The 72,089-nt window shown below is 44.0% G+C and overlaps 3 protein-coding genes across 3 annotated transcripts; 2 read left to right on the top strand and 1 right to left on the bottom strand.

Annotated features, from left to right (window-relative positions):
- The first annotated feature begins 15,956 nt into the window (after window positions 1-15,956).
- On the top strand, window positions 15,957-20,004 carry LOC123075704 (protein IRON-RELATED TRANSCRIPTION FACTOR 2-like). The gene is made up of 3 exons (XM_044498249.1): window positions 15,957-16,503; window positions 16,631-16,966; window positions 19,721-20,004. Exons 1-3 carry the CDS (start codon window positions 16,198-16,200, stop codon window positions 19,814-19,816), a joined length of 738 nt encoding a protein of 245 aa, XP_044354184.1. The 5' UTR covers window positions 15,957-16,197; the 3' UTR covers window positions 19,817-20,004.
- A 35,032-nt stretch (window positions 20,005-55,036) lies between these two features.
- On the bottom strand, window positions 55,037-56,484 carry LOC123075702 (E3 ubiquitin-protein ligase ATL6). Its single transcript, XM_044498247.1, has 2 exons — window positions 56,317-56,484; window positions 55,037-56,160 (listed from the first exon to the last, which is right to left on the bottom strand). Exons 1-2 carry the CDS (start codon window positions 56,482-56,484, stop codon window positions 55,324-55,326), a joined length of 1,005 nt encoding a protein of 334 aa, XP_044354182.1. The 3' UTR covers window positions 55,037-55,323.
- An 11,614-nt stretch (window positions 56,485-68,098) lies between these two features.
- LOC123075703 (protein IRON-RELATED TRANSCRIPTION FACTOR 2) lies at window positions 68,099-70,789 on the top strand. Its single transcript, XM_044498248.1, has 3 exons — window positions 68,099-68,475; window positions 68,583-68,912; window positions 70,433-70,789. Exons 1-3 carry the CDS (start codon window positions 68,185-68,187, stop codon window positions 70,526-70,528), a joined length of 717 nt encoding a protein of 238 aa, XP_044354183.1. The 5' UTR covers window positions 68,099-68,184; the 3' UTR covers window positions 70,529-70,789.
- The last annotated feature ends 1,300 nt before the right edge of the window (window positions 70,790-72,089 follow it).

Below are 72,089 nucleotides of genomic sequence, written 5' to 3'. Positions count from 1 at the left end.
GAAACACATTAAGATAAGTATCAACCTTCCATGCAGATCAGGAGAGTATTGCATCTTCACGGAGTGGGATAGTTAATATAGGGATACTCTCCTCCCAGCTGACCAACAACTTGTCTCCCACTTCTACTTCACGGGATCTCCGATCACATAGAGTGGGTTACCACTATGGACAACTCATGTGGTGGGTCTCAGACCCATCTCCATCGATGCATTATCTATCACATTACGTGATAGACCCTTTGTGAAAGGATCTTCCAAATTTTTCGACGCTTGGACATAATCCAACGTAATAACTCCGGAGTTCCTCAAATTTCTGACAGATTTTAGTCTCCCCTTCACATGCCTTGAGGACTTCATATTGTCCTTAGAACTGTTTATCTTGACGATCACAGTTTGATTATCACAGTTCATCAGGATAGGGGGTATTGGTTTTTCAATCATAGGTAAGTCCATCAAGAGCTCACGAAGCCACTCTACTTCAATAGTGGCAGTGTCTAATGCTGTGAGTTCTGCTTCCATAGTTGACCTTGTTAAGATGGCCTGCTTGCAAGACTTCCAAGAAACAGCGCCACTAACAAGTGTAAAAACATAGCCACTTGTGGCATTAATCTCATCAGCATCAGATATCCAGTTTGAGTCACTATAACCCTCCAGTACCCTTGGATACCCGGTGTAGTGAATCCCATAGCTCGCGGTGCCTTTCAAATAGCACATAACTCTCTCAAGCGCATGCCAATGATCATCTCCCGGTTTTGACACAAACCGACTCAGCTTGCTCACAGCAAACGAGATGTCAGGCCTCGTGGCACTCGCCAAATACATAAGCGAGCCAATAATCTGAGAATACCTCAGTTGATCTCTAGCAATCCGTCAATTCTTTCGAAGCAACACACTAGCATCATATGGAGTTGGAGAAGGCGTGCAGTCGCTATACCCAAAACGACTCAAGACCTTTTCCACATAGTGAGACTGAAGCAGTGTGATCCCACCATTCTCATCTCTCAACAGCTTGATGTTTAAGATAACATCAGCTACTCCTAGATCCTTCATCTCAAAACAGCGAGATAAGAAATCCTTAACCTTCTTGATTAAATCAAGTTTGGTTCCAAAGATCAATATGTCGTCGACATACAGACAAAGAATAACTCCTTCGCCCCCACCATGGCGATAGTACACACACTTGTCACCATCGTTTACTACAAAGCCGGCAACAGTTAATGTTCTTTCGAACTTCTCATGCCACTCCTTAAGAGCTTGTTTAAGGCCATATAAAGACTTTAATAACTTGCACACCTTACCTTCCTGACCAGGTACTACAAAACCATCTGGCTGATCCATGTAAATTTCCTCCGTCAACTCTCCATTGAGGAAAGTCATCTTAACGTCCATTTGATGAACGAGAAGACCATGTGAGGCAGCCAGTGATAGTAGCACCCGAATTGTGGTTAGTCTAGCCACGGGTGAGTAAGTATCAAAGAATTCTTCACCTTCTTTCTAGGTATAACCCTTAGCCACAAGTCGTGCCTTGTACTTTTCAATCGTACCATCAGGTCTAAGCTTCTTCTTGAACACCAACTTACATCCTACAGGTTTGCACCCATAAGGACGATCAGTGATCTCCCAGTTTCCGTTAGCTAAGATGGAATCCATCTCGCTACGAACAGCTTCCTTCCAGTAGTCAGCATCAGGAGATGCATAGGCTTCTGAAATAGTCCTGGGTGTGTCATCCACAAGGTACACAATGAAATCATCACCAAAGGACTTTGCAGTCCTCTGTCTCTTACTCCTCAAAGGAGTTCCATTGTCACCCTCAACAGGATTCTCAACGTGTTCCATCGCAATGGTGGGTTCAGGAATTACAGCGAATTCCTCACTAGATGGAGTAGGTATCTCCTGGTTTGATGAACTCGACATATCCTTCATAGGAAATATGTCCTCTAATAAAGTCGCATCATTCGACTCCATAATTGTACCAACATGCATGTTGGATACCTTAGATTTTATTATCAAAAATCTATAGCCAACGCTATGAAAAGCATAGCCCAGAAGAACACAATCCCCGGTTTTTTGTCCAAGCTTGCGCTTCTTGGGAATTGGTATATTGATTTTCGCCAAACAACCCCAAGTACGTAGGTAAGAGAGTTTCAATATTTTCCTTTCCCATTCCTCAAATGGAGTCATGGTCTTATGCTTTGTGGGAACTCGGTTTAGGACATGACACGCGGTCATTAGCGCCTCCCCCCACCATTCCTTGGAAAGACCCGATGTGTCTAACATGGTGTTAACCATATCAGTTATAGTTCGGTTCTTTCTTTCGGCTACCCCATTTGACTGAGGTGAGTAGGGAGGCGTCCTCTCATGGATTATACCATGTTCCGCACAAAACAGATCAAATTCATTGGAAAAATACTCTCCACCACGATCGGACCTAAGCCGTTTAATTTTTCGATCAAGTTGGTTCTCTGCCTCAGCTTTATAGTTTTTGAAGAAAGTTAAAGCCTCATCTTTTGATTTCAGAAGATACACATAACAATATCTAGTGGAGTCATCAATCAACGTCATGAAGTATCTCTTTCCACTTTTTGTCAACACACCATTCATCTCACAAAGATCAGAATGTATAAGCTCTAGTGGCGCCAAGTCTCTTGCCTCTGCAGTCTTATGGGACTTGCGAGGTTGCTTAGCTTGCACACATACTTGGCACTTAGAGCCTTTGACAATAGAGATTTTCGGAATTAAATTCATATTGGCTAGCCACGTCATGCAACCAAAGTTAATGTGACAAAGTCGTGAATGCCAAATACCAGACTCATTATTGTGGCAAACATTATTAATAACTTTAGTGCAAATATCTGACAAAGACAGGCGGAACAAGCCTTCGCTCTCATAGCCTTTTCCAACAAATTGTCCATACTTAGAAATTACAACTTTATTGGATTCGAAAACCAACTTAAAACCATCTCGACATAAACAGGAACCGCTAACGAGATTTTTATTGATGGACGGCACATGATGAATGTTCTTCAGACGACGGTCTTCCCCGAAGTAAACTTCAGATCGACCGTACCAACACCTCGAACGATGGCATGTGACCTGTTCCCCATCAGCACGGGAGAAGTCCCCGTGGCCTGGTAAGAAGAAAACATGGAGGCGTCAGCACAAACATGTACATTGGCACCGGTGTCAATTAACCAATCAGGGGATTGAAACACAGAAAGGATGGTAGGAAAAATACCGTACCCTGATTCCTTCATATCAGTATCACCGATGACAACATTAGCGGACTTGCCGCTCTTCTCATGTTCGCGCTCCTCAAAGCTGTTAGGACACTTCGGAGCCCAGTGATTAGGATCACCGCAGACATGGCAATGTCCCTTCCCCTTCTTATGAGAATTCTTCTTGAAGTTGGTAGAATGTGATGGCTTGTTCTTTGTATCAAACTTGCCTTTGCCCTGAGTTTTGTTCTTGTTGGTTTTGAACTTGTTGGGCTGGAAGTTCTTCTTCTATATCATGTGGGCACTAGAAGCTCCCTCAGCAACTCGAGCACGTGTGTCCTTTGCTCTCGCCTTCTCTTCAACATCAAGAGTACCAATGAGATCCACAACGGAAAACTCCTGTATCTTGTGTTTCAGGGAAGTAGCAAAATTGTTCCACGAAGGTGGAAGCTTGGCAATGATGCCTCCGGCAACAAATTTGTCCGGCAACACACACTTGAAGTACTCAAGTTCTTTTGCGAGCGACTGTATCTCATGAGCCTGTTGTACAACAGAGCGCTCATCAGTCATCTTGTAGTCATAGAATTGCTCCATGACGTACAACTCGCTGCCGGCGTCCGAGGCACCAAACTTGGCCTCGAGCGCAGCCCACATGTCCTTGCCGTTTTCAAACGACATATACGAATCCACAATGGAATCATCCAGAACACTCAGAAGAGCGCTTTTAAAGAGAGTATCGATCTTCTCAAAAGCTTCCAGTTGTGCTGGATTAAGATCGCCCTCAGGCATGCCCTTGGTGGCGTCATAGCAGCCCATGGTCTGAAACCAGTAGACTGCTCTCGTGCGCCACCTCTTATATTGAGCCCCCTTAAAGGTAGGCGGCTTCAGATGTGCAGCAAAACCACTCGGAGTAAATTGCCTATAATCAAGTTTTTGGATTGTTGGAAATATGAGCAAATTACTACGAGATTTAATCCGAATAAACAGAAGATAAATCATGACTACAGTAGCAGAGATTGAACTAATCATGCGAACTAGCATAGCAGATGAACAGATCACATCTAGGGCACATACTAGAAACATGAATTCTACCACGATCTCGAACAGGAAGGATAGAATCACATACGGTGCAGCGGGAGCAGCACCGCCGGCGTTGCTGTTGTCGCCCATGTCGTCGAGGATGAGGTTGCCGAGGTCGGGGAAGAAGTCGTCGTTCGCGAAGTCGTCGCTGCCAGCAGTCGCGCGAGTGCGCTCCCCAAAAAACCTGATCGCCCCTCTCCCGTACAGGATCACGAGAGGCGGGGTTCCGGAGGCCTGCTGTCCCTTCTCCCGGTGCACGCCGAAAGGAGGGATGGAGAAGACTTGCTTGGCGGCGCAATGATCTGGAACGGAGGTCGTGGGAGTAAACCCCACGTCCGAGTTATCACGATCCAAAAGAATCGGAAACGTTTCAGTAATTAACGCGTTCATTAATTATTAATTAATGACTCATTAATTTTTCCCGAGAAGCAAAAATATAGACAACGTGCATAGCTTTGTCCTCGGCTCGGCTCAATCCCGCAACCCGCGGCGCGGCGCGGCGCGGCGAGCGAGGAGGAGGAGCGCGCGTGTAGGTCTCCTCTTCTCATGCTCATACAAGTGGTAGAAGAGATCACCTTATAAAGAGGTGCAACTCTCTCTCAACTTATGAAGTGGGACCAAACTTTAGCCTCACTCACTCCACTCACATGTGTGCATGAATGGGCCAAGAGAATTTCAGAATTTTAGTTGGGCTTTGGGCCAAAAGCCCACTAGCAAATTCCAACAGTCCATGTGTGTTTCCTCGACAGAACGTCGAAAAGGAGCATTGACTAGGAGCACTCGGATTTTGCATTGAGGAACACTGGTAAGGAGTCCTCCTATTCGGAGAGTAGGCCATAGAATATAGACTGAGAGAGGTAACATGCACCCCATCGTTAGTTTGCAGTATGTTTAGTCTATGGTTATGTTTTATTATTTATTGTATACATGGTGAGCCAACCCCCAAAACGAGTTTGCACTGTGTTCTTTTTGTTCATAAGTTTTTTGCTAAACAATTTTAAAAGAATGTGTAATTGTTTCACAAAATTTAAAAAAAAAAGTTTTTAAAAATCCCAAAATTTAGAAAGGTCAAAACTATGACAAATATATATGAAGAAAAAGGAAATAAATTAAAACATAAAGTATAAATAAAATAAAGTGCGCGTCTAGCGAGCAGCCGTTGGCTCGCTAGCACTCCGTTGCAGACTGGTAGTCGATAGTTTTTGGTAAGTGTTTGTCCCCTTATCTTTGATTAAGAAAGATTCCCTGGTCCCAACTCCTTAAACAGGAAATAGCCCATCAACATGCGTATTAAATGGTCCACATACATCCGACTGTGTCCTCTTTTACTCCATGTGCGTGGATGGCTTTCTATCACTTTATTCATGATTTATAAATTTTAAAAAAGTATAACTTTTCAACCGCACGTCGAAATTAAGAACCGTTTCACTGTTGGAACCTTCGTGTCGTGCTCTTCGAAACTAGATCCTGCATGAGCATGTTTTGATGAAATTGTTTTTGTGCAATTTAGTCCCTCATTTTGTGCAACTGCTTAGGAGTAGATGTGCAACTAGCTGACAGTGGTTGTGCAACTTCTCGCCTACCCGTGAACGTGCAATTTTTACTTATGTCACCTCCACCCCCAAACTATTTACTTCTAGTGACATGTGCAATTTCGTCTGTTGTCTAGGCCAACTACCTAGCAGTTGATGTGCAACTATCCTCATGCCCGTGGATATGCTTTCACTATTTGCTGTATCGGCCAACTGCCTAGTAGTGAATGTGCAACTTCGGATGGTATCACGGCCAAGTGTCTAACATTGATGTGCAACTTTTCCTAAATGTGTGGCTTCCGTGCTAGGACCCGGTCCAAACCACCCCTGCTAATGAGATGTACGACTTTCGCGCCCTGCGTATATGCAACTTTTCACTACCCTCATGAATGTGGAATTTTCACCATCCAAACTATCCCTGCCTGTGAGATGTGCAACCTCGTATGTTGCCCCGGCCAGCTACGTAGCAGACTATGTGCAACTCCGTTTGTTGCCCTCGCCAACTAAAACTACATATTCACAAGTAGGAAGAGGCAAGGAGTTGCACATCGACTAAATATACAGTTGGCCTTAACAACGGACTAAATTGCACGTATCGTTGGTAGTGGAGGTGGGCAGGATGTGCATTGAAAAACTACACATCCATGAGTAGGGAGGAGGGTTGCACATCAACTACTAGGTAGTTGGTCGGGGCAGTAGACTAGTTGCACATCAGGTTGTCATGGTTGCTAGGTTGCAAACACAGAGGAATTTGGCTCATACAGCTCCAAAAATTGGTTTTGAAAAAAGTTGCACAATGCAGTATTACAGTTGCACCATGTAGCACCAAAATTGGCATCAAAAAAATTCGTCGAAACATATCCATGCGGGATCTAGTTTGAAAGATCTCATCGCGAGGAATCCAACGGTGAAAACGAATCTAAATTTTGCAGCGCGGTTTGAAAGATATGGCTTTTTAAAATTTTGGAAACCCAAAATAATTGCACAAAGATCTGTTCTTTTCCTTCTGATGTGACCATTCTAACCACATGCATTAGCAGACAAAAAAGTATACATGCATGTGAGTGGTAGAGCGGCCGCTCGTTCACTTCAATGAGCACGCGTGCACTTTTAAGATTTCAGGTAAAACAAAAGAGACAGGTAAAATTGAAAGGAAAAATAAAGATGAGAAAACAACAAGAAAAAACCATAGCAGAAAGGAAAACAATGCATCAATGGGCCGACCCAATATCGCCACGGGAGTGCATGCTTGGTCACTATCTGCTGACTCACCCGTGGAATTAGATGTGCTCCGGTAAGAACGTGCTACACTACGAATGTTATATCTCAATTATTATGAGGGATATACTATGTTGTCTTCGGTAGTGAACCGGTCCAATAGCGCACATAGAGGGAACGGTTTTTTGATTCGGGTCTTCCATGCTTTCATGGTTAAGTTCCTTTGGTGTTTCCCTTCTTTTTTTAGTTTATGCTATTTCTACGTCTTTTACTTTTTTCATTTCTTATTCTTTAATCGTATTTTTATTTTTAACTGTTGTGTTCTTTGATGTTATTTTCAAGGGCGCTTATAGGCGCCGGCGCACCGGCCGAGCGTTTCGGCCGGTCCAGCCCAGGCCATCGGATATGAGCCACGCAGCCGTTGGATCTAGATAAAACAAAATAGATCGCCCCCAACTTTTTCCTTGGGCAGTCGCCTGGATCCGCATCTCCCGCTCGGGGAGCACGCACCGCGCTTCCTGTCCCCTCCGGTGGTCGTCCCCGCCGTTAGTCCCCATCCTCGTCGGTCTTCCTCGTCGCCGGCCGGACCCCGCCCTCGCCGCCCGTCCTTGTCGCCGGTCCCCGCCCTCGCCGCCCGTCCTCGTCGCCAGTCCCCGCCCTCGCCGGCTATCCTCTTCGCCAGTTCCCATGCAACAACTCCACCTGCGTTGCAGCTCTTGACGGCGACGGTTGTGGCTCGGCCGCCGCCCCTCGCCATTGATGCCCGTTGCAGGAAATTATGTCGACGGCGGCCGTCAGTCAATCAACACCGTTTCACATGGATGTAGCAAAAAACTTCACCCGTAGTAGCAAAAAACACTACGGTTGCAGCAAAAATCAAACACCGTCGCCGTCTTTCGCGAGGTCGCGACTCCGCCTTACATGGATGTAGCAAAAAACTTCACCCGTAGTAGCAAAAAACTTCACAAAAGGTTGCAGCTTTCTACTCTGCGGTTGCAACAAAAACACAGAGAGACGCCATGGTCGTCGTCGAGGAGGATTTTCTCAATCTCTGTTTGAAGCTTTTTCATCTGCGGGTTGAAGCTTTTTGTCAAAACGGTTGTAACTTTTCCTGTATTTCGTTGTCTGGTTGAAGCTTTTTTATCTACTGGATGTAGCAAAAACCTCCCACGATAGTAGCAAAAGCCTGCTACGGTTGCAGCAAAAAAATCATTGTCGTCCTCGCGAGGTCGTAGTTCTGCCTGATGGATGTAGCAAAAAGCTTTGCCGGTAGTAGCAAAATCCAACAACGGTTGCAGCTTTCCCTTGTTGTGCAGTGCCATTGAAGCTTTCTATGTCTATGGTTGAAGCTTTTTTCAATGGCTGTTGAAGCTTTTCTAGGTGACGGTTGCAACACTTGTATACGCGGGAGAATCCGGGCATGGCTGCAGGCAGCCATGGCGGCCGGCGAGGGAGCGCCTGGCCGCCGGCGATGGAGGTCGTGGTCGCCCAGTCGTAGCCCGGGGGGAGGGGGAAGGGGGGAGGGGATGCGCCCGCGTGAAGGCTTGAGGTAGGGGATGGATCTGGCCATGGTGGCAGGCAGCCATGGCAGTCGGCGAGGGGAGCCTGGCCGCCGGCGAAGTAGCTCGTGGTGGCCCAGTCACAGCTCGGGAAGAGGGGAAGGGATGGGGAAGGGGTGGGGAGGAGGGGGCAGAAGAAGAGGGCTTCCGCGCGCCCCATAAAGGAGACGCGAGGAAGAGGGAGACCGGCCCAATGTTTCCGCCAGTGCCCCGGCCCCAAACGTTTTCCTATTTTCAAACAGTCATATAGTCTATACTATTGAATCGACACGAAAACATCCTCAGAGGCGAACGAAAACTCTGCCATCCACTGAATCGGCACGAAAAGGGGAGCCAACGTGTCCCGTCAAAAGAAAAACTACAATCACGCAACAAACTCCCCGCGATACCTAATCCATCTGCACCCTCCCTGGACGGCCGCCGCACAGCGGTGACGCCCACATCTTGCTTCCCTCCTTGCCGCCCCTTGCCACCTGCTCCGCACGGCCCTGCTGCCCATCTCTCTTCCTCGCCCAGCTCCGGCAAGGTCTCCTGCTCTCCACCACGGGGAGGGCTTGTTGACTGCGGCAAGAACACATACCACACTACCAGTACCAGTGATTGATAGGGATTCCTCAGGATCTGTTCTGTCGTGCTATTGGTGAGATTTGACCTCCCGCGCCGCCCTGTGACGCTGCCTCCACGACCGCAAGAACCGGGGATGGATTCCAAGTCTATCCGATTGATGGGTAAGTAATCTTGTCAGCATCTTGTTTGACCTGTGTAGCTGCCCAATTTAGTTCTGAATACCCGAGCCTCTTCATGGGTTCAGGCGGCCAATCTTCGTGGATGAGGACACGAGGGCTCCATCTAGAATTCTAGACCAAACTGCCATCGGCATGAGCCAAAACGAATTTCCGCTGACCAAGTTTCTTTGTGCTAATCCATGTCATGTATTGAGTCACAAATAAATCCAGGTGAATGTATATGGTACTGTTTCTCTTCGAAGAAAAAACAAACAATTTATCCTGATGAATGGATGTATATCTGTGGTGGATGATCTCTGTCTTTCTATTGCAGGTCATAATATGCATCCACACAATTCAAATTCATGTTCTGGACTAACCATGTATTAATTGCATAGTTACTTTTTTTGTTTTACTTCTACCCAAACTGAGTTCTAACAGTCAATATCTGATTCTGGTACAGGCTTCCGATGACAGTTACAACAATTCTAGAGCATATATTGTCCTCAATCCTCCTGATTTTCCTACCATCATTTCCATAGTATTCGAGTTGTAAAGCCTTGGCCTGTGGTAATTAATATTGGTTCCTAAGCATGAAAAGTGTATTAGCTAAATAGTACTTGATTCTATCATGTTTGTGTAGGCTGAATTGTTTTTGCTGGAAAAATATCGTTACATGTATCATTTTAGTATGGTAATTATATCTTAGGGTATGAGAAATAAATGTACAAAACTATTTTTTCCATGTAGGCTACTATGATTTAGAGGAGGTAATTGTTTCTGATGAAGAGTTAAATCTAGGCACATTGGATTGTGAACTGTTACCGTGAACTGGAGAAGTGATTATCTTTTTCTATATTATAACTAAAATGCAGGCTTTAACTAAATATTTTGTTATGTCCGCCAATCGGCTGGTTCATTTAGTCTCATTTGTATCCACATAACCATCAGATAAAATATTTGGAAATATCGAATAGAGAGAATCAACATCACAGTTCCGAGGAGCTTCATTTCTCAAACTTTCTGGAGCAGACCATCTTGACCATTTTTTAAGGATGGGTGCTGGACTTGGCACATTTCCCGAGAGGATCACTCTCGCAACAAATGTTGGTTTCTGATGGAATTATGTATCTGTATTATTCACCCCTGCCAATTTTGATTCTTGTTCTCTGGTAATCTACAGAGTGTAAGGTCTAACTGTGTCTGGCCATAATGGCGGGACGAATCCCTCATTTTCTGTTGTATTTGTTTTCTCTGGGTTTCTTTGAAAGATTAGTTGTTAGCCTTGGCTAAACCAATAGAATCTAGGCAACTATGAATCATGTGGATGCGTTACATTTTTCCTGAATTAGTCCTTTTGAATTTGAAGCCCTTCGGAATTTTGCACTGCTCCTAGCCCATTGGCCATGGCATTGTCTGTATTATCTGTCTTCTCTGCTACAGCTCTCCGCGGGCGCCAGCACACGTTGAGTTTTATCCGCACGTACTGACAGGAGAGGAGAGTGGTGCTGCGGGGTGAGGAAATTTATGACAAAGGGAAGGCAAGGAGGGAGGCAGCCCTGATGGTCGAGCGCAGGTGTGCGGCGCCTGACATGGGATGAGGTGGGGAGGGGTGCCGTTATTGCATATACTCCCTCTGTCCGGAAATTGTCGGAGGAATAGATGTATCTAGATGTATTTTGGTTCTAGATACATTCATTTTTATCCATTTCTTCGACAAGTATTTTCGGACGGAGGGAGTACATGACATGGCTTTGGCTACAGGATAAGTGCATGGCACGTGCAAGCTTACTAGTAGGTATAGATTCCACAGCGGTCGTTGAACTGTGCCCTCTGCTTCGGTAGCATGAGGGCACGCGCGGCCGGCGCTCCCGCACGGCCACAAGCGCGCTTGTCTCCGCCCCGGCCCACGTCTCGCCGCCAGAGTGATTAGTAAAGCCATCCATTTTGAGACGTATAGACGTGACTGATCAAGATAAGCCGTTGAACCACTTGCACAGGGCGAAATTTAGAATCTAGCTAGCTTAATCGTGTTTTTGATTTCACATGTCTTTAAATTAATTTTGTAGACATATTATACAAGTAAAAATTATAGTCGAAGTTGTGCATTGAAAATCAGCAAATGTCAAGTGTGCCTTATATTTTTACCCGCAAAAAAAGAAAAGGTGTGCCTCATATCTTGGAAAGGAGTCACTATATATGTTGAGTACAGTAGTTGAGGAGAGCTTTAGAATTGATGAAAATGATCGTCCCGTGTCCCGGGCAACTTAAACACAAATCATTGTGCTTAGATACTCATATGCTGTACATTGAGTACTATTTTTGGGCATATCAGCATAGAAAAACACATGTCTTAAGGCGTTGCACTGCCTGCAATGCAGAAATGGGGACGACTGCTGGGTAAGAAGGATTGTAGAACCTCCCGTGTTAAGCACTAAGATGCGGGCGTAATGACGCAAGCCGATTATGATGGTGCACTGCATAGTTTTGGAAAAAGAATAGAATTCAGGAATGGATTGATGTGGAGAAACGGAAGAATCGTAAGGCTTTGTCACAAATTCAACTCCATTTGCATAATATTTTGCATGAGAAAAACTTGTCTGAAAGTTACAAAATCTCTTTATGGATTGAAGCAATCTCATAGACAATGGCATACGGAGTCAAGTTGATACGAGAATTGAGTTTGAGAGATTAGGTTTGCGGTATGTCGGCTGCCGTAGTCTCGCGATCTGCCAGCTCGGAGATCGATTTCTGCTGCAGCCGAGACCGACAGGAATTCGATCAACTGCGTGACAGAGCAATTGGGTCAACGCGTTAGTTTTCTCGACGGCCGCGGAAGGTCTTTCTCCACTGTACCCTACGTTTCTAAGTCCGGAGAAGATTTCCGCCTGTGCCCTACGCATCGATCTGCTAGCCGCAAGTTGTTGCTGCTGATTTCTGTGTTCGTGGTCGCTGCTACTTGCAGCAGTGCACGCCTGGACGATTGCTACTCTTGTACTCCACGTCATCACTCAAGGGCATCAACCGAAGCCAAGCAGTACTACTACTCTACATCTCACGTGAACGACATGGGATTCCTCTCACGTGAACGACAAGGCAGTTTGGATCAAGAAGTTTCTTGAAGAGGTTCCAAGTGCAATGAATTCCATGGAGCCCTATTGTGATAATAGCGGTGCCGTGGCTCAAGAAAAGGAGCCAAGGTCCCAGCTGAAGTCCAGACATATGCAGTGCAAGTATCACCTGATTGGATATCATGTTGAAGAAAGGTCTAGTAACTGTACTCAAGATTCACACTAACCTGAATGTGTCAGATCTGATGACGAAGCCTTTACCATGGGCAAAGCATGAACAACAACGTATTGCCATTGGTGTAAAGGAAGTTATGTAATCTAGATACTGACTCTAATGAAAGTGGAAGACTGTTGAAAATGTGCCCTAAAGGCAATACTATTTGTATTATTTATTTCCAAGTTTATAGTTAATGTTTATATTCTATGCTATAACTGCTAGGGTTCTTGAATATGCGATTCTGAGGAAAACTCAATAGCATGTGTAGAAGTATAAATGGTAAAACCAGATTCCTAGTCTTGCCTCTAAGACTAGCTCAAGTGTTAATTTGATGATACCATTTTCCTAATCATGGTCATACGCCAGTTACATTTTAGAGCATGGTATTGGTAGAACACGCTTATGTTGAATTGACTGAAGTTATTTGTTATACTTAGAGATTATATCATCTTACGTTTATACTTCCTCCGTTCCCAAATACTTGTCTTTCTAGACATTTCAAATGGACTACAACATACGGATATATGTAGACATATTTTATAGTGTAGATTCACTCATTTTGCTTCGTACGTAGTGACTTGTTGATATCTCTAGAAAGACAAATATTTAGGAACGGAGGGAGTAGTTCATAACACATGAGTTAACGTATGCATGATTCCTTAGACCATGAGAGTGTCGAGTCACTCCATGCTGGACATTGCACTTTGGGGTTGTTACAACGTCATCTGTAATGGGGGGGGGGGGGGGGGGGGGGGGTTGGTCAGGGCGGTCAGAAGCTGGCGTGGCAGCGATCCGGACTCCCGCAAAACCCTCCATGTTTGTCTTCGGTTTGCGAAAGAAAACGCGTCCGAGCCGCCCTACGGACCGATACATGCCCGCATTGGATGGCTTTCATGGTCCGGATAACGTAGTCTAAAGTATGCGGAAGGTTTGTGAGTCGCCGTTGGAGATTCCCTAAGGATAGACGCTCCCAGGACAGGCGCCTACATTTGTGCGTGCTGGCCAGGAGGGAACCCGTCGGCGGCACGGCCCAGCCACGCGCCTGGCGCACTACGGCACGGCCCGGCCACGCGCCATTAACATAAGCCCGAGCCCAGCCTGAGTACGTCAGTGCGGGGATTAGTTAAGATAAACCCCATCGTAGATCCCCCTGAAGGGCGAATCTAGATGGCTTAACTAATCTACTTTTGGGAAGTAAGCATCTAGCCAGCGCAGCAGCTACCCCCACTAGCTATACTGTCAGTACATGCATTGGCTCTTCTCCTTAAACTTGGTCAATGTACAGTGCATTGGTGCGGTTAATTAAGTTGTTTGGTGATGATCGTTATATTGTACTAGGATTAGACCAACCAAAAAGGGCATCCAGTCCGGTGCCAACCAGAGCGAACACGAATATAGGGCTGGATGCTACGTGCCGTTCTTCTTTGTTTCAGGAAAAGGGAAATGTTAGGTCCACCAATCCAGTAACCACCGGTGCTGCTGGATCTTCTAGATTAACTTATCATGCATCAACATAAACAATAGGTTGCCAGATTAATTGTGTAAATAAGTACTAGGTTGTATAGAATCATTAGACGGCTGACATACGCAATACGTACTGCTGAGGAAAACAACTTACAAACCAGAAAAAAAAATTCATAAGGGAACAAGGACATGGGAACCGAAGATGTGACGAGAACACACGGCTTGAACTCGGACAAACCCTTGATAGTTGAAACGGTGAGGTGATGAGTTGAATGTGTTATATTTTGATGTGGATATAGGCCAGCCAACCATGAATTATTACACAGATAGTTGGACTCCATCTTGAAAAACCCAGTGCCCATGAAAATTGTTGTATATGTATGACAAATGCATATATCATATTATTTTTTGATAAATGAAAGGTTTAATTTATTTATTTAGTAACATCATAGTCACAACCCCCACAAAAAAACATCATCATCTCACAGCAAGCTGATACAACCGCACTTGAGTGGCATGAGTTTATTCTTGGTCCTTTGCATACTAGATGCATGCAATGGCGCAGTGGGGACAAATAGAAAAGGCACAACGATAAACAAGGACGAACAGAAACTAATATGTAGGGGCCTCTATCCAAGCCTAGACCGCCATATCTGTGCTGCCCGGTAAACATCACTTGGGTCGCCTGCTCCACCTTATTTTTTCCGAAACAACAGACCTCCCCATCGATTTTCATTAAATAAACCGCCACAAGTTTACAAGGTTGAAACTAAGAGAACCTCAAAAGAAAAGAAAACATAACAGGGGACTAGAACCCCGAACAAGGAGCAACAACAAAAGTAGCATGATCATAAATCGGACACGCATACTAGTGAGAAACCATCGGCCACATCTTGCTTACATGCGTTCTTGCGAGATCGGTATGGACGGTGGTGTGCACCGCTTGGGGACAGCAAGATTGGATACCTACAATCGACGACAAAATTGGGCAGTGGTGTTCTAACAAAGAGGGAGAGGACCACAGGAGGAAGGATGGATGGGCACTCATCATCCTATGCATGTCAACGTTGTGGAAGCGTAGGGAATGCAATTGTCTTTGATGGCGAGACACCAACGGTCATCTAGGTAATACGGACTATCGAGAGGGAAGGTCGCCTATGGAAACAAGCAGGGCTACTCAAGGGCGATCTAGAAAATTTCTTTGCAGAGTTGTGTATGTGGACACAGCGAGAGTAGTTCCTTAGATTGGTATAATGTATGATGGACAGAGTTGTTACATTGTCGTAATAACTTGATGTGGAGGGCTCTTCACCCATTCTCCTTATAATATATGATACGCATGCTTGTGCGTATTTGAGAAAAAAAAAACGAAAGCAGCATCATGCAATGGAGAAATACTACCCCAAGAAAGCTCCACATTAATTATTTCATGGCATCCCGGTGTACAAGTCATTTGCGTAGTTCTAGGTTAATAATTTAACTACGCAAATATATATTATATGTGACAAAAATTATATATTTAAAAACTACATCCGTGTAGAAATCTAGTGATATACTTTTCATGACATATAACACATATTTAATTTCTCAAATCGATGACCTATAACTACGCGAATGACTTATTCACCGAGACGGAGGTAATAACTATTTCGTGATATCATTGATTTCCGCTTTTTTATATTAACAACTTCTGCATGGATATTGGAGCACTCTCAATATATATTTATAGTATATTACATGCACTCTCAATATTTTTTTCCTAAAATTAGTTATCTGAAAATTATAATGGCATGTGACACTGACATCCCCTCATCTCTCGGCCTATATAAATGGGAGCTCCAGTAGACTCCATAGATCAGACCAGCCATGAGAAGTAGTTAATGCTAATCATCTCAATAATATTACATTAGTGAGCCTCCCCCCTACTACCAGGCTACTACTGCCGCTTCCTCTTGCGTCTTACAAAGAAAACTGCCATCAATTAGCAGCTAGATTGCTCGGCGGTTAGGAAACTAGTTAAGCTAGCTAGATTCCCTCTCTCATCCATCGTCTCTAACCTCTCCACACGAATTCGTCGACCAAGCAGTCGCAAGCTGCTGTGAGCTGCCGGCTGGCAATGGGGCACCACTACCAGCTCTTCGAGGACCCGTTCGCGAGCAGCATGTCGTCGCTGGAGCCGGACATCTTCTCCGGCGCCGGCGTCCACCACCACCTCGCGCCGTCCCCGCAGTGGCTGGGCCTCGGAAACCACGGCATCCCAGTGGCGCCGACTGCCAACAACGGCACCTCCTCGGGCGGCGACGGCGACGGCTCGGGCTCCCACCGCAAGATCAGCCACAACGCCTACGAGCGCGACCGCCGCAAGGAGCTCAACGAGCTCTACTCCGACCTCCGCTCCCTCCTCCCCGAAGACGATCGCACCGTAATTACATCGTTTAATTAAACCCAACTCATTCATCTTCCTCCGTGGCTCTCATATAGTACATGGGAGAGGTTCTGTCATGAGCATCAAACCAATTTATCTTTTCCTTCAATTGACTGTGTTGCAGAAGAAGCTGAGCATTCCAATCACGGTGTCACGGGTGCTCAAGTACATCCCGGAGCTGCAGAAGCAGGTGGAAGGCCTGGAGAAGAAGAAGGAGGAGCTGACGCGGGCCAGCTGCAAGCCGGGAGTGCTGACCATGAGGGAGAACACAGCTCCGATTGTGTCCGCCACCTGCATCGACGACAGGGATATCATGGTCCAGGTCAGCCTGGTGAGCACTATGGCTGGAGATCTGCCCATGTCCAAGTGCATCAACGTGCTGGAGAATGAAGGTCTTCGCCTCATCAGCTCATCCACTTCCGCATTCCAGAACAGGACGTTCTACAGCCTTCATCTTCAGGTACACATCTGCCTTTAATTCCTGTTGGTAATCTCTGTCATCGATGCTTGTGTTTTGATATTTTGTGGATTCCTTTTGGTACTATGTCATGTGGATGCTTATGATTTTATCTTAACAAACAATATATAGTACGATGAGCTAAAACTCAGCAAAAGGCACGTCTATTTCTTTTTCTAAAGTGTTTAATTTGAGGACATTTTTGGGGGCTATTTTTTTGCTATATATGAAATCATATCTGGTCAGGCACTGCCACGCGTTATCTACTACTAGGACTAAATGTAAGTTAGTTACTTCAAATGCAAGTTAGTTTATTGTAATATTGGAATGACGTTTGCTTTGACCTCCATAGATCTCCCCCAACCCCATCCCCAATAAAAGATCATGATTGTTAACTCAAATCAGTGGTGGGGACTGTAGCCTACACTTTGAATTTAGAAGGGTGGCATAGTACAACAAATGGTGAATGGTACATTTCGTTTACCTTGACCAGAATTTGCAAGGACGAAGCTCATGCTAGGAATATGTACTGTAAATGTCAAAACAGATCACAACGAGTCTATCCGACTGCTCAAATGGTTCTTGGTTATAGTACCAAGAACTATTTTAACAGTATATAGTAGGGATTGCATGAAACCTCGTCATTCTAGGTTGACCAAGTTCCATCTTTTGGGCTTCGAGTTGCATTCTCTCCCTCCTTCTCCCTCCTCACAACCGCTCCCTCCTCCCTTACCCACAAACGACGCCTCCTACCTCCCCATCCTCTTTTCCCCTTGTCGTCGTTAGAGACCAGTGGCCAGGCAAAATTCCGGGATGGGTCAATGAAGGTAGCGCTGGGGAGGTATTTGCTCTAGTAGCCTTCGACAGTGACACATGATCTACCGGCAACCACTTGAAGCAAAGGATACGGCTCTGCAGCAATGATGGTGGTGTTTTTGGGCGGATCAACGGTTTCTAATGGTGAGGCGTCAGTGGTCGCGATCCCATCTGCTGGTACGCAGGCGATGGTGACATCCTTCTTTGTCCCAATGAGGTAGCCCTCCGCTTTGGCGCACGGATGGCGCCATGGTCTTGCGATGCTAGGTGGTTCATGCAATGGGTTGAGGGTCTTAGACCTTCAGATCCGGTGGCAACAAGGAGTATGTATTGTGGATCAATTTTGCGCCACATGGGAGGACGGTGGAGCATGAGGACAGTACGAGACTACCAGACTATCCCGTATTGGGATGTTGGCGGTGCCTATGACCGTCCTCCCTCTCCAATCTTCACCTCATGTTTTACGATGACCTTCATCGTTTTGAGTGTTTGGTGGCAATTGGCACATGTTGCAGTTTGAATGTATGCTTGTGTGGGCATGGACTTCATTTGTGTGGTGTCTCATGTCAAGACCATGGTAGGCATGTAGCTATTTAGATCACGTAAAGTGGTGGTGACAGTATGTTGATGACTACGATTTGGTGATGCTCCTCAAATACCCAGTCTCAAGCTCCAGGCAAAAAACCCATTGCATGACCCTAATTGCCTATATCCGGCAATGAAGGTGTTTTTCATCATTACCTTATTGAAGGCATTTCTTTACGATTTTCTCAAACTTTATCTTCATGGTGAAAACTCAAGACCTCCCTATTGGTGGTTCTATTAGGCGACGTCGGCGCTTGAGCACTATTCCTTCCTTGAGACTTTACTACTGGAGAATCTTTCTCATTATCCTTATGATGTGAAGATATGGTTGGTGCGGATATGGTCGTTCTAGTAGTTCTTCGTCAATGTTTTAATCGCTTTGGGGTTTCTTTTTTTTTCCTCCACCTAGGAATAGCTACGGTCTTGTATTAGTTTTTGTGCATTTGTGTGGTTCTGATTATGGTTGTGTGCATCCTAATTATGCAAAGGCCGGGTGTGCGCTCATTGCATTTGTATTCACTTGATGCTTCATTTTGAGTTCATAAAATTCACCCTTTTGTCGAAAACGTATTATGGTCTCCAACCTCCAAGGATTCAAACTACGAACATAGCAACATTCCTTAGTGATCAATCATCACACACTTGTCAAAGAGGACATGATCCCAATGTTTTGGTCCTTTCTTTAGACATGGGAGACACGAGCACTTGGTTGGATTAGGACTCTGCTTCTTACCATAGCTGCGTAGGCTGGGTCGGTTCATACTACGCTAAATCTAAGTGTGTCAGGGTCTTAATCCAATGTAGCTAGACCCACATGCACCTCGATTGGTCTTATTTTTTTTACATCCTTTCCATCTTTAACTAAAGGGTGGGAGGGGCATCATGATCATGCTAATACAACTAAGGGAATAGATCAAGCTTGTTGTATTTGGATTTATGTCAAGGGAAAAGGATATATTATGACATGATTAAACACCAAAACTCTTGAAATGATGTTTTGCTTGTGTGGCCAATTGACTCCATTAAGCATGGGAAGTGTAACAAGTAAACAAAGAACATCGCCTTAATTCGTTAGGCAATGACATATATGGATGTGATAGAATGCATGTATCTTTTTCCCACCTTCGAGAGTCGATTAGTTGTACCAGCCAAAAATGGATATTTGGATGATATTTTTATGAATCTTTATGTGGATTCCTACGTGTTATCCATTTTTTTCTAATACACTAAGCAGTAACACTAAAAATGTGTCGTAAACTTTTAAAATTGTATCTTAATATGTCATTATGATCAACCATGGAATGGCAATTTTATTCCCAAGAACTTACAACTCCATCATATTTCCCATTGAAACAGAGAACCCAACGAACGATGAGCAAGGAGTGTCCAGCATTTTGTGAAGAACTAGAGAACGTCATGAAGCAAAAGGCAGGATTGCGTCTACATCAGTAGTAGATTGTAGCACAATAATGGCGTATATTATCATACATGTTTAACTATGAACCAAAACGTATGTTGTATATATATAAGAAAATGATCTAAGATAAATAGTATTGATGCATGCATGATATATAATATAATGTAGGGTGTTCCACATAAATACTATTGTACATAAATTGTAGGTGTATCCATCTGCGTTTTGAGTATAGTAAGTATGCATGATAAAAACAGGCAAAAAAATTAATGTAGAGTTTGCCGCGAAGAAGTGGCGTCCACTCTCCTGAAAGACATCCATCTAAGCGCATCTCTAGCCTTTTCCATGTCCTTTCATCTCCTAAACTATTCCTCAACCTTAATCCTTCAAATTTTCATAGATTAAGCTACTTTCCACCCATCCCTTCCCCTAAACTTAACTTCTCAAATGAGGTTGACCCAACATAAGAGTCTGTCTCCGCCTTCTTCTTCATTCTGTGCGGCCAACGACGACTTATGGCCTGTAGATGTTGTCCATGAGCTATCTGGACGCACCAAGGGTAGATTATTTGTAAAAGTAATTTGATAGAGAGTCACCGAGCATGACGTACACGTGCAAGGGAGGAATCAAGAAAGTCAGCGAAATCTGAGCCTATGGGCTACAATTTGGACACTTGTTTGTCTCAATGGGTTCTTCTACTATCCATACCCCTAGTGGCATGATGGTGTGGTCAAAGACGCAATGGTTCCTCGGAATCGGCGATGACGGCTGACATCCATATTTCTTTGTAGGTACTTCTCAAAAATGCATTTTCTCAAAAATTTCTTTGGCAGCCAATTTTTTGTTTTTTTGTCTAAAGCTCCATTAAATCATTTGCCCATGAAATTTTACACACTCCTAATACACTCAACCATCTTTGATGCTAAAAAAACAATGTTTTTAGAAAAAAAAAAACTATATTTTCAATTTACTGTTAAAGCCGATGCCGGGGCACCCAAATGCCACCCTCCACGGAATGTTGTTGTCCTAGCTGCACATATCTTTTGGTGTCATAGTGTGCTCGTCCTTATAGTGAGGGTGTGCATGTGCAGCATGCATCCACGGAATACTGAGTGAGAACACATCTACAAGATCTATTGTACACATGGAAAATTGAATCATCCTTGCATCGGCACACAACATCATTGGCTCACTGCATTGGTGTCTCCAAGATCTCGAGCAGAACGTACTTGCTTGTAGAGTGTAGTACGATTCTGTCTTCCCTTTACTAAAAGTATACTTGGATCAACTTTAGTAGAGTCATCATATTTACAATCACCATCCGCAATATTGAGTGCACTTCATATGAATATAGAGGTTATCGTGTATACAAACACAAAGATGTCAAACGGCTGCCTCCATATCTTTTTTTTGTTGCATCCACCTAGTAACCACATACTCAGTTGAAAGGATTACAACACTAATTTAAGCTAACATTGCATTACAGATTCATGCACAGGAGGGGAAAAGTCACGACTTCACATTCATAAAACTATAATTAAACTAAACTACTTGTTGACAGACAGATTGTGTAGTGGCAGCGAAATTTGGCGTTTGTGGCATTGCTGGGGGCGTTGACGAATGCTTCAACCAGGGCCGGTATGGCCTGGGATACCGCCTCGATGATCGGGTCTAGGACCGGCAATGCTAGGATGGGTACAAGTGCAATGACAGGTGCTGGGATAAACATGGGGACGAGGAATGGGATGGGCGTGGCCATGGCGTCCTTATCCATCGCCGTGGGGAGGTCCAGGATCATATGATATTGGTCTCATACCGTGCCAAGGTATCCGACTCCTTCGACTTGATCTCATCATCCCAAAATTGAAGATCAAGGACAACTCATCTTACTGCGCCATGGCATCAAGATGGATTCGATTAAGAGAGAGAGAGAGAGAGAGAGAGAGAGAGAGAGAGAGAGAGAGAGAGAGAGGGGGGGGTTGAGATATGACGATGACTGGATTCAAATGGGGAAGAGAGGGGAGGTTGTTGACCTTTTATAGGCCGCCATGGGTGCCATTAAGTTTACAGTTGAGGATGCGGAATGCGATGGGCCACCATCAAGGGGCACACTTCCCAATGAGAAACGGTGCCGCACTCATTGCCTCCCGACTACTCACATGGCACCTTCTGGCCTTATCACACGCAAGCCAGGAGATGTTGTTGTGTGCCTTCCCTCCGACGGGCCGCCACAAGAATCTGATTTAGTGAGACAAGCATTAACAGTCGGGTCGTTGGTCGTCGGTGGTGGTTTAGAGGACTTGCAACTTCAAATCCCAGTCGTGGTGCGAGGAAGCAGAACTGAATTTCTCTTCCACGGTGGCTGTTCGGTATGGAGCAACCCCGCAACCTCTAAATATGAAGTCGTGTGTTGGAGGCCGCATGACATCAAATCCCGGTCGTGGCGCCAGGACGTAGAAGCTGAAGTTATTCTCCCACACTGACGGTTGGGTATGGAGCAACCTCCATAGGTGACCTCCACAGCCAACAAATATGGAGGCTACAAGGTTTTTTGTGAAGCCATCTCCATAAATTATGGCGATCGGGAACCATATACCACTCTTCTAGAATATCATTTTGGCCCAAAATTATATTCTTTGTTATTATGACAATTAAGCTGGCAACTCTACTATATATAGCTGCTCTTAGGCTTTATACCATGCAAAGTGCTTGGAGCATCTACAACCACAATGTGCTAATATGCCTTCCTAAACATTCGCGGACGCGTCCGGTCAGTGTTGGGCGTGTCCGCCTCAAACACCTATTTGTTAGAGCACACAAACATAGTCCCCATATGATCCTCCCTACTTTCAAGCATTTCAACAAACATGTTGTGTGCCGCACTGCCGGAGCGCACACCACAGTGGCGTCTCGGCATAGCTGGCAGCAACACACCCTCGCAACACAGCCGCACCAGCCGGCATAGTCCGGGTGTGGGCGCACATGAACAACAGCAAGCACAACAGCACAGCAACACATGAGCCCCACCGAATAAGTTTTTTTACCGGAGCCGGGATGTACCGATTAGAGATCCACCCTTCGGCTGTGCTTCTAGATTGGTGCGGGTGGACCCCATGTTATTCTCCTTTTCTCATCTATTTCTAAGATACGAGCTACTATACGAAAGGGAATACGAGCTGGACCCCCACGAGAATAAATATCCATGCAGCCGTGAGTCGTCTCTCTTCCACACCAAGCTGCTTCCCCATCTCTCTCGCCAGTTTCACGACGGCGGCCGCCCTCTCCCTGCTACGCCGTCGGCCGCCCTCTTGCTGCTACGCCGGTTGCTGCCCTCTTCTCCTCTCGGTGGGAACGGACTCCCTCGTCGGATCTGAAAAACCGTCAGGACGCGTTGCCGTGCGTGCTGCCGCCGGTAGCGGTTCCCCGTGCCCCGGCGCCCAGGGCCGCCTCCCCTGCCCTCACCATCGAGATCCGACTGAAAATCATGGGATCAACCTGCTAGTGGACAAGATCCAGTTGCCGCCGATGCGGACGAGGAAGCAGGCTAGGATCCACCCCCAGCTAAGCACAACTCCCCAAACATCTCTCTCTCTCTCTCTCTCTCTGAACTTCCTGATTTTTGTTTCATGCTATATGATTTGAGCTGCCCCCGTTGCATTTCCACCAGATGGAAAGTCCCCATGCTTGTGAAATTGAAATATAAATGTTTCAGTTGTGGAATCTACCAAAATATTCAGCAAATGGAAGTGAAGGTCTCAAATTGAATTGAAGTGAAGATTTGAAGCAGATTGTGTGATATATGTTAAATTGTTGTTCCGAAATTGAAATAGATATGTAGATATGTGGAACTGCTATATGTGATGTGAAATGCAGATTTGTGAAACTTATATACGTGATGTGAATATTTCACTCTTTTAAATTGAAAATTCATATGTCACTCCTTTGTAATAGTCATTTTCTCTCTCAAATTCACTCATATAGAAGTGAAATTTACTGAGAATGGTATGTGTATGAAATATGTCACTTCATCAAATTGAAATTTATATCCGTGATGTGAATATTTCACTCTGAAGTTCACTCATTTGGAAGCGAAATTTACTGAAAATGGTATGTGTATGGAATATGTCACTCGTTCAAATTGAATTTTTTTATGTCACTCTTTTAACAGCTCGGCAAAAAATGTGAAACTGATATTTCAATGTGTTATTGCAAGTTGTCAAACTAATTTATGTGAAAATATATGAAATTAGATCTCTGAAATATATGAAACTGCTATTTCTCTTATTTGAAAGTTCTTATTTTAGTGAGATATGTAATGAAAAATATGAAATTACTTCCCTCAAATGTATTTCAATGTGGTGTTACAAGTTGTGAAACTAAGTTATGTGAAAATATATGAAATTAGATCTCTATGAAACTGCTATTTCTCTTATCTGTAACTTGTTATTTCAGTGAGATATGTATTGAAAACTATGAAATTACTACATTGAAATATGTATCAATGTGGTATTACAAGTAGTGAAACTAATTTGTGTGAAAATATATGAAATTATTTCTCTGAATATATGAAACTGCTATTTGTCATATCTCTAATTTCTTTTTTCAGTGAAATATGTATTGAAAACTATGAAATTACTAGTTTCTGTGAGAATATATGAAATTATTTCTGTAAAATATATGAGTTGAAATGATATTTCAGTTACATATGAATTGAAATAGCTATGTAGCTGATCTGTTTTGAAAGAAAAAAGTGAAACTGACATTTAAAGGGGAAGAGAGATTGATCCTTTGGAAAATAAGCTGATATTTTCTGTACGTGTGTGAAGTGAACTGGGTTCAGGGCGTCGGATGTGTAAAGCGAGGGGCGTGGTTGAAATCACGTGGGTAGGCCCAGCAGATCAAATCACATTGTGGGGTCCAGCTAGAGAAATACAGTGACTTAAATGATGAAATGTGTGGAATACAAAGATACAACATCTGACAACTTTTGAGGTGGCCAAATTCTATTGGTTGGAGAACCTCCGGTAGATCCCGCCACGGGTAAAAAGAGGTTTGCGTGAGCCCCACAGCCAGCATGTCAAGCACAGGAGCCGGCGACGACCTCGCGTGGACGCAAGACATCAAGCACGCAGCTAGCCGGTGGCGTCCTGATGGGAACGAAGCGATTAGCCCAGCGCGTTCGACAACTCGATGCACTGTCTTAGGCCAACTCCAGCGCACGACCCTAAACGGACGTTCATTTTATTCGGATTCTGTCTGTTTGGGTAGGGTAATGGGGTCATGTCTGGGCCATTTCTGGGACGCGGTGGCCGTGTGCATAACGCGCGGACGCATCCCGGCCGCATCCCGGCCGCATCATGTCCGCCTCCTATTTCAAACGCCAATTTTCGAATAAACCACGCCTTAGTTCAGGCCAGCGGGCCTAGTTCACGCCGGCAACACAGCTAGCAGCCCTACACGTCCTCACCGGCAACACAGCCAGCGGCCGGCAACAAAGCCAGCCTACGAAATGAATAGTTTTGTCGCCGGCAACACAGCCAGCGGCCAGCAACACAGTCAGCCCCCAAAATGAATAGGTTTCTCGCCGGCACACAGCCAGCGGCCGTCACCCATGCGAGCCTCCAAAAAGAACGGCCACGGCCGAACAAACGACCTAGTTCAGGCCGTCGGTGTCGAACATCTCCTTCTACCTGGCCTCGAACTAGCTCCTCGTCTTCTCGCTCATCTTGGTCAAGTCCACGCTCAAGATCGCTAGGGCCACCTCCTTTGCTTTGGTTGCAGCATTGGTGGCCTCGATGTCGAGCTGCCTCTGCCACTCGGCCTCTTCAACGCCTCACCATCTCCACCTCCAGCCAACGCGGCCGTCTTCTTGCCTCTCTTCCTTTGAAGCTCACGGTATTGATCTTTGAACTTGGGACAATTGTTGATGAGCGTCCAACAATGCGTAAGAGTGAATGGCTTGTCATTGTACCGGGCCTTGAATGCTTCCAAAGATTGAAATGCCTACACCACACGATCAATAACAATTGAACATGCAAACATATAGAAGGCCAAAGTCTCATGGTCGTAGCAACGAAAGAACTAGGATGAGGAGAGCATACCATGTCCCTAATGCCGAGACCACTCATGGGCCATGCTTCAACGCTCTCAAGTGCGGCACAATACTTGTTGCATTCCTGTTGGATGAACAACCACCTCTTTTGAATCGAGGTGATGCCACGGTCGCTCGTAAATTTGTAGGGCGCAAACAACTTTCTTTCACGGAATGTTTTGTGAACTCTTGTCCAAAAAACAAGTCCCTTTTGTTGCGCACCGGTCCTCGGATCTTGACTAATCTCCATCCAACTTTGGCAAATCAACTTGTCCTCTTCTTGTGAGTATGAACCCGTACGAATGCTCTTCTTCCTCTTTTGTGCTTCCGCTCTTTGGGTGAGCTCGTCGATGAACAATGGCTCGCCCCCAATATCAATGCCTTCTTCTTCATCACCATCACCTTCGCAATAGATGTCATCATCTTCATGCCACAAGTCACCATGGTCGTAGTTAGCATGGTCGTGGGCCTCATTGTCTTCATCGGCAACGTACTAGGCGCGGCGATCCTGACTTTGGGTCTCGTCGGAATCGTAGGCACCGCCATGCCCACCCTCGTAGATGACATTCTCCATGAACTGGTTGTAGAAGGGGTCGTCGACCGTTGGCGTTGGTGTTGGCATTTTGTCGAACAGGACGCGGGGCGACGGCATGGTGCCCGTAGACGGTGTCCGTGCTTGCTTTCTTTGCATCTCGACGGACGTCCGGCCGCCGCTGCTGGACCCCGGCGTGACGTTGAGGTCGAGGACGGCCGAGGGGCGCGGGGTGGACGCCGTGAACACGCCAACGTCCGGCAACACCGAAAAACGGGTCTGGCCATCGTGCCTTGGCGGAGGAAAACCGGGCGACAAAGGCGTGGTCCGCGACGTCGGCGAGGGGCAGTGTAGAGGCCTGGCGACCAACGAGCCTGTGTTCGCCGGGCCGACGACCACTGCGGAGAAACCCGCTTAACGGCAAATACCAAGCATGAGGAGGGCGTGCGCTTTGTTGACGATGTCCTCCTTCTCGTCGACCTCGGCCTTGCGCCGCGCGGCCTCCATCGCATCGTGCTCGGCAGCGAACTTGGCCGCGGCGTTCTTGCCCTTGACGACCGCCCTCCGATTCCTCCTCTTCGCCGATTTTGCATCCATCTTTGCGAGCTCCGCCGGCGTGCATTCCGACCGCGGCTTCCTCGGACCCCTGGCCGCCTTCTTCTTCACCTTTCCGGGCGGGTCGACGGCCTGGCCGCCAGAATTCGGCGGGGCATTGGCCATGGACGAGGAGGGTGGTGGGCGGGACGTGGGAGGGTTTGGGGAGGAAATGACGCGAAATGGGGCGCCGGGGTGGTGCTTTGTGCTGCCGACGAGCGGGCCAGGGGAGGACAAGCGCGCGCGCAAAAGCAGCCCAAACTTGGGCCGGGGATGGTTTGAAAGCGGACATAAAACAAACAAAAGTCTGTTTGCGCCTGCATGCTGGGCCGTCTGATTTGTCCGTTTTGCCCCAAATGGACGCACCCGGACAGGATGGGGACGCACGCTGGAGTTGGACTCATGGTGTCGAACAACATCGATGTAGTACTCATGTGCCTGCTGTAATACTCTTTTATACTCACGGGTCCGGCCATGTATTGGCGCAATGGTCCCAGTCTTCGAGCGTACAACCAGTGCTCCACACGACTGTGGGGGTGCACACCGCTCTGCCTGTGACCTGCATGACCACTGCGATGTGGACATGAGCGTGCCCATCCATGGCTCTGCTGTCGCACGCCATCTACGAGGCAAGCATTCGGTTCAAGAAAGGTGACAGTTGGATGGGAGGCGGCAGCTGCTACCTCTTGAGCACTGTGTTGGTTTTCCCTTGAAGAGGAAAGGGTGATGCAGCAAAGTAGCGTAAGTATTTCCCTCAGTTTTTGAGAACCAAGGGATCAATCCAGTAGGAGGCTACGCGCGAGTCCCTCGCACCTACACAAAACAAATAAATCCTCGCAACCAACGCGATAAGGGGTTGTCAATCCCTTCACGATCACTTACGAGAGTGAGATCTGATAGATATGATAGGATAATATTTTTGGTATTTTTTTGATAAAGATGCAAAGTAAAATAAAAGCAAAGTAAAAAGCAAAGGAAATAACTAGGTGTTGGAAGATTAATATGATGAAGATAGACCTGGGGGCCCTAGGTTTCACTAGTGGCTTCTCTCAAGAGCATAAGTATTTTACGGTGGGTGAACAAATTACTGTTGAGCAATTGATAGAATTGAGCATAGTTATGAGAATATCTAGGTATGATCATGTATATAGGCATCACGTCCGAGACAAGTAGACCGACTCCTGCCTGCATCTACTACTATTACTCCACTCATCGACCGCTGTCTAGCATGCATCTAGAGTATTAAGTTCATGAAAACAGAGTACCGCCTTAAGCAAGATGACATGATGTAGAGGGATAAATTCAGGCAATATGATAAAAAAAACCCATCTTGTTATCCTCGATGGCAACAATACAATATGTGCCTTGCTGCCCCTGCTGTCACTGGGAAAGGACACCGCAAGATTGAACCCAAAGCTAAGCACTTCTCCCATTGCAAGAAAGATCAATCTAGTAGGCCAAACCAAACTGATAATTCGAAGACACTTGCAAAGATAACCAATCATACATAAAATAATTCAGAGAAGATTCAAATATTGTTCATAGATAAACTTGATCATAAACCCACAATTCATCGGTCTCAACAAACACACCACAAAAAGAAGATTACATCGAATAGATCTCCACGAGAGAGGGGGAGAACATTGTATTGAGATCCAAAAAGAGACAAGAATCCATCTAGCTAATAACTATGGACCCGAAGGTCTGAGGTAAACTACTCACACTTCATCGGAGAGGCTATGGTGTTGATGTAGAAGCCCTCCGTGATGGATGCCCCCTCCGGCGGAGCTCCGGAACAGGCCCCAAGATGGGATCTCATGGGTACAGAAGGTTGCGGCGGTGGAATTAGGTTTTTGGCTCCGTATCTGATCGTTTGGGGGTACGTAGGTATATATATGAGGAAGGAGTTTGTCGGTGGAGCAACAGGGGGCCCACGAGGGTGGAGGGCGCGCCCTGGGGGGGTAGGCGTGCCCCCCTACCTCGTGGCCTCCTCTTTTGTTTCTTGACGTAGGGTCCAAGTCTCCTAGATCATATTCTTCCTAAAAATCACGTTCCCGAAGGTTTCATTCCGTTTGGACTCCGTTTGATATTCCTTTTCTGCGAAACTCTGAAATAGGCAAAAAAACAGCAATTCTGGGCTGGGCCTCCGGTTAATAGGTTAGTCCCAAAAATAATATAAAAGTGAATAATAAAGCCCAATAATGTCCAAAACAGTAGATAATATAGCATGGAGCAATCAAAAATTATAGATACGTTGGATACGTATCAAGCATCCCCAAGCTTAATTCCTGCTCGTCCTCGAGTAGGTAAATGATAAAAACAGAATTTTTGATGCGGAGTGCTACTTGGCACAATTTCAATGTAATTCTTCTTAATTGTGGTATGAATATTTAGATCTGAAAGATTCAAGACAAAAGTTTAATATTGACATAAAAATAATAATACTTCAAGCATACTAACAAAGCAATTATAACTTCTCAAAATAACATGGCCAAAGAATGTTATCCCTACAAAATCATATAGTCTGGCTATGCTCTATCTTCACCACACAAAGTATTTAAATCATGCACAACCCCGATGACAAGCCAAGCAATTGTTTCATACTTTTGACGTTTTCAAACTTTTTCAATCTTCACGCAATACATGAGCGTGAGCCATGGACATAGCACTATATGTGGAATAGAATGGTGGTTGAGGAGAAGACAAAAAGGAGAAGATAGTCTCACATCAACTAGGCGTATCAACGGGCTATGGAGATTCCCATCAATAGATATCAATGTGAGTGAGTAGGGATTGCCATGCAACGGATGCACTAGAGCTATAAGTATATGAAAGCTCAACAAAAGAAACTAAGTGGGTGTGCATCCAACTCGCTTGCTCACGAAGACCTAGGGCATTTTGAGGAAGCCCATCATTGGAATATACAAGCCAAGTTCTATAATGAAAAATTCCCACTAGTATATGAAAGTGACAAAATGAGAGACTCTCTATCATGAAGATCATGGTGCTACTTTGAAGCACAAGTGTGGTAAAAGAATAGTAACATTGTCCCTTCTCTCTTTTTCTCTCATTTTTTTTATTTGGGCCTTTTCTCTTTTTTTTATGGCCTCTTTTTTTTAGTCCGGAGTCTCATCCCGACTTGTGGGGGAATCATAGTCTCCATCATCCTTTCCTCACTTGGGACAATGCTCTAAAAATGAAGATCATCACACTTTTATTTTCTTACAACTCAACAATTACAACTCGATACTTAGAACAAAATATGACTCTATATGAATGCCTCCGGCGGTGTACCGGGATTTGCAATGAATCAAGAGTGACATGTATGAAAGAATTATGAACGGTGGCTTTGCCACAAATACGATGTCAACTACAAGATCATGCAAAGCAATATGACAATGATGGAGCGTGTCATAATAAACGGAACGGTGGAAAGTTGCATGGCAATATATCTCGGAATGGCTATGGAAATGCCATGATAGGTAGGTATGGTGGCTGTTTTGAGGAAGGTATATGGTGGGTGTATGATACCAGTGAAAAAGTGCGCGGTATTAGAGAGGCTAGCAATGGTGGAAGGAAGAAGGGTGCGTATAATCCATGGACTCAACATTAGTCATAAAGAACTCATATACTTATTACAAAAATCTACAAGTTATCAAAGCAAAGTATTACGCACATGCTCCTAAGGGGATAGATTGGTAGGAAAAGACCATCGCTCGTCCCCGACCGCCACTCATAAGGAAGACAATCAATAAATAAATTATGCTCCGACTTCATCACATAACGGTTCACCATACGTGCATGCTACGGGAATGACAAACTTTAACACATGTATTTCTCAAATTCACAACTACTCAACTAGCATGACTCTAATATCACCATCTTTATATCTCAAAACAATTATCAAGCATCAAACTTTTCTTAGTATTCAACACACTCATAAGAAAGTTTTTACTAATCTTGAATACCAAGCATATTAGGATTATTTAAGCAAATTACCATGCTATTTAAGAATCTCAAAATAATCTAAGTGAAGCATGAGAGATCAATAGTTTCTATAAAACAAATCCACCACCGTGCTCTAAAAGATATAAGTGAAGTACTAGAGCAAAAACTATATAACTCAAAAGATATAAGCGAAGCACATAGAGTATTCTAACAAATTCCAAATCAGGTATGGCTCTCTCAAAAGGTGTGTACAGCAAGGATGATTGTGGTAAACTAAAAAGAAAAGACTCATATCATACAAGACGCTCCAAGCAAAACACATATCATGTGCTGAATAAAAATATAGCTCCAAGTAAAGTTACCGATGGAAGTAGACGAAAGAAGGGGATGCCTACCGGGGCATCCCCAAGCTTTGGCTTTATGGTGTCCTTAGATTATTTTGGGGGTGCCATGGGCATCCCCAAGCTTAGGCTCTTGCCACTCCTTGTTCCATAATCCATCAAATCTTTCACCCAAAACTTGAAAACTTCACAACACAAAAACTCAACAGAAAATCTCGTGAGCTCCGTTAGCGAAAGAAAACAAAAGACCACTTCAAGGTACTGTAATGAACTCATTCTTTATTTATATTGGTGTTAAACCTACTGTATTCCAACTTCTCTATGGTTTATAAACTATTTTACTAGCCATAGATTCATCAAAATAAGCAAACAACACACAAAAACAGAATCTGTCAAAAACAGAACAGTCTGTAGTAATCTGTAACTAACGCAAACTTCTGGAACTCCAAAAAATCAGCCAAAATAGGACGACCTAGAAAATTTGTTTATTGATCCGCAGCAATTGGAATCAGTATTTTATCACGTTCTCCTGATTTTAACAATTATTTTCGTGAACAGAAAGTTTCTGGAAATTACAGCAAGATCAAACAACTATCATCCAAGAAGATCCTATAGGTTTAACTTGGCACAAACACTAATTAAAACACAAAAACACATCTAACCAGAGGCTAGAACAAAGATTTATTGGATAACAGCAAGTAAAAATATTGGGTTGTCTCCCAACAAGCGCTTTTCTTTAAAGCCTTTTAGCTAGGCATTGATAACTTTAATGATGCTCACATGAAAGACAAGAATTGAAGCGCAAAAAGAGCATCATAAAACATATGACAAACACATCTAAGTCTAACATACTTCCTATGCATAGGCATTTTATAAGCAAACAAATTATCATAGCAAGCAAAAATTGGCATATGCAAGGAAGAAGAAAGAGATGATAGCAATCTCAACATGACGAGAGGTAATTTAGTAACATGAAAATTCCTACAACCATATTTTCCTCTCTCATAATAATTACATGTAGGATCAAAAGCAAATTCAACAATATAGCTATCACATAAATCTTTCTCTACATGATCCACATGCATGCAAGGTTGACACTCTTCAGAAATAGTGGGATTAACATTAACTAAAGTCAAGACCTCTCCAAACCCAGTTTTATCAAAAACTTCATAAGATTGAACATTAACCAAATATGTGGGATCTAGAGTTGACACTCTTCCAAACCCACTTTCAATATTATTGCAAACATTATTATCAATCTCATGTTCATCATGGGGCTTAAATAAATTTTCAAGATCATAAGAAGAATCACGCCAATCATGATCATTGCAACAAATAGTAGAGATAGCAAAACTAGCATCCCCAAGCTTAGGGTTTTGCATATTATTAGCACAATTGACATCAAGAGAATTTATAGTAAAATCATTGCAATCATGCTTTTTATTCAAGGAGCTATCGTGAATCACTTCATAAGTTTCTTCTTTCAACACTTCATCACAATTTTCAGATTCACGAATTTCAAGCAGAACCTCATAAAGATAATCTAGTGCACAAAACTCACTAGCAATTGGTTCATCATAATTGGATCTCTTAAAGAGATTAGCAAGTGGATGAGGATCCATAAACTTTTAGCAAGCGAAGATGCAAGCAAAAAGAAGGTACATGGTAACACAAGATCGAACGGAAGGAGGGCGAATAAAACGGCAAGGGTGAAGTGGGGGAGAGGAAAATGGCAAATAATGTAATGCGGGAGATAAGGGTTGTGATGGGTACTTGGTATGTTGACTTTTGCATAGACCTCCCCGGCAATGGCGCCAGAAATGGCTCGTTGATGGGAAATCAAATCTTGACTTGACTTGGCGCGAATCTCCCCGGCAACGGCGCCAGAAATCCTTCTTGCTACCTCTTGAGCACTGCGTTGGTTTTCCCTTGAACAGGAAAGGGTGATGCAGCAAAGTAGCGTAAGTATTTCCCTCAGTTTTTGAGAACCAAGGTATCAATCCAGTAGGAGGCTACGCGCGAGTCCCTCGCACCTACACAAAACAAATAAATCCTCGCAACCAACGCGATAAGGGGTTGTCAATCCCTTCACGGTCACTTACGAGAGTGAGATCTAATAGATATGATAGGATAATATTTTTGGTATTTTTGTGATGAAGATGCAAAGTAAAATAAAAGCAAAGTAAAAAAGCAAAGGAAATAACTAAGTGTTGGAAGATTAATATGATGAAGATAGACCCGGGGGCCATAGGTTTCACTAGTGGCATCTCTCAAGAGCATAAGTATTTTACGGTGGGTGAACAAATTACTATTGAGCAATTGACAGAACTGAGCATAGTTATGAGAATATCTAGGTATGATCATGTATATAGGCATCACGTCCGAGACAAGTAGACCGACTCCTGCCTGCATCTACTACTATTACTCCACTCATCGACCGCTATCCAGCATGCATCTAGAGTACTAAGTTCATGAAAACAGAGTAACACCTTAAGCAAGATGACATGATGTAGAGGGATAAATTCATACAATATGATAAAAACCCCATCTTGTTATCCTCGATGGCAACAATACAATACGTGCCTTGCTGCCCCTGCTGTCACTGGGAAAGGACACCGCAAGATTGAACCCAAAGCTAAGCACTTCTCCCATTGCAAGAAAGATCAATCTAGTAGGCCAAACCAAACTGATAATTCGAAGACACTTGCAAAGATAACCAATCATACATAAAAGAATTCAGAGAAGATTCAAACATTGTTCATAGATAAACTTGATCATAAACCCACAATTCATCGGTCTCAACAAACACACCGCAAAAAGAAGATTACATCGAATAGATCTCCACGAGAGAGGGGGAGAACATTGTATTGAGATCCAAAAAGAGACAAGAAGCCATCTAGCTAATAACTATGGACCCGAAGGTCTGAGGTAAACTACTCACACTTCATCGGAGAGGCTATGGTGTTGATGTAGAAGCCCTCCGTGATGGATGCCCCCTTCGGCGGATCTCCGGAACAGGCCCCAATATGGGATCTCGTGGGTACAGAAGGTTGCGGCGGTGGAATTAGGTTTTTGGCTCCGTATCTGATCGTTTGGGGGTACGTAGGTATATATAGGAGGAAGGAGTACGTCGGTGGAGCAATAGGGGGCCCACGAGGGTGGAGGGCGCGCCTTGGGGGGTAGGCGCGCCCCCCTACCTCGTGGCCTCCTCTTTTGTTTCTTGACGTAGGGTCCAAGTCTCCTAGATCATATTCTTCCTAAAAATCACGTTCCCGAAGGTTTCATTCCGTTTGGACTCCGTTTGATATTCCTTTTCTGCGAAACTCTGAAACAGGCAAAAAACAGCAATTCTGGGCTGGGCCTCCGGTTAATAGGTTAGTCCCAAAAATAATATAAAAGTGAATAATAAAGCCCAATAATGTCCAAAACATTAGATAATATAGCATGGAGCAATCAAAAATTATAGATACGTTGGAGACGTATCAGCGGCCGGCGGCATGGCGGCGGCCATCGATGAGTCGATGTTGGGCGGGCTAGGTCGGGGCGAAGTGTTCCATGTGAAAGTGCTAGTAATCGACTAGAGGGGGGTGAATGGGCGATTTTTATGAAAGTCTTCAAAACATGGAAGTTTCAAAGACAAACAATAGAAATGAACCTATTAACATGCAGCGGAAGGTAGACTACACTAGGCAAGCCATAGTCGAGTATTCAATGAAGTGAAAGCATGACGACTATTAGCAGCTAGGCAGAATGGATCAGGATGGAAGAAAGTATGAAGCCAATCAGAATAAGTAGTTACACAGTGAAGTCAAGCAGATAGTGCAAGCAGGCAATGACTTCACGAAGACAAACTGTAAGTAAAGAGAGGGAGAAGATAGAACCAGTCTCTTGGTGAGGACAATGATTTGTTGGACCAGTTTCAGTTGTTGTGACAACTGTACGTCTGTTTAGGGAGGCTGAGATTCAACTCAGAAGACCACGTCTTCACCTTATTCCCCTTGAGCTAAGGACACCCAGTCCTCGCCCAATCACTCTGGTAAGTCTTCAAGGTAGACTTTCGAACCTTCACAGACTTCGTTCACCGGCAATCCACAATGACTCTTGGATGCTCAGAACGCGACGCCTAACCGGCTGGAGGATTCACAGTCCTCAAGTGTAACAAGTCTTCAGGTCACGCGGACAGAAAGACTTCAGTGATGCCTAACACTCTTTGGCTCTGGGTGTTTTGGGCTTTGTCCTCGCAAGGATTTCTCTCTCTCAAAAGCTTCGGAGGTGGGTTGCTCTCAAACGACAAAAGCCGTGCACTAACTCTGAGCAGCCACCAATTTATGGTGTAGGGGGTGGGCTATTTATAGCCACTAGGCAACCCGACCTGATTTGTCCGAAATGACCCTGGGTCACTAAGGAACTGACACGTGTTCCAACGGTCAGATTTCAAACACACGCGGCAGCTTGACTTGGGCTACAAGTAAAGCTGACTCATCCAGCTCTGGATAAGATTTGCTCTCATTGTCTTCGCTCGAAGACATAGGATTTGGTTGAGCATCACTTCAGTCACTCTGACTTTGTTCACTTGGACCCCACTTAACAGTACGGTGGTTCCTATGACTCAACAAAGAAGAAAAGGAAACTACGAAACAACTATGTCTTCGCACTCCATAGTCTTCACGTGAATGTCTTCTCGAGTCATAAGCTTCGATGTGATTGTCTTCACATACCACCATTGTCTTCAATGTCTTCATACATTTTTAGGGGTCATCTCCGGTAGGTAAACCGAATCAATGAGGGACTACTACCTGTGTTATCCTGCAATTCTCACAAACACATTAGTCCCTCAACCAGGTTTGTCGTCAATACTCCAAAACCAACTAGGGGTGGCACTAGATGCACTTACAATCTCCCCCTTTTTGGTGATTGATGACAAACTGGTTGAAGTTTTCAACGGGGATAAAAGTATGTGAAATTGTAAAGGATTAAGATATTGTCTTCATAAGTAGCAAAAGGCTCCCCCTGAAGATGTGCATATAAGTATTTTGCTTTTGGAATGCAAATGCACATGGCAGGTTGTACTTGTGGAGATCCTCTTCAACTTATGAAGACAATTCATCATGCATGAAAAGATATAACGAAGATAATGACATGCATAATGAAAAATGGACGTCTGCAATATGACTTCGTGCGGGATTTATCATCGCACATGCGGAATTTATCATCGCATCACAGAATAGCAGAAAAAGTAGCAGACGACCATCAAGTTTAAGTGTTACAACTCAAAGAACCAGAAGTATCAAAAGAGAGAGTTGTAAGCACTTGGCAAAAGTATAGCAACCACCCATATGGACCCGCTTGAAGACTATCAACTCATATGCTTCTCCCCCTTTTGTCAGTAAGGACCAAAAAGGTTTGAAGACATAAAGCCTCGACTCGTTTCCATGAGGAGAAGGTGAAGCAGCAGGGTCGTCGTTGAGGTTCGGTGGTGCAGAAGAACTTGGTGCAGTGTCGATACGCGCCGAAGTTGGAGGTGGTGAAGTAGCATCATCTTCGTCATCAATGACTCTGGCATTAACAGTTGTCGCGGAGGAGGAGTAGTCAGAGTCTTCGAGTGAGGGAGTCCGACGCAAGACAACATTCCTGGGAGGAGTGGAATCAAACTTGAATCTCTTTGTGAAGCCGTCGTCTTGAAGATCAGCTTCAGCACTGAGCAATGTCAGACTCTTCCACGACCTCCGACAGGTTTCATGAGTGACAAATGCATTCTTGGTGGCAAGGTTGCGAATGCGATTGACATCCACCAAGAGGCTTTGCATCTGACGCTTTAGCCAGTTATGATGTGTATCATGTTTTTTATGTAGGGCAACAAGAAGCTCTCGGTCATTGAGAACACGAGAACGCTTCCGAGGCCTTTGGGAAATTGTGCTTTCAGTGGCTTCAGTATGGGCACGATGTGGTATACGTGTATTGCCAGCCAATGGATAAACACGAGTTGCAGCAAGAACTTCTTCAATGGGCTGAGTGAAGCTTTGGTGATCGGCGTTGTGAAGATAAATGGGCTCCTTGGCAGGCTCTGGGTATATGGCTTCGACAGACGGATCAACCTCTGGCAAGAATATGAAATGATTTCACGCAGAAGGCTGATAGTTGACAGCAGAGTGAAGCTTGATGAGGCGCATTACCCATGGAGCATAGAATTTCAAACCAAAGAGATCAGAGCCAGATGCAGCCAATTGCCTGATGAAGAAGTCTTGAGAATTGAAGCTGATGCCATTGAAGATATAGAAAACCAATGTCTTCATTGCTCCTTCAAGCTTCACTGCAGGAGAATGTCCCTTGATAGGCCATAGAGTTCGCCTGATAATATGATAAATAGTGCGGGGCAGATACTCTAGGTCTTCAACAAAGAATTCCCTTGGATATTCAGCGTCGCGTGGCAGTGGCTTCATCATGCTCAGCATTTGGCTCATGTTGGGCTCAGGCTTCTGGAAGATGCTCTCCAAAGCATTGCGGTGAAGCTGACAACCAGGTTCATATAGTTCACCTGGAGTGGGCAGGCCAGTGAGTTCAATAATATCAAGAGCTTTGGCTTCGTGGTGAACATTGCATGTCATCCACTCAAGGATCCATGTCTTCGGATCCCTGTTGTAGCCGCGAATGTGGAGGGTGGCATAGAATTGTAGCAGAAGCTCTTCGTTCCAGTGCTCTTTATCAGTCACAAATTGTAGCAGACCAGCATCTCGGAAACAATCAAGGGCTTCTTCTAAGCAGGGCAGGCCAGCAATAGCTTCGTAGTCTAGACGCATATGGGGAAAGATGCGCCCTTGATCATAAAGAACACAAGAGTAGTAATTGCGTTGCTGATAGCTCCAAAACCGATCAGATGAAATTCTTGGCTTCGAGTATGGGTTCTTGTCGCTGTCAAAGAAGGTGTTGTGTGCAATGAAGCCATTCACATTGAAAGATCCTGGTGAAGTTGCAGTACCTGGAAACCTTGGCAGCCTCGGTTTTGGCTTCTGGACCTGAGGCCTGTGCTCCACATCATAGTCAAATTGAGGTCCGGGAGCAGGAGGAGGAACCAGAATAGGCCAGCGAACCATGACAGGTTGGCCGCAATCAAATGCCAGCTCAATAGTGTGTGGCCTTGGAGGCGGAACAGGAGCATCGGCATTGACATGAGCTGCAAGTGGTACAATGGCTTCAGGTGCAATATTGATTCCAGGTGCATTAGAAGCTTCAGGCTCATTCATTTCTGGTGCCACATTAACTGCAGGCGCCACATTTGCTTCAGCCATGACAACGTCATTGGCTTCAGTATTGGTGTTGGTGGCCGCCTCAATATTATCAACCTCCACTTGAGTAGCTGGAGGGTCGGACACGTTCTCCTCGAGAACAACTTCTTGGTTGGACGAGGGTGTAGCAACACGTTCTTCTTCTTGACGGGGTTCTTCTTGTTCATCGGCTGATGCAGCCGGAATGTCTTCAGCAGCTTTGGCTTCAGACTCTGAGATGTTCGCAGTAGGAGTGGCTTCTGGAAACACTTGGCGTGAGACTGAGTGGTGGTGCTCTTCTCCTTCTGGAACACTCGAAAGAGTGACTTGTGGCCTTGGTCCTTTGCGAAGCCTACGAAATGCGGGCGACTCTTGTGGAGAGGGAGTTGTCTGGGCCACAAAGGCGTCATCCTCAAGCACCGGAGTGGTGACTTGAGTTGGGGGAGTACGCGGCGATTCTTCTTGACGGGGGGAGACTTGAGGGTGATTAGCCCATGAATCATCCTGAGCGATTGGCGTCAAAGGACGACCAATGCTGATGAGTTCACTGTTCGTGAGAACAGGCGATGATATCGTTGGGTGCTCAATCTGAGGAAGGACTTCATCATCATCTACATTGTCTTGTGGACCAATGTCTTCAGCTGCGGTGTGGTCAGCAGCTGGATCTTCTTGAGCTTCAGGAGCCTCTGTGGTAGCATGCTCGTGAACTATCAAACGACACTCTTGGTGTGTGGACGCAGGACGAGCAACTGAGATTGGCTCGACGACAAGGGGCTCTGTGGGAGCAGCCCGATCTTTCTTCTTTGTCTTTCTCTTCTTGGTCGGTGGAGCATCTTCAGTGGTGTTCTTGGACTTGCGTTTTCTGGCTTTGGCTTCTGCTGCCCTTGTTTTCTTGAGTTCTGAAGCTACTATGGGGACCTTAGGCTTCACGCCTGTCATACTGGCGGGGAAGACAATGCGAGGTTCTTCCCGCCTGGATGCTTCAGCTGGGGCCACAGCAGGCTTCTTCTTCTTGGCAGCCATCTTGGGGTCGATGCCAGGACGCCCAAGTGCCTTGCGCTTCTCGGCTTCATTGTGAGCTTGAACACATTTGGCCGCGAGGTGTTTCATGCGCTCTCGTGAACCTTTTGCTTCTTCACGTTTCTTGTGAAACGCCTCCTTGAGCTCATGCATCATTTGCTTGAAGTTTTGGACATCAGTTACACTGAGCTTGGCCATGTGCTTCTTGAACTAGGCTTTTTCATAATCAATTTTGTTCTTCAGTTCAACTACCCTCTGAGCTAGAGCCAGCTCAGGAGCAATGGCTCCGTGAAAGGAGACGCTGAGGCCAATTGGGAGATGAAGATCATGAAAACTGAGGTTTGGGTTGTCAAACTACTCATCAATGAAGTTGTTCAATATGTCCACGTCAAAGAGGGGCAAATCGTTGAAGATTTCCGCCTCTTTCTTGCTCTTTATCAGCAGCTCAAGAGCATCATCACCAAGATCGTCGTCACTAGATAGATCAATGGCTTCAGTCTCATTCCTCAGAACGGCAGCTGGGGTCACTGCTTGACCAGTAATCTGCATGGGCTTCTTCTTCTTGTCAGTCTTGGAGATGCGAGAGAGATCTTCAGAATGCACACTTGGTGCAGGAGGAGCAGTGGCTAGAGGCTTCGCACGCGAAGCGCTTGGTGCAGCAGCAGGTTTCGAAGCCTTTGGTTTCTTTTGCTTTTGAGGCTTCGGCGGAGCAGGAGCTTCATCAGAATCATCTTCATCTCCAAACTGATCCACTGTTGCCCTCTGAGCGGCGATATAGGAGAGGAGACCATCAAAGTTGTTGAAGGGCCGATGACATTGGGATTGGCATCTCGTGTGCCATCAGCCCGAGGAACAGAAGGACCAGGATTGAAATTGCATCCAAGACTCTTCTTGTTCTTTACGGAAGAATCCTTGGCAAACTTGTAGTTGCGCTTGAACAAACTGTCTTCACGACACCATAACAGAGACGATGGGTCGGCATCAGCAGGCTGTGGTCCACGGACCATGCATGGGTAGAAACCCTAAGCAATAGCTTCAGATTTGGTCTTGGGTTGAAGATTTTTGTAGAGAATATCCCCCCAAGGACGCTTGGTGGCATTCTTTTCAGCATATTCCTTGGTGACAAATCTGTATTTGAACCATTGCTCGGCCCAATATCTTGGAATCCATTGGATTCGTGTTTTGCGTTGGCCATAGCTCTCTTCAGGATCAGTTTTGTATAACTCATAAAGATCTTCAGGCAAATCCATTGAAGTGCCCCCGCAGTGCTGTCTGCCTCCCTTCCTTGCTGACTTTTCTGTGGCCATGTAGTTCAGACTGAATGGCTTCAAAGTTGTCAAAGGCTTCCGTCTGCTGGTCAGACAAGAACTAGCTTCAGGAGAATTGATGTGATGCTGTAAGAATTCTGCAAATGAATGCAGACTATGAGAACCAAGGGACTCTCCCACGGACATGTACCTGTGACAGCATTAGAGATGCGAGGGAAGGGGAAGAGGTCATATGCATTCTCAGAAGATTTTGAACATAAATCAGTTTTGAAGACATTGACCCCATAGCGCGAAGACATTCACTTATATGTTATGAGTTGGTTCCAAATTTGTACGAATCCAAGAATAGGTACAAGTGAGGAATCTAACTATGTGTGAAGCATAAGTGAATATACTAGGCTTATTATGAGATGCAGAACGGGATAGATCCAAATTTGTAGCCACAGAAACCACTTTTGGTGAAGAAGGATGAATCTATCGGATCAAAAAGGCAGAAAAAGTGAGTTCTAATTACCACATGAAGAACTGCTAGACGGAGTAGAGAGGAGGCCGAGCATTTCATCTTCCGTGCCCTAACTTGGCGACGGAGGACACCTACGGCGACAGCGGAGAAGACGAGGTCTGCGGCCGGCATGAGGACGGCGTCGGTGAGGTCGCGGCAGCTAAGCGCTTCGTCGCCGGCATCATCGGGAGCTAGCAGTGGCGCTAGGGTTTGTCGAGGTGGAGAGGTGGAAGAAAGATTTTGACCGTGATGTGATGTGTATTTATAGGGAGAGGGACAGCACATCACAATTACGCAGGTGCCCCTGGCGTTCACATCTGAGGGACACGTGGCGAACATGCAACACATTGGAAGTTGTTCCATGTTCCCATGCACACCTGGACTGTCCTGTGGTCGTTCCGGCTTCTCCGGGTTTCAGGCAATGAGGATTGAGCATTTAAAACAGATTCAATGTTTGTCTCTGTATCTTCTGCTAACAAGGACGCAGAGAAGACATTCGACAGTTTCAATAGAATGCATATGATTTGGATAGATAGAATTTGAGGTAGAAGCATAGAAGAGGTTAGGGTCCGATCACATTCACTTAGGCCCAAAAGATTCAAAAGAGAAGACATAGCTATAAGTGAATGCTGTAGAGGACAGAACACAAATATAAGTATATATCTGAGTAAGACTAAATCAACACAGTGAAGATCAACATGAAGACAAATCAATGTTGAAGATAAATCAAATGCGAAGACTTAGCAAATGTAACGCCAAGAGAAAACACTCCAAACAAGAAGTTTGGTGGTGGCGTTACCCACCGTATAGGAAGTATTAGACCCAGACACGGCGCACAATTATCGTGGCGCTCCGAAGTCAAATTCCGCATTAATGTATTCACACTCAGAGTGTAAGTCTTCATTGATTGAAGATATACATTACTTCGTGTGTTGCACATCTAAGTCATCAACATGCATAAGTGTTAGGATGTGTGCCTAATCACAGGACATTCGAGGATTCCAAGATATTTAGCTCACACCGCAACTTGCAAAACCTTTTCTCATCCAAGGGCTTTGTGAAGATATCTGCCAATTGCTCTTCAGTGTTGACGTGAATGATATCAATATCTTCCTTCATGACATGATCTCTGAGAAAGTGATGACGAATTTCAATGTGCTTTGTCTTCGAGTGCTGAACTGGGTTGTTGGCAATCTTGATGGCGCTTTCATTGTCGCAGTAGAGTGGTACTTGTTTCAGATGGATGCCATAGTCCTTGAGTGTTTGCTTCATCCATAGAAGCTGAGCGCAGCAAGATCCAGCAGCAATGTATTCAGATTCAGCAGTGGAGAGCGACACACAGTTCTGCTTCTTTGAAGACCAACAGACAAGTGATCGTCCCAGAAAGTGACATGTGCCTGATGTAGACTTGCGATCCACCTTGTCACCAGCATAATCAGCATCCGAGAATCCAACTAGATCAAACTCTGAGCCCTTTGGATACCATAATCCTAGTGTTGGGGTGTAAGCCAAATATCGAAGAATTCGCTTCACAGCTAAGTGATGCGATTCCTTTGGTGCCGCTTGGAATCGGGCACACATGCAAACACTAAGCATTATATCTGGCCTAGATGCACATAAATAAAGTAAAGAACCAATCATGGAGCGGTATACCTTTTGATCGAACTCTTTACCATTGGCGTCAGGACCCAGATGACTTTTGGTTGGCATTGGCGTTGTGTAACCTTTGCAGTCTTGCATTCCAAACTTCTCCAGGCAGTCTTTGAGGTATTTCTCTTGAGATATGAAGATGTCGTTGCTTTGCTGACGAATTTGAAGACCAAGGAAGAACTTCAGCTCACCCATCATGGACATCTGATATTGCTCTTGCATCATGTGTCCAAACTCATCACTGTATTTCTGGTTAGTGCAGCCGAAGATAATGTCATCCACATATATTTGGCACACAAACAGTTCACCATCATATGTCTTCGTGAAGAGTGTGGGATCCAGGGAACCAGGTTTGAAGCCTTTGCTCTTCAGGAAGTCTTTGAGTGTGTCATACCAAGCGCGAGGGGCTTGTTTGAGGCCATACAATGCCTTGTTAAGCTTGTATACCATATCAGGATGTTTTGGATCTTCAAAGCCAGGTGGTTGTGCAACATACACTTCTTCTTCAATCTTGCCATTGAGAAAAGCACTCTTCACATCCATTTGATACAGAAGGATGTTGTGATGATTTGCGTAGGCTAGCAGTATGCGAATGGCTTCAAGCCTAGCCACAGGAGCAAATGTTTCGTCGAAGTCAATCCCTTCAACTTGAGTGTATCCTTGAGCAACGAGACGAGCCTTGTTTCTGACAACTTGACCATGCTCATCTTGCTTGTTGCGATATATCCATTTGGTGCCAATGATATTGTGCTTACGAGGATCAGGACGCTTGACCAATTCCCACACATTGTTCAGCTTGAACTGTTGAAGCTCTTCTTGCATAGCTTGAATCCATTCAGGTTCCATGAAGGCTTCAGCAACTTTCTTGGGTTCAGATATTGAGACAAATGCAAAGTGCCCACAGAAATTTGCTAGCTGTGCTGCTCTTGAATGAGTGAGTGGACCAGGTGCATTGATGCTATCAATTATCTTCTCAATCTGTACTTCATTTGCAACACGAGGATGAACTGGACGAAGATTTTGCTCTTGCTGATCATTGTCATCATTTGGAGGATTGTCTTCAGGCTGAGCACTGTCTTCAGGTTGAATAGGTGCAGAAATGATAAGTTCCTCTTCAGCCTGAGCCTCAGAAGGTATGATCTCTCCAGTTCCCATGAGCTTGATGGATTCAGTTGGTGGAACTTCATCTAGCACATTTGGCAGGTGCTCCCTTTGCGAGCTGTTAGTCTCATCGAACCGCACATCCACAGTTTCAACCACTTTATAGTGAAAGAGGTTGAAAACTCTGTAGGAGTGTGAATCCTTTCCGTAACCAAGCATAAAACCTTCATGTGCTTTCGGTGCAAATTTTGAAGTGTGATGTGGATCCTTGATCCAGCACCTAGCACCAAATACTCTGAAGTAACTGACAATTGGCTTCTTACCAGTTAGGAGTTCATAGGATGTCTTCTTCAGAAGCTTGTGAAGATAAACACGGTTGATGATATGGCATGCAGTATCAATGGCTTCGGGCCAGAACTTTCTTGGAGTCTTGTATTCATCAAGCATCGTCCGAGCCATCTCAATGAGTGTTCTGTTCTTGCGCTCCACGATGCCATTCTGCTGAGGTGTGTACGGAGCGGAGAACTCATGAGTGATGCCCAATGTATCCTGGTAAAGGTCGAGGCCGGTGTTCTTGAACTCTGTGCCGTTGTCACATCTGATATGCTTGATCTTGACGCCACAGTTATTCATGGCACGGTTGGCGAAGCGCCTGAAGACATCCTGCACTTCAGTCTTGTAGAGGATTATATGCACCCATGTATATCTTAAATAATCATCAACAATGACGAAGCCATAGAGACAAGCAGTAGTAGTGAGAGTAGAGTAGTGAGTAGGGCCAAATAAGTCCATGTGTAGCAGCTCGAAGGGTTGAGATGTGGTCATGATTGTCTTCGAGGGATGCTTGGCCCTCATCATCTTTCCAGCTTCACAGGCACCGCACAGATGATCCTTCTTGAACTTGACGCCCTCGATGCCTATGACGTGTTTCTTCTTTGCGAGAGTGTGCAAGTTCCTCATGCCAGCATGCCCTAGCCTCCGATGCCAGAGCCAGCACTCTGAAGCTTTTGCTAGAAGACATACGGCAAGCTGTGGTCCTGCTGAGAAATCTACCATGTACAAATCATCTTTCCGATACCCTTCAAAGACTAGAGACTTGTCAGATTCCATTAGAACAAGGCAACAATATTTTCCAAATATCACAATCATGTTCGAATCACAAAGCATTGAGACAGACATTAAGTTGAAACCAAGTGATTCAACAAGCATCACTTTATCCATGTGCTGATCCTTTGAGATTGCAACTCTACCTAGACCCAATACCTTGCTTTTACCAGTGTCAGCAAATGTGATGTGACTCTTGTCAGATGGACGTAAGGTTGAGTCCATGAGAAGACTTCGATCACCAGTCATATGATTAGTGCATCCGCTGTCCATAATCCATTCTGAAGCATGAGGTGTCATACCCTACAGTACAGTTAGGGGGATAGGCTTCACCAAGAGTATTGTGAAGCATAAACATTTGACGCACAAGAGGATTATCAAAGCTCAGATCAAGGTTAGGACTGATAGGATGATTGGCAAGCGATTCGGGAACAAAATACATAGTAAGACCATTTGGGCATTTTATCTTGCGCCCCACAAGATGTTTTAGGTCCCCAGCAATAGCATCGAACGCCTTTGATTTCCGGCTGGAGACCTTTCCCTGCAAAAGAGAGTTAAGTTTTCTTAACCACCCACATTTTTAGGGGTGGCTTTGAAGCAATGAGTCTAAGTGCAGCATTTGAGAACTTCGGCTTTGGAGCCCTAGAAAATAGCCTTGCGGGAGGTGAATAGTACTCATATGAATAAGCAGAATAGTTCTTAGTCTTATGAACATAGCGGTTTGATGAACACGCTCATATTCATAAGTTTGAGTATGATTTCCCTGCAAAACATTGGCGTTAGGGTGACTCAGGTGAGTCCTCTGTCTGTATGAAGCCTTTGGGCCATACGAAGCCTTTGGTCTGGGATTTGTCTTCTTCCCTTGTGGTGTCATGATGACATTCACAGGAAGATTCTCAAGACACTTTTTGGGCACCCAGATCTTCTTCATGGGTGGTCCATTCCTGCAGTAAGTACCAATATACCTGGCAAACACTTCACCATTCTGATTCTTAAACAGTTTATAGTTTGCATCAAAGGATTCATCAATGATAATTGGGTTAGCACAAGTGAAGCCAGATAAAGTGGATGGGTCCACTGAAGGTCCCTTTGCAGCAACCCATGTGGTTTTGGGTACTGCTCAGGATTCCAGTAAGAACCATCAACATTCATTTTCCTCTCGAACCCAACACCCTCTTTTCTAGGGTTTTGGTTCGGAATCTGCTTTTTGAGGACATCACATAGTGTCTGATGCCCTTTGAGACTTTTATACATCCCAGTCTCAAGCAATGTCTTCAACCTAGCATTTTCATCAGCAATGGTAGTGGCATCATCAGCAGAGGGGTTAGTTACCACATCAACAGTTGAAGATATTGCAACAGTAGCAGCAGTAGAACATTCAGGTAGCGTTATCACGCTCAAGGCATTTCAAACATGGTGGTTCAAATCCTTCCTGAGCGGGATTCATCTGTTGAGCGCGAAGTGACTTGTTTTCTTTTTGAAGATCTTCATGAACTGCTCTCAATTTCTCAAGTTCTTGCTTCCTTTGAAGATAATCATAGGAAAGCTTTTCATGAATTGTTGAGAGCGTTTCATGACGACTTTCAAGTTCCTCATACTTAACATGAAGATTTTTATGTCTTCAATTAAGGACTGAGATCGGGTCATTTCCGCATCCAACAGGTCATCGCTTTTGTCTAACAGTTTTTGAATATGTTCCAATTTTAGCAAGTGTTTTTAGCTGGGTTTGGATTCACAATCAGAGTCATCTTCACTTGATGTTTGAAATTAAGCATCGCGTGAGTTTACCTTGGCACCACGTGCCATGAAGCAGTAGGTGGGAGCGGAGTCGTCCTTGTCATTAGCATCAGAGTTGGTGATGGAGCCATTGTCTTCAGTGTTGAAGATGGACTTGGCAACGTAGGCTGTAGCTAGAGCCAGACTTGCAACGCCAGAGTCGGACTCCTCCTCAGACTCCACCTCCGCCTCCTTAGAAGCATACTCCTCCTCTAAATCCATTCCCTTGCCAACAAAACCACGAGCCTTTCCAGATGAGCTCTTCTTGTGTGATGAAGACTTTGATGAAGACTTGGAAGAAGACTTTGAGGATTTCTTCTTCTTCTTCTTGTCATCAGAATCATATTCCTTGCTCTTCTTCTTCTTGTTGTTTTCATTGTCCCACTGCGGACACTCAGAGATGTAGTGACCAGGTTTCTTGCACTTGTGGCATGTTCTCTTCTTGTGGTCATGAGTAGAAGCTTCATCATTTCTTGAGCTGGATCGTGAAGACTTTCTGAAGCCTTTCTTCTTGTGAATTTCTGGAACTTCTTCACAAGCATAGCAAGCTCCTTTCCAATGTCTTCAGGATCACCAGAACTGCAGTCAGATTCTTCTTCAGATGAGGAAACAGCCTTTGCCTTCAAAGCGCGAGTTCGGCCATAGTTGGGACCATAGATATCTCTTTTCTCAGATAGCTGAAACTCATGTGTGTTGAGCCTCTCAAGTATGTCAGACGGATCGAGTGTCTTGAAGTCAGGGCGTTCTTGAATCATCAGGGCGAGGGTGTCAAACGAGCTGTCAAGTGATCTCAGGAGTGTCTTGACGATTTCATGCTTGGTGATCTCAGTGGCGCCGAGAGCATGAAGCTCATTTGTGATGTCAGTGAGGCGATCAAACGTGAGCTGGACATTCTCATTTTCATTTCTCTTGAAGCGGTTGAAGAGGTTGCGAAGGACACTGATCCTTTGATCTCTCTGGGTTGAGACGCCTTCGTTGACCTTGGAGAGCCAGTCCCAGACTAGCTTCGACGTTTCCAGAGCACTCACACGGCCATACTGTCCTTTGGTCAGATGACCACAGATGATGTTCTTGGCAGTAGAATCCAGTTGAATGAACTTCTTGACATCAGCAGGGGTGGCACCTTCACCAGTCTTGGGAATGCCGTTCTTGACGACATACCATAGATCGACATCAATGGCTTCAAGATGCATGCGCATCTTATTCTTCCAATAGGGGTAATCAGTGCCATCGAAGACAGGGCACGCAGCGGAGACTTTGATTATCCCTGCAGTTGACATAGCTAAAACTCCAGGTGGTTAAACCGAATCACACAGAACAAGGGAGTACCTTGCTCTAATACCAATTGAAAGTGCTAGTAATCGACTAGAGGGGGGGTGAATAGGCGATTTTTATGAAAGTCTTCAAAACATGGAAGTTTCGAAGACAAACAATAGAAATGAACCTATTAACATGCAGCGGAAGGTAGACTACACTAGGCAAGCCATAGTCAAGTATTCAATGAAGTGAAAGCATGACGACTATTAGCAGCTAGGCATAATGGATCAGGATGGAAGAAATTATGAAGCCAATCAGAACAAGTAGTTACAAAGTGAAGTCAAACAGATAGTGCAAGCAGGCAATGACTTCACGAAGACAAACTGTAAGTAAAGAGAGGGAGAAGATAGAACCAGTCTCTTGGTGAGGACAATGATTTGTTGGACCAGTTCCCGTTGCTGTGACAACTGTACGTCTGGTTAGGGAGGCTGAGATTCAACTCAGAAGACAGCGTCTTCACCTTATTCCCCTTGAGCTAAGGACACCCATTCCTCGCCCAATTACTCTGGTAAGTCTTCAAGGTAGACTTCCGAACCTTCACAGACTTCGTTCACCGGCAATCCACAATGACTCTTGGATGCTCAGAATGCGACGCCTAACCGGCTGGAGGATTCACAGTCCAAAAGTGTAACAAGTCTTCAGGTCACGCGGACAGAAAGACTTCAGTGATGCCTAACACTCTTTGGCTCAGGGTGTTTTGGGCTTTGTCCTCCCAAGGATCTCACTCTCTCAAAAGCTTCGGAGGTGGGTTGCTCTCAAACGACAAAAGCCGTGCACTAACTCTGAGCAGCCAACAATTTATGGTGTAGGGGGTGGGCTATTTATAGCCACTAGGCAGCCAGACCTGATTTGTCCGAAATGACCCTGGGTCACTAAGGAACTGACATGTGTTCCAACGGTCAGATTTCAAACACACGCGGCAGCTTGACTTGCGCTACAAGTAAAGCTGACTCGTCCAGCTTTGGATAAGATTTGCTCTCATTGTCTTCGCTCGAAGACATAGGAGTTGGTTGAGCATCACTTCAGTCACTCTGACTTTGTTCACTTGGACCCCACTTAACAGTATGGTGGTTCCTATGACTCAACAAAGAATAACAGGAAACTACGAAACAACTATGTCTTCGCACTCCATAGTCTTCACGTGAGCGTCTTCTCGAGTCATAAACTTCGATGTGATTGTCTTCACATACCACCATTGTCTTCAATGTCTTCATACATTTTTAGGGGTCATCTCCGGTAGGTAAACCGAATCAATGAGGGACTGCTACCTGTGTTATCCTGCAATTCTCACAAACACGTTAGTCCCTCAACCAGGTTTGTCGTCAATACTCAAAAACCAACTAGGGGTGGCACTAGATGCACTTACACCATGGAATGTGTCCGGCATGCGAGCTGGATAGGAGTCGGGGCGTCAGACAGTTGAGAGAGAGATACGGGGAGTGGATCGCATGTGGTATCTGGGTGACGTGGAGGAGGTGTCCCGCTGTGTCCGGACATCTTCATATGCAACCCATATATGGACTGGGTTTGGAAGTGCTGATCAATCCAGATATAAGGGGAAAACTGGGCGCTGGTAGGGTGCGCGAGCGTGATGTCTCACATTAAGTGAGACTGTAGCAACTCTCACGGAAGGTTTTTCCTCCCGTGCATTGAATGGGCAGTGCGAAGCAGGGATCTATCCCTGGTCTCCTGGAAGATCGCTGGTGCTACTAGACACTCCGCCCAAGGGTCCTACTTGAGGCAATTCGAGTCGTTTTTATAATATATTTTCTTCTCCGTTTTTTCCTTCTTTTTCATTCTTTTTTGCATTTTTGTTTCTTTGTTTTATGCATTTCCTCTTTTTTGTTTATTTTAGTTTTGTTTGTTCTTTTGGTTATTATTCTACATTTTTGTATATGTCAACACTATTTTTCTAATACACGTCTAAATTTTTTTCAATACAAATTAAGCATTTTTTAATACATGGTCAACATTTTTACTATACCCACTTTTTACAATTTCAAAGGCTTGATTAACATTTTCTAGATATGAGACAAACATTTTTTTTAAACATGGTCAAAAAAATTCTATGCATTTTTAACATTTTTTTTATACATGTTCAACTTTTTTCTATACGCATTTAAAATTTTCTAAAGGCTTGATTAACATTTGTCATACACTTCTTCAACAGTTTTTTTAAAAGCTTGACTAACATTTTTATATACATGATAAAAAAATCATCATTTTTTAATACTTGGACAAGATTTTTTTACACCTTTAACATTTTCCAAATGCTTGATTAACATTTTTCAAATACTTGTTCCACATTTTTTCAATCGTTTGATTAACATATTTAAATACATGATCAATTTTTTTTTATTTCGTTAATGCGTTTTCAAAAAAATTTCTATACACATTTAAGATTTCCCAAGTGCTTGATTAACATTTCTGAAATTCATGAACTCTTTTGAAAATCATGCTTATTTTACAAAATTCACAAATAAATTATAAAAATGTAAGATTCAATTTTTGACATTTCAAATTCACAATAGGCAACATTTCTAGAAAACATTTTAAAACGTAAGATTTGCCAAATTCTTCATTAAATTTTTTCCAAATGCTTGATTGCCATTTTTCAAATACTTGTTCAACATTTTTTAAATGTTTTTTTGTAATGTATGTATGTATGTATATTTGTATGTGTGTGTGTGTGTGTGTGTGTGTGTGTGTGTAATGTGTTAAAGTGTAAACAAAAGTACAAATATAAAGCAAAATCAAAAACACAACAGAAAAAAAATCAGAAAAAGAGACTGTGGCCGGCTGCGCGTGTGGGCCGGCCCTTCTCGCTCCCCTTAAGCAAGTCGGAAGCTATACTCGCTAAAGGCAAGATATAGGGGTGTCCGGTTGGGTGGGTTTTTTCTCTGTTTTCCGTGTCCATGCTATGTCCGGGTTGTTTGAGGGGACGTATGGACACTGTGGTTGTAGGTACTCTTAGAGGGGTATTTAGAATAATAAACATTTTTCTCTAAGAAGCAATGCTTATTTATATTATAGAGGACAAACACTTAATTAAACACCCTGCAATAAACTAAGCACCTAATACTATTATAGAAAAATTATTGGTAATTATAACTAGCGACTGTTTGCTGGGAGGGATGGAAAGATTGCGTATGTTTTGATTGCAACTTTAATGTCGCGAGCATTGCAATTTTAGTATGCAAGCGCAACAATTTTTTGGCGAAAAACAGAACAACAATAGAGTTGCCACGCTCGTTAACTAAAATCGTCATGCAAGACCTAGCATGTACTATTTCTAGCCAGTTCTGGTTCAAGTTTCTTTTGCATGGCTGCTTTCTATTTCACGAGTAGATCGTTGATCAGCGAACTACCACGTACCCTCTCGCACACCTTGTCCTTTATTTGGGCCGACCCATTTCTGCTTTTATCTCCCCACTGGTTTTGGGGTTCTACCACGTACTACTTCTGACAAGTTTTGGTTCTAGTTCCTATTGCATGGCCACTTACCCTGTCGTGTGTAGGTAGCGACCTACCACGTACCTTCCAATGCACCTCATCCTCCGTATGAACTGGCCCAGTTCAAATTTTGTCTCTCCACCGGCATTGGGAAAGTTCCAGCATGTAGTATTTCTGCCCAATTCAGGTTGTGACTCCTTTTGCATGTGCACTTCCTATTTCGCGCGTAGATCATTGTATAGAGATCTACCACGTACCCTCCCGTGTGCCTCGCCGTCCATATTGGCCAACCCATTTTGGTTTTTTATCGCCCAATTGGTTTTGGGAAGGTTATAGAACCTTACTTGAACCTGTTTTTTTTTCCTTTCTTTGCCTTTTTATTTTTCTTTTCTTTTTTAGTTTTTCTTTCTTAAAATTGAGGTCCTTTTTTAAACTCACGACCTTTTTTGACTTTGTGAAGTTTTTTCAAATTCATGAACTTTTCTGAAAATCTTGCTTATTTTTACATACACAAATGATTTTAAAATTCTGGAACTTCTTTGAAATAAACAGAAAGTTTTAAAATGCAGGAACAAGTTAAAAATTCATGAACATGTTCTGAAACTCCAAAAATTCTTTACAATTTTGTGACATTTTTTGAATTCACGTAAAACTTTGAAATTGCAAACGTTTTTCAAATTCATGAATGTTTCTTTTATTTCATGAGCATATTTAGAATTTGTGAACAATTTATGAATTTGCGAATATTTTTTATAATCATTAACAACTTTTCTAATCGTCAATATTTTTAAATTGACGAACAATTTTTAAATGTTTTTTTGTAATTTTATTGAATTCATGAACGCTTTTTCCATCCAGGAATCTTTTTCGTAGATACAAACTTTTTTGAATCCATGAACATTTTTTTAAGTTCGAACATTTTTCTAATTCTATATTTTTTTCTATTATTTTTTTTGTTTTCCTGCTTTTTAGAGGACTAGCACAAATGTCCGTGCGTTGCAACGGGAGAAACAAACTCACGCACAGACCTAACGAGTCATCTTCGTGGCCATTTCTCCCATGTCATTATGATGGTGGTCACTTGCCCACCTATTACAACAAATGTCATCAATCCCAAGGCGGCGAGCTTGGTCATCACACTCTACCATGCCGATTTCACACACCTCTCCCTACACTGGCTTGTAGTTCCTTGCGCGTCACATACATCTTGACGTGCTTGAACACAAATGTCTTAACAAATCAGCCGATGCATTTCCTTCTCAGTGCACACAATAATAATAATTAATGCAAATTAAGTTAAGTCAAGAGGACATCAATTACTTGAGTCAACACAAACTGCATACACTTCACTGTCGACACCGTCCTCCTTCTTCATCTCTAGCATGAACTTGGGTATGTTTCTGGCAGCGAACTATGGCATGCTCTTACGCCATGGCCATCTAATCATAGTTTAAAAAACGAACAAGCGACTAACCGGTTGTACCGCTGGCTCATCGGTTCATTCGTGACAAAAAAAAATATTTAAGTTATTCAAAATTAACCTTAGATCAAATGAGTATGCATAATATTGGATGTAATCCATTAAAAAATCACAAAATGTTTATGGCCTAGTTGGTTGTTGGTCCTTTAGAGTCCATGGGCTCAAGGACAACGGTTTGATCACAATTTGATGCCCCATTTTACAAATATTTTCTTGAATTTTTATGAAGTCTTAGAAAACATGCAAAACGTTGGTTCCCATTGGCTACAAATCAATAATTGTTAACTTGACACTCACACTGCCCAAAATAATTCGTACTTCATATTTCTTCTTTTAAATTCCTTCCTTTTCTTCCTAATAACAGGGGTCGGCTTGCAGCAATCCTTCCTTAATTGTGCAACTGTTAACCGTTAATTATGGGTGCATTAGCAGCCCACAAATCCCGCATCCTTGAAAGGACACACAAATGCAGCCCCATCATGATCCCTCCCTTTAATCAAGGGGACTCCTCGCCGGCAATTCATGCCCCGAATATTTCTCTTTTTTTGCATGGCAGCCACACAATCTCAGGGTCAATTCCTTTTAGTCTCTTGCAAGCAATTAGGGAACATATATCGGGGTGATTCAATATAAACCCTCGAAGTGGAATTAATCACAAATAGAAGTCAGCTGAGTTGGTTACCGCGGGTTCTTTTGATATGAGAGTTGTTGTGCTCGATTCTCCACTGTGTAAACTATATTTTATTTGATATTACGAAGCCCACTCATTTTTAACTTGATTTTCAGGAGTCCGCTCGCAGCCCATAAATTGATGGACGCCCGTATTTGTTTTTTGCCTAGATGGGCTTCGATCGCATACACTGGCCCAGCCGCGATCGTTCAACCCAGAAACAAAAACGTGAGCGAGCTTGCGCAGCATCAAAAAAAGTACCACCTCGGATAATAAAAATCTTCGAGGCGGGACGAAACCAAAAAGAAAAAAAATCACCTAAACGGGACGAAACAAAGTGAAACCAAACCAAGAATACCTATTCCCTTTAATAGTAGGTATAGATTCGGGGAATAACCCTCAACTCAAGCCTCAGGCACTAACAAGTCAATAAAAACGTGTTAATAGGCTGGGCTTCTACGAGCATGAGGTAGATGTGACCTGCGCGTTTGGTCTCTATGCATCGACCTGTGCGTTAATAGGAGGTCCCTTTTGTATGATGTTCCCCGAAGAAAAAAACAATTGCCGTCTGCAGTTACAGAAGTACGCCTCGCCTCAAGCGTGGTTCAGTAGCATTCATTCCTTTGCTTCTCTTTGTTCGTTCTTCATTAGTTCCCTTGTTTAGTTATAGTTTGTTTTGTTCATTTTTCTTAGAAATATTTTCGATTTCATTTATATATGAAAATTTCACAAATATATATATATTTCAAAAATTACGTTACTTCCAAGTTTTAAAAACCTTCACCACACATTCTAAAAACATTCTTGTACTGTATAACAATGCTTCCTACATTTTTCTTCAAAATGCTTGTTTCATCAAAAAATGTTTGTTGACATTATTAAAATATTCGCATGCTTAAAAATATGACAATTATGCTTTTTAAAATTCTAAAAATGGTATGTACGGTTTTAGGGAATGTTCATAAATAAAATGGAAAAAGTGCATATCATTTAATAAAAATTGCTGCAACACTAAACAAATGTGATGCCCTTAAAACATCCTGAGAAAAGAGACCAGGTGAAAGAACATTCCTTATTAGAAAGGCAAACAAGTTTCGTAAAATTGCTGGCTGCCGCCGAGTGCTAATGGGCAGCCGTTTTGCCCGCTAAACGTGTCTGGAAAATCATTCAGTATGTAGCCGGACATATGCCAACAACCCAAATGCACATATGCTAGCTAAGTTAAAACTCCTAAATTAAAGCTCAAGCAACAAAACTACTTATTTGATTTCAAAATTTGTTTGAATAATTCAGACAAAAAATCAGAAATTTCTGAGATAATTTGGAAATCGGTTATTTGGGTGAAAAAAGTAAGGAAAAAAGAAAAACCCTTGGTTCTCGCTGGAGTGACACACCATTTGACCGCAACGGAAGGCCCGGTCAAATTAAACACGTTGTCAGCAGCGCACGCCTGGTCTAGTGGTCTTTGCACTCCACTGACTTGCCGCCGGCTTCCCGCCCTTGCTCGACCCGTCCAACTCGGCACTCTGGGTGGACCTCGCCCCCCACGCCGCGGAGAAAGTCCGCGACAAGAAAGATGGCCACCGGCCTGACTGGCCGAGCCGGACTCTCGTCCCGCTGCGGCTGCTGCCGTCGCCGCATAGTCGGAGGGAACGGTACGTGCTGCCCTGGCGGCCGGCAGTGAACACGGCGAGGCTCTTCATGCGCCGTAGTCTGCCCGCGTGCTCCGGCTCGGGTAGCCGCAGCGTGAACCTCTCGACGCCGGCGCCCGTGCCGGTGCAGCTGCTGGCTCGCGCAGCGAGCGAGTGCCCCGTCGAGTGCGAACGCGAGAAGTGCGTGGGCGCTCGGCTGGACTTGGAGCGCAGCGCGCGTTTCAGGCTGCCGATGCGCGCCAGTTCGTCCGTATCTTCCCGGATGATCCTCTCGTCCTCACTCTCCTCCGCGTCGATGACGACGGTGGGAGCTGCCTCCGTTGCAGAAGCTGACGGTGGCACCTCTTGCGGCGGCCGCGAAGCGGGATGGACACTCGACAGCTCACCGCCGGTGCCCGGAAAGTCGGTGTCGTCGGGGACGAGGTTCGCGCGGCAGACCGGGCATGTGATGTGGGAGGCAAGCCAGGTGTCGATGCAGTCCGGGTGGAAGACGTGGGAGCACTTGGGCAGGAGGCGGAGCGTCTCGTCGTCGTCGAACTCGCTGAGGCACACGGCGCACTCCAGCGCGCCCTTGACGGCCTTGTGCTCCTTCACGTCGGCGTACGCCATGGTCGGGAAGGTCTCAAGGACGGCCGGGTCGAGCCCGCGCTGCTGTCGTCGCGGGCGCGCCGCGGGGGCGCCTATCGGGAGTCTAGTGGCCGAGTAGGAGGTGTCGCCATGGCAGTTGTGGATGCAGACCAAGAAGAGGCAGAGGAAGAACAAGAACAAGAAGGCGACGAGGATGACGATTAGGACGATGATGACGGTGGCCCTGGATGGGCTGAACTTCGCCGTGTAGTACGCCCCTGGCGGAGGCGGGTTCTGCTGCCCCGACCCGAAGTCGGCCACGGCGAGCACGAGGAGGAGGACGATGAGGAGGCCATTGGTGCAGGGTGCCGGCCCCATCGATCTACCTCTGTTGAGTAGTACTAATGATGGAGCGGAGGGGAGCCTAACGCTTTATTATGGGACAAATGGAGTTGTCAATTGGGAGGTTAGGGCAACGGTGTATATATACGTGAGGTGGATGACGGGCTTGTACAGCTATAATCCTTTTTTTTTGGCGAGATGCTCCCAATCCTAATCCCCACGTTGATTTGTCCGTTAAACATGTAACTAATCTCCCGTAGGTCATTTATACATGTTGAAATAGTGGCAGCTTCATACTTTTATGCGGGAGCCATATGTCAAATAACACAATTAAGTGTAAAACTTTTTGAATTGCACGCGGCAGAGTGTCGCCACCAAGTTTCCTCAAGTAAAGACCATTTCTATTTTATGAAACTTCCAAACTCGAGTACTTGCATAAGTATTTACAAAAAACTACATGCACAAGCAATGCCCCAAGCTAGGTTTATGGTCGCGTGGCTACCACAAGCCACATGATTGTTTATATATTTTATTAAATTTTTGATCCAGTAAATTAAAAAAAGTGCCGACTTCTCCATAAAAGCATGTTTATACCGAAATAGATGTATGAAGTACAAGTACATAAAACCAGCAGAGATAAGAGATTACAAGTGCATGAAACAAAAACAGTGAGATAACGTGAATAGACCCGCTCAAACTTCGGTATCTTTTCAATATAAGGTATAGTTGTTATACTTTTTATGTTAGATGTGGATCCTGGTGTTAAACAAATAAAAATCAGGAAGTCGCTTCGAAGGGGATTAATGAATGTTTGAAAACATGCGGAGATAGACAGGTTCATGGTAAGTGTAGTGGGTCGCGCAGGGAATAGAATCTAGCTAGTAGGCGAGAGAACGTGGCCGGCTGCTTTGCCCGTCGCAGCCTTGAGATTATTTAGTGCATTAATTGTGCTCCTTTCGGCCTCCTTAACTACCTAACACGACCCCCAGCTCTTTCCGTTCCATTTCCCAGCGCTCCCTGCGATGCTGACTTCACTTACGAGACCGGGCATCTGTGACCGAATTCTGCAGCATTGGGCGGCTCTGATCTTGCACTACATAAAAACATATTAAGCTGAGTGTGCAAACTACCCAGGTAATATCTACGCCGAGTGTCACATTCGGCGTAATGCACTCGGCTTACATCTAGTCGGCATACGGACGTAAGCCGAGTGTCTTTTGTCGGGGCCTCGGCAAACCTACAAGCCGAGGCGAAATGAGCAGCCTCCAACACTCTGTTTCTATCTGTGTCGGCAGCCCAACGGAGCCCGTCATGTGGCCATATAGAAGGCCGAGAGCCCGCTGACGGGGCCAAGACCAGAGGTGGCTAGCTGAGACGGAACAGGTGAAGGAATGGGCCAGACACTGGAGGGGCCCAACAAGGATGGAACCGACCTTGTGCCAACTTACTCCCCAGGACAAGGAAGGCCGTGGTCGAGATCGCATCTCGTCCTGTAAAACCCTAACCCCCCAGCCTATATAAGGGGAGGTTAGGGAGCCCCTAGGGCATCGAATTCAATCTCATTAAGAGAAGAAGAACTCTGGGTAGCAATCATTATCACCATTATTGTAATCCGTCACCATGAGTAACAAGAGAAAGCAGGATGTAGGGTATTACTCTTTGAATGTCCGAACCTGGGTAAATTGTGTGTGCGGGCTCCGTCCCGGTTCTTGCAACCCCAGTAGGAACCCTGTCGAGGCATCTGACAGGATTTTGTACCGTCAGTTAGCGCGCCGGGCATGACCGGCGATGATCGGACGTCTAACCCAGGGCGCGGATCCAGAAGGCGCAAATTCATGCTGAGCCCGAAATTCACATTCAGCTCTTTCGTGCTGGTCGTCGATGGTTCAGGATGACTTCTCGACGTTTCTCCACCACCCAACGTGGACTACATGCCGTTCGGAACGATCGAGCTCGTTTTTAAATATTGTAATGACATTAGTTATTATCTAGTATATGTTTTATGTAGTTCTCGTGGGATCCACTTAATTGTCGCGCTATCATTCTATCCAGTTTAGGTAGTGACAATGTCATTTTGCATGCAATTCAGGTGATCACCACAACACTAACATCCAGTTCGGGCAATGACCACCCCGTTTTTACGTGCAATTCAGGTGGTCACCACGACACTGAGATCTGATTTTAGGCTGTGTCCACACCACTGGCACACTACTCAGGCGGTCGGCAGGGCACTAGCATCCAATTTGAGGCGGTGAGCACGCCATTGGCATCCATGTGGTCACCATGACAATGGCATCCAATTTGAAGCGGTGATCATATGGCCATGCGATGGCACCCTAGGGTAACAGTGGCACGCGAATACAAATGAAAGACATGGCATAAAATTGGTTCAAGTGTTTGTACTTTGTACTCTATATATGGTCCAACTGGTTAAGTGCAAATCCTTAAGTGCATCGGGTCTTTGGCTCGACTCCAGGACGTCAATTTCTCTATGCTAATGATTTGTTTTTCTGTCGCTATCAAGTGGCCCCACGCAGGGGAGACGCTAACGTATAGTCACATCAACGTTGATGCCGCTCTTTTTCCACACTAAGCCCTCTCCGCTCCCCATTCCAAACCACAAATCCCTACTCTCGTCGCCAACTCCCGTGTGGGACTGCCGTCCTCTTCGTCGCCTCTCATCTCCGCATAAGATCGCCAGCGCCTACAGCCGCTGCCGCTGCCGTCAACCACCTCGACGACCTTGAGAAACCCTAGGCAGGCTGATTCGTCGAGACAAAATGCTGGTAAATTCTTCTTCAATATCTTCGATTCCGGTTTAAATCAAGTGTCAAGTCTATATGTGTACTGAATCTATGGTTTGGATTCGCAGTGCCCAAATTGTTTGGATACCAGGGGTATGTGCGACAATGGCCACGTAATGTATGCCAAAACCTTCATCATAAGACTTACAATTGGCTTTGAAGACATGACGATAGGTTTTTTACATTAGTTGTTCTATCATTCATGGCGTGCCTGAATTGATGTTGGTGACTTGATGAAATTGTACTAGTGGTCTATGAGTTAGGCCTTTGTTGAGGTCATAACCATGGCCTGCATGCAACTAACTAACAGTCAAAATTATCTGTAAACATACATGCTGCTAGTTTACATGATTGCCTCATAATTACGAAGGAGCAATGATCAGATTTTAGATCATTTACATTGCTTTCTGAAAAATACTAACAATAGATGTCCATGTATAAATTAGGACATATGCTAAAAAGGAACTTTATAGTTTTGGGAAATTTATGCCACATAGTGCACATTTTTGTTAATGCTTGAATAGGCATATTGATCTCTTGCACATTCATCTAGTGTTTTTGTGCAACTATGTAGAAAGAACAAGCCATTGTTAAATTTGTGAACATGCTGACATAAGACACTGTGAATTAATGGGCTCGGTATCCATAGGATCAGGCGGCAGACACCGACAGCTACCAACCACGTTTCCCCTCCTCGTTTCTCCTTTTGTAGCTCTGAACAACACTTCCCCCAAAGTCATGTAAATCTGATGTATTAAGCTACTACTTCACATAGCTAAATCGAGAGATATTACTTGCATCTTATCAAGTGGAGGTGCCATCAGTGAGAACTGCACATCCATGGGTAGGGAAAAGTTGCACATGACATATCAGCTGCTAGATAGTTGCACCAAATAGGGACTAAAATGCACAAACAAAAGTTCACCGAAACAAATCCATGCGGGATTTAATTTCAAAGAGCAAGTCGTGAGGATTCATATGGTGAATATTGATTTTAATTCCGGCGTGTGGGTTGAAAATTATACCTTTTCTACTTTTTAAAAATCACGAATTAAATGCGCAAGAGAACAAAACACATGCACTGAAGGAGATGGTTGTGCGGACATTTAGAACATGGGAAACACTTCTAGCAATACGTCTGGTACGAGGAAAACATCGGACCAATTGCTCGTCGTTTATTCCAACACCATCCCATGGTCGAGATCTCACTGGAAAAGAACAGTTGAAACCGGCTATCCGATTACCATGCACTGACCCTCCCATAATTATCACTGGAAAAATCCCCGCCTTTCTCGTTCCTCTATCGTCCTCACCTCGCCGACGAGCTCTCCATCCGCCTGCTGCCCTTCTTCTCTTCTCCAGCGTGACCTCATCTTGTTCACCATCGAACTTAACCTCCCAGCACTGCTTCTGACGCCTGCACCACTGGCCAGCCACCAGTTTCCTCCTTTTCACGATCCAGGACGACCAGGTACGTATGTCTGTTGGCGATCTACTACTTTCGCGTGCAATTCAAAGGCTGTTCTAGCCGTCCGGAGTAAATTATTTCCTTGAGATCTGTAGCATATGTAGGATGCTAGATTGGTAGCAAAGATCATATCTTCTGGCAATCTATAAAATTAGTGATTCATGTCATATACGTTGGCATGGCATATACTCCCTTGCTTCATTGGACTGTTATATGTGCTTCTTATGTACAGATACGTTACCCTCACATCTATGCTTCTTGAATTATTTACTGATAGGATTCAATTTGTTTGCCATTTTATAGTAAATTGTTACACTTTGGAGTGCATCTCATATATGTCATGGCAGCACCAAATTATTTCTTCTTGTTGACCATGCTTCCTACTTTTATTTATTTATATTGCATATATTTGTGTGGTATTGAATTATTGCTTCAACTGCTACTAATGTGGCCTTCAATCACTGTCAACTTAATTTGCTTACTTTAGAAGAAATCTTTAAGCATGTTTTGTTTATTTTATTATTTGTTTGAAGAAGCACCGAATGGAAACTTATGAAGCATCACAAAATTATGTACGAAGCAAGTAATGAATTGCGCATGCATACAGAACATGCATGCACAAGTTTTTGGACCATGATCTTTCCTATATGTTGGATAATACACTGTTTGTACGAATCAATATATGTTACACCACAAATTTCATGTGGAGCAATGAAATTACTAGTATACGAAAAACTGAAGCACATCTCAAATAAAAAACTCAAGCATAGGCGTGATTCTAGGGTGCAGTTACCAACAGGAAGCAAGAAGCATTGTGCATTCATATGGAAGCAAAATAGAAGAGACCCACCTTCTGAGCACTGACTAACTCGCTAGATTCTATCAAATCCAATGATCGCACGCTGGTCCATCCAACGGTGGCACACTGGTCTAATGAGGCGCTAGGGATCAGTTGTCTGATCCCTAGCGGTGCCGAAAGAGAAATTTGATTTATGAAGGTACATCCATCGTCTTGAACACAAAGAAAAGATCACCAACTAAACAGGAATGATAGTTCAGTAGAAAAAGGAGTTAAGAGAGTCTAAGATGGAAGAACAAAGTCGAAATGTGTTTTATGTTTTGTGCAACAAAATGCCATACATCATCATGAACAGTAAATTAAAAAAACAAAAAATTCTGAAACTTTTGGGATCAAATGTGATCAAACTTTTGATGCTCCTGCAAATTTTCAGCCACAAATAACACTTGAGGAGGCCTCACAAAAAAAAAATACAATCACTGCTCAAAAGTGCACATAAACTTTGAACACTTTGCAAGAACATCGAAAGTTTGATGTTCTAAAGTTTGAGATTTTTTGATTTTTTTTTCAATTGTTTTTCAGTTTACTATTCACAGAGGGTGTAGGGGCACCTGGATGTTGGAAGTCCTGTTTCTATGGCTTATGCCTAACAATAGAATCTTCCAGATAGTACACGTACTAGAATCTAGTGTAGTAAAGAGAACATTCAATGGTCAGCATCACTCAAATTAGCCACCTCTCTGCCATCATATCGACTTCATCCAACGGTTGCAAAATCAAAGTTAATTTTGCACTATATAGTGTGGTGCAAAGATTTGATATAGCGAATAAGGGATATACAACGATGTCCTCACGATTGGACTGACACAGTAGATAGAAGCAGAGCCGGATGGTACAATTTTTCTAGGTATTATTTGACTTTTCATGGTGGTCTTCGTGGTATTCTACATTCAGTCCATGTCGGCTTTGAGATCTTTTTACCTTTTTTTCGTTTTCTTTCTTTTAGTTTTTAGTTTTTCTATTTCTTATTATTATTATTATTATTATTATTATTCTGTTTTTCATCTACATGTCCTTTTCCTGTTCTTTTCCATTTTCCCTTTTATTTTTTCTTCTCTTTCCGTCTTTATTTTTTGTTTTCCCTTTTCCATTGTTGTTTACTTATTCTATAAAAATATAAAATATTATTTCATATATCTGAACATTTTTTCAAAATGTGTGGCCACTTTCCGAAACTACATAAATATTTTTCTAAGAGTACTGAAAACCTTTTAAAAGTAAGAGAAGATTAAAATTAGATGAACATTTTTTTAATTACACAAACTTTTTTAAATGCATGAAACCTTTTTAAATTACACAAATATTTTTATAAGTACTTGAAACATTTTAAAACCATACAAATAATTTTTAAATATGCATACCTTTTCTTAGTTTCACGAATTATTTTTTAAATGCATGAATAAATTTTAAATTAATATTTTTTAAAATACCCAGACATTTATAGAAGAACGTCAACATTTTTATCATTAAAACATACTCCCTCAGTAAAGAAATGTGAGATCGTTTATATAATTAAATTAAATTAAATTATTATTTTAGAAGTTTAGAAGTTACTCTATCTACATTCCACTGATATCATTACTTAGAGCATCTACAACCAGAAGTTATCATATATAGATAAGTGATGCATGAATGAATCAACTCAGTGCATGCCAAAATAAAATTCAATAGTTCATATATAGATAAGTGATGCATGATTGAATCAACGACTTCAGTTGTCGCGGTCATTGATCCTTTTTTACATGCGGAGCAACCACTTCTTCCCTTCATCATCCAAGAGGTTGATGTTCTGCAACATGATCCTCTACTCCTCCGCCTCTCTCACAAGTTGTAACTTCTCTTTCTCAAGCTCAAGACCATGCATTGTCACCATTTGTTCTCCCATTTTGCAATCTTCTCTTGCCTCTCTAGTTAAACTTTGTTCTTCTTGAAGATCAAACTCTCCCGGTCAAACTCTATCCTGCATATCAATGAACATCTTGTATCTTTCCTCCTTCACCTTCTTGACGGAAAAAATGCCCATCCAAGTGGCGGACATTTTACTTGCCGCTCCTTCACGCGCCACCCTATGCGCCTCCCACTTGTTCCCCATCACTTGCCAGTTTCTCTTATGCACGGTTGCTTGCATGTCCGTCCCTCTTTTTCTTCTTCTTCCTCATCCAATCCAATTTATCGAGGGGATCTAGACCCATCGTTTTTCTTCATGACCTTCGTTCCGTTTTCAATATCCTTGAGCACAGTTGGCCACTTGGGTTTCCCATACAATTTCAACCAACAACGTGAAATAGTCAATGTCTTCTTCTCCACTTGATGGTACAATGTTTCCGCCAAAGTTGCACGGGTTTGAACTCCGGTGCAGCTTTGGTTCCGGCTAAAAGCTTGCTTAAGATAAGCAATAAATATGTTTACGGACTTTTGGATGAGTGAACATCTATGTTGGAGACAGCATGGGACATGGTTCGCAATGATTGGGTGTGCCTTCACATAGTGTTTTTGCTTATGGTAAAGTTTATGGTTTTTTCCTAATATTTCTCGCCTTTTTGCTCGGTTCCACATATTGGGTCCATGCTCATGTTACACCAACTTTCACACAACAAAACATCTTCAAATTATGTGAATGTTGGACCTCTAGGCTTCAGTACTTTCGTACCAACTTTCTTCTTCCTTTTAGTGCGTGATGTTTGCCCAAATTCAAACATCAAGGAACTGGAATCCACCTTGCTAAATTGCTAAGACTCTTGACCACCATTTATCATGTCATGCAATATTTGTTCCTACAATATGCATCACAATTTAACTATCATCCTAAAAGTTTGATCTGATGGTATGTGCAACAAAAGAATTAACAAATGCAGGTAGGAAATGGATAAATATTGTACCGGCTCTTGGTCGGTAGTTCTGTCGAACTAGTCGTGGGCATGCCCGGAGCCGGCATTGCCTAACATCGCCCGATGCAATTGGAGTTGCGGCGAGTCCGCTATGACGGACGTGTCAGAGACGGATTGCGAGAAGCTCAAATCCGGGATGCCCGTCCACTGGGAGGGCGGAACGGAGTCGGGCTCTACCGACAAGTTGTTCGTCCTCACGGCACGACCTTCGGATTGCTGCTATCGTAGAAAGTCCATATCCTCAGCAGCGGCCACGAAGGGCATCTCAAAACCGGCCGCCTCTGCAGTTGCCTTCGCCGCCACCTCACACTGCTTCTGGCGGCGCTCCTTCCGGGCAAGTTTCTCCGCCTTTTAAGGAGCCGCCAGGCCGAGGAGCCCGACCGATTGCACCAAGGCTCATCCATGGCCATGACGGCGGATTGCGTTGTCGGTGACGGCTGACGAGGATGGCGAGCAAGGGAGGAGGTGGGCGACTGCATGGAGGCGGAAAATGGAGGACGGGGGTGGGAGGGTTTCGGTCGAAGAGAACAAGGAGAAGTTAATTTTGAGATGATTTGGCATGAGTCCGGCTTGTCGGTGCCTACATGGTGGGTGTGTCCGGGCGCGCACGGGCGCCCCCATATCCGCCCCAGATATGGGCTGTGTATGAGGAGTGCTGGTCAATTTGAGCATTTGAGCCGGATTTGTGAGGCCTGGTTGTGTGCGTTTTTTGTCCGGTCAGTGATCGGGCAGCTCGCCCAGACGTTTGGGCCGGATAGGAGATCGGGTTATAGATGCTCTTAGACTCGAAGGTAAAACGTGGATTCAACACTTACTCTTTCGCCAACTTGCTTAGTCAGACGCATTTTTTTACCACATAGTCACACGCGTATACACACACCTAATAAATAGATTAGATAGTATCTACGGTTCAGCTCGGGTGCGGATACTGTTCGCCATAATATATTCTACTGTTAGCGTTTTCCTCTTCTTGAATACGAATACCGTATAGCACTTGGGTATCGATTCCAGCCTTAGCGGTCCCTGGCCTGTGCCCTCCGCGTCGGCGGCACGAGCCGGCATGCGCGGCGCGCGCACTGGCGCGGCCACAGCGCGTGCCTCCACGGCGGTCGGCTGGGCGCTACGTTAGTCGACGCGCGTCTCGCCGCAGGCGCGATCAGTAAAGCCGTCCATTCACAACGAGCTAGCTTAATCTGCTGGTAGCTAGTACTAGTACGTACCTCTGCTGGTAGCTTTGCCAACGAGGATGGCACGCATCCGATCCAATCACAGGTCCCAGCTATGAGAGCGAACGGGAATACATTCGAATCAGAGGCCAATCTTTGGATAGCGATTAATTGTCATGCTCTCTTACTTTCCGTTACTGTAATTAGGAATACGCGAGTTACGGTCACTGAATAGGCTGCTATGGATCAACGTGGCCATTGGCTCACCCTATAGCTATGTATTTTGACATCGTGGCACTCTTATTACCAGTCAAACCATCCAGATGCCAGATATATATACGGTTGTTACATTTCCACCCACATAGAAAAATGTTACATCAAAAAATATGTGTGCAAATAATATAAAATACTCCCGACTCCACACGAAATATATTTGAACTCACACTGAAATAGTATCTGTAGCACTCCCTCTGTAAAGAAATATAAGAGCGTTTAGATCACAAATATTGATACATTTAAGTAATAGTATGTGAGAAATGGGAGTACAAACTCCTAGAAGTATACAAATATTGTTTAAAAGAAACGAGTATAAACTATAAGAGCAACTCAGCAAACAGATCACTTGTCAATTTAATTTTGTACCCCCTCCTTTTTTTTACTTCGCATATTAGCTTTGTCTCGAGTCAAACTGCGTATTGACCAAGTTTATACAAAAAAATATTAACATCCACAATATCAAATCGATCAATACCAGTAGAATTATCATTGAAATATTTTCATATCATGTATATTTTTTATTGTGAGAGTTTAGATTGTTTTCTACAACTAGGGCTCCTCCATCGTGCACTTTCAGTCGCAGTCGCCAATTCCCGTCGTCTCAGGGTGTCTTCCGATGCTTGGAAGGTAGAGGGAACCCTTGTTTGTGGTTGGTCGTGTAGTAAGGGTCACCCTAGATGGGGCATGTGAAGCTTCGGTCATGGTCTGATCTAGGGCATGTGTTGTCTTTGGTTCGTGTGGGTGATCTTCGATGACATCGCAAGGTGGGGCGAACAACGATGTTTCATGTTTTGTTCTTCTAGCTCTTCTCAATTCGGTGAAGCATGCTAACACCGGCTCCTTTGGAATTGGAAGCTAGTGAGGTAAGGCCCCCTCGTTTTTGGCTGGCACTATTTGAGGTTGTTATCCAACCCTATTCATTGCATTCTTCTCTGTGGCGGCGATCTAATCCTCTTATTCACTTGCATCTTCTGGCTCTAGTGATTTCTCGGCCATTGCGTCAACAACATTTTTCCTGGGCACGAGGGTGTTTCGGAGACCTAGAGGCGGCATCGAGGTTTGTTCATGATGCACCTCCAGCAAGTGCATGAGGAAAACGACCTCACATTACCAAAGAGTTGTGTGTTATGATCTTTAAGGGTTGGGTAAATTTAATATATGGTCTTTCCTTCTCGCAATTGATGATAAAACTTGGAATGGAACTTGGAGTACTATTATGACTTTGATATGGACACGTGTAGATCCTTAGTTCATTGGGATGATTAGAGTATTTCAATGTAGTTGGGAGTTTTTAGGTTTGCTGATTATCTCGGTCGAATGAGAATTACTACCTCCATTCTGATTTATTGGCTCCGTTCGTATTTTGTCTCAAAATTTAACCATAAATTTGACTAACAAAATCTTAATGCATGTCATAAAAAATTATATCGCTGGATTAGTATTTGAACATAGTTTCAGGTAATATTATTTTTGGTATGTATAACTTATATTTTATTAGTTAAAATCATAGTCAAACTATGACCCTAAATACGAGGGGACTAATAAATTAGGACAAAGGTAGTAGTTAAATCTCAGTCAATACCGAGTATCATTGACCTGTCATTAAGATCCATACAAGATTTTTTTCCCTGACTCTGAAAACAAGCAACAGATATACTATAGTTTATTTTGTATTGGTTGAACAGTTATTTATAACAAGTGAACTTGTTTGCATGTACTCCCTTCGTTTTTATTTACTCATGTATTAGCTTTGGTCAACGTCAAGCTTTGTAAACTTTGACAAAGTTTGTAGACAAAAATATTAACATATACAATAACAAATCAATACTTTTAGATTCATTATTGAATGTACTTTCACATTATATTGATTTCTTATGGTAACTATTTATATTAGTTTCTATAAACTTGTTTGACTTCAGTCAACTCTAATATGCAAAATAATTAAAACCGAGGGAGTATATGAACAACTTTGAAAAATTGACAAGAGTTAATTGAGTGCTAGCAGCCAATCCCAAACAAAAATAAATGATAAGGTAACAACCCTTTACCTCGCTCTCATAATGTTCTCTGTGACTTAGACGTCCAGGCTAAATCAGTTCTATGGAGTTCTGGACACTGTCGACCGTCTTCTCTCGCCCTATATAAATGGGAGGTCAGCACTCCGGAACTTGCTCAAGCTGGCACCTGGCTACTACCACACTAGGCCCCCTCTCATCTCCACCATCATCTCTAACCTCTCAGAGATCAAGCAGAAGCCAGCTGCGACCTGCGAGCAATGGGGCACCAGCACCAGATGTTCAACGACCCCTTCGCGAGCAGCATGTCGTCACTGGAGGAGGACATGTTCTCCGGTGCCGGCGGCTACCACCACCTCACGCCTTCCATGCAGTGGCCGGGCTTGGATAACGACATACCGTCAGCACCGGCTGCCAACAACGCCACCTCCTCCGGCGGCTCTGGATCACACCGAAAGATGAGTCACAACGCGTACGAGCGTGACCGCCGCAAGCAGCTCAACGAGCAATATTCCTCCCTCCGCTCCCTCCTCCCCGATGACGACCACAATGTAATTAAACCGCTTAACTAGACACAACTCGTTCATCTTTCCTCTGAGCTATGTACATGTGAGATATTCTGAGCATCTGATCGATTTATCTTTTGCTACTGTCGCAGAAGAAGATGAGCATTCCGACCACGGTGTCGCGGGTGATCAAGTACATCCCGGAGCTGCAGAAGGAGGTAGACGGCCTGGAGAAGAAGAAGGAGGAGCTGAGGCGGGCCAGCTACGAGCAAGGCGCCATGAGGCAGAACACGGCCCCGATCGTGTCCGCCACCTGCCTCGACGACAGGGAGATCATGGTCCAGGTCAGCCAGGTGAGCACCATGGCCGGAGCTCTGCCCATGTCCAAGTGCATCAAGGTGCTGGAGAATCAAGGCCTCCGCCTCATAAATTCCTCGACTTCCGCGTTCCAGAACAGGACGTTCTACAGCCTCCATCTTCAGGTACACATCTGCCTTTCCGTCCTGTTGTTGTTGTGGTCATCGATGCTTATGATTTGATCTTAACAAGTACTTGACGAGCTAAAAGCCTAAAACTCATTAATATAAAACACTTCCTTTTCCGCGATGTTGATTGAGGTGTGGGTCTAGATAACATGACATGGATTTATCTAAAGGGAATAAGAATTTGAGGATATTTTTTCTGGCTAATCTTGTCGAGCTCTGTTATGGTCTATCTACCATAGAATTAAAACTATATTGAATTACTGATTCACTCTATAATTATCGACATTCTAGCAAGTTAGTTAATTTATTGTAATTTGAATGATGTTTGCTTTGTACACCTCCATCAACCCCCCCCCCCCCCCCCCCCCTCCCTCCTCCAGTTATCAGTGGTGGAATTTAAAATCTACCTCTTGAGTTTAAGATGGTAGCATAGTATGACGAACCAGGAATGGTACATTTTGTTTACATTAACCGGATTATGCGAGGATGCAGCTAATGCAAGGAATTTGTATAATACACCATGTCAAAAGGATCAAAATGGGTCTCTCCTCCACTAAAATGGTTCACAATAATAGCTTATGAGTTGGAAGTTAAGTGAGGTTACATGTGCCCTCTACCCATATACAATACAGATTCCACAAAACCATCGTTCGGGGTTACATCTTATAAGCTCCGTAGGATTTGAACTACGAAGATGAACGTTCCTTGGTGGTAAATCATCACACCCTCATCAAAGAGGATGAGTTCATTGTGTTTTGATCAATTCTTTTGTCTTTTGGGCATGCAAAATACGCACTCAGGTGGATGAGAATTTTGCCCCCTTGCATATCTTTTTTTTTGGCGGGAAGCTTCCTCGCATAGCTGCTTAGGCTAGGGTCAGTTTATACTAGACTAAATGTTGGTGTGCTAGCATGTTGATCCTTCGTGGATAGACCCGCATTGACCTCAATTTGTATTGTTTTTATCTCACATCCTTTCAACCCCAACGAAAGGGGGAGTCATCATACTCGTGCCAATACAACTGATGGGATAGATGTAGCTTGTCGTATCTAGACGTATGCCAAGGAACAAAAAAGAGATAAATATTCCATGATGAAACACCAAAACTCTCGAAATGACATTGTGATTGTGCGGCCAATTGAATCGATTAACTACGGGAAGTGTAACAAGCAGACAAGGAACATTGCCCTTAATTTGTTAGGACCGACGCAATCGAAGGGATGGACCCTTCTCCTACCCTCTAGGCATGGACCCTACCACCCGTGACTATCAGTAGCACCGGTGAAAAATGGATATGTGGATGCATTTTTTCTGAATCTTCATGCATATTTCTACATGTTATCCACTTTATCTAACAAACTAAGTAGTGACGCTACAGATGTGTCAAAAAATCTAAATTTTGACTAAATACATGCATGTGTGTATTATATATCATATATATGATCCAACTTACGGTGACGGAATGGAAATTGTATACATAAGTACTTACAATTCTATCACATTTTGTATTGAAACAGAGAACCCAGCGAACAATGAGCAAGGAGGGCCAAACATTTTGTAACGAACTGGAGAACGTCGTGAAGCAAAAGGCGGGACAACATCTGCATCATTAGTGGATTGTAACATAATAATGGTGCATGTCATCATACATAACTACCATGAATCAAAATGCATGCCATAGATATAGGACAATAATCTCAGATAAATAGTACTGATGCACGCATGATAGTATAATACAGTGTGTTCCATATAACTAATATAGTGTATACATTTCTGGTCCTATATTTTCATCTTCATCATGTACCAGGCATGTGCGCAACTTCGCGATGAGCATAATTAGTATGCATGAAACAGTGGAGAAAATAAATATAGAGATGGCCGTGAAGCAGTGGCATGCATAAAACACACGCCATTGTCGATGTAATTCTTATGTATAAATGAATATATAATGATGTTACAATGTCGAAAGCATGTGTGATTACTGTTTGTATATCGGTGTATAGCCTGTAGTGCTTCTTGCTTGTTCGTGTTCAGGTTTGGCATTTTTCGGGGGGAAACAATTTGTTTTAGGAGTACAAGGGAAACAGTTGCCGTTTGAAATTCAAGCTGGCCCGCTGCGAACCAGCGGTGTGGCGCTGGCCTAGGTGCGCGCAGCCCAGCTCGTTGGAGCGAAGGCCCGTGTGCAGTGGGGAGGAGCGACTGCTAAGCCGGCCGGGTGACAAGGCACGCAATGTGTCCGGCCTATCAAAGAACCGAACCGAGTTTGTAATTTCATTTTTGACAGAGTTTGTTATTTCTAGATTCACATAAGTTCATACGTACCCACAAAAAACATCAGTTCAGACGTTCATTTTCTAAAAAAAAAAATCATACGTTGCAGACTACTCATCATATAAATCACCTAAAAAAACACATCCTATAACTGTATCATACTCAGCATTCTTTTTCTAGGCCACCCTCGGGGTAGCGAATCTATGAGTTTGTTTGGACGGGAGCCGTGAGCTGGAATTTCCTATACGATGCTTATTAGCTCTTTTTTTTTTGACATACGATGCTTATTACCTGTAACTGTTGCTGGATCGCACATGAGCGACTATATGGGCTGGCCCATTTAGAGCCATGAAAAGTCTTTTCTCTCTCCAGTTTTGGGAAAGTTTTGAAAATTTCAGTCTGTTTTTTTACCGGTTTTAAAACCGTTCCACAATCTTTCTGTACCTGTTTCTCCGAATGATTTCTTTCATGACTTTTCTGGTTTTCTTCTTCTTTTTTTCAGTTTCTTTTTTCTTCTTCTTTTTTTTTCAAAAAATAACCAAATTCAAAATATGTTTAATATCATCAAAAAATGTTCGATATCTTAAAAAAATATTTGCTTTTTCAGAAAATATTCGGAATTTCATAAATTCACATTCTTTTTATTTTTGTTTTCTTTTTCAAAACATTCACAATTTTCCAAAACTATTTCTCATTTCGTAGAAGATATTAATTATTTACGCAAATTTTTTGCGTTTTCAAATTTTGCTGGGGGTTTCAGAAAATGTTTCCGTTTTGAAAAATTGTTCCAAGATGCAACTTTTTTGGCATTTTCAAATTTTGTTCAGAGTTTCAAAAAATGTTCATGTTTTCAGAATACGTTCACAATTTCAAAAAAGTTCATGTTTTTCTAAATTTGTTCAT

The sequence above is a fragment of the Triticum aestivum genome, chromosome 3D (assembly GCF_018294505.1).
Source record: "Triticum aestivum cultivar Chinese Spring chromosome 3D, IWGSC CS RefSeq v2.1, whole genome shotgun sequence".
Lineage (NCBI taxonomy): Eukaryota > Viridiplantae > Streptophyta > Magnoliopsida > Poales > Poaceae > Triticum > Triticum aestivum.
This window is presented reverse-complemented; position numbering and strand designations above follow the sequence as displayed.

Excerpts from the sequence above, each read along its gene's own strand:
- LOC123075702 (XM_044498247.1), bottom strand. The coding sequence starts at position 56,484 with ATGGGGCCGGCACCCTGCACCAATGGCCTCCTCATCGTCCTCCTCCTC. Across the intron at positions 56,161-56,316 it reads TCGTCCTAATCGTCATCCTC|ACCTTCCCGACCATGGCGTA; the intron begins GTCGCCTTCTTG and ends GCCGTCCTTGAG.
- LOC123075703 (XM_044498248.1), top strand. The coding sequence starts at position 68,185 with ATGGGGCACCAGCACCAGATGTTCAACGACCCCTTCGCGAGCAGCATG. Across the intron at positions 68,476-68,582 it reads TCCCCGATGACGACCACAAT|AAGAAGATGAGCATTCCGAC; the intron begins GTAATTAAACCG and ends CTACTGTCGCAG. Across the intron at positions 68,913-70,432 it reads TCTACAGCCTCCATCTTCAG|AGAACCCAGCGAACAATGAG; the intron begins GTACACATCTGC and ends GTATTGAAACAG.
- LOC123075704 (XM_044498249.1), top strand. The coding sequence starts at position 16,198 with ATGGGGCACCACTACCAGCTCTTCGAGGACCCGTTCGCGAGCAGCATG. Across the intron at positions 16,504-16,630 it reads TCCCCGAAGACGATCGCACC|AAGAAGCTGAGCATTCCAAT; the intron begins GTAATTACATCG and ends ACTGTGTTGCAG. Across the intron at positions 16,967-19,720 it reads TCTACAGCCTTCATCTTCAG|AGAACCCAACGAACGATGAG; the intron begins GTACACATCTGC and ends CCATTGAAACAG.